Genomic DNA, 72,089 nt, shown 5'->3' with positions numbered 1-72,089 from the left:
GCAACTGCTCCCAGAACCGTGAAGTGAACTGAGATCCTCGGTCAGATATGATCTTCTTCGGAACACCATGTAGACAGACGATCCTGGAGATGTACAACTCTGCGAGTCTAGCGCCGGAGTAAGTAGTGTTCACCGGAATGAAGTGAGCAACCTTCGTCAACCGATCCACTACTACCCATATGGAGTTGTACCCTTTCTGGGTACGAGGCAATCCCACAATAAAATCCATAGTGATCTCTTCCCATTTCCACTCTGGAATCTTCAACGGTTGCAACAGACCTGCTGGTCTCTGATGCTCTGCCTTGACATGCTGACAAGTGTCACAGATAGCCACGTACTCGGCAACGGAATGCTTCATTCCATACCACCAGAATCATTCCTTGAGGTCATAATACATCTTCGTGCTGCCTGGATGAATGGAATACGCCGTATCATGAGCCTCGCTCAAGATCAGCTTCCTGAGATCCGCTACATCTGGCACACATATCCGACCCTTCTACCACAAGGTACCCTGATCATCTTCTCTGAAATGAGGTGCCTTGCCAACCTTGAGCAGTTCACGGATCTCCTGCAGCTTCTTATCATCTTTCTGATGCTGCCTGATCTCCGCCTCTAGAGTGGGTTCTGCCTCGAATGATGCACTCGAGGTGTGATGCAAGAAACCCAGAGTCAACTGCTCAAATTCCTCGCATAACTCCTGAGGCATCTGAAAAGCCACGGCCATGTTAACATAGCTCTTGCTGCTCAGAGCATCCGCTACAACATTGGCCTTGCCCGGATGATAGTGAATCTCCAGGTCATAATCCTTGACCAACTCTAGCCATCTTCTCTGCCGCATGTTCAGCTCATTCTGAGTGAAAATGTACTTGAGACTCTTGTGATCGGAGTAAATATCACACCTTTGCCCAAACAAGTAATGCCTCCATATCTTCAGAGCATGCACAACTGCGGCTAACTCCAGATCATGTGTGGGATAATTTAGCTCGTGTCGGCGCAACTGTCGCGAGGCATAAGCTATCACTCTGCCTTCCTGCATCAGGACGCAATCAAGACCATCCCTCGAAGCATCACAATACACTATGAACCTCTTGCTCTGGTCTGGCAGAGTAAGGACTCGTGCCATAGTCAACCTCTTCTTCGGCTCCTCGAAGGCCTTCTGACGCTCATCAGTCCAAGAGAAGTCCACAACCTTCTCTAGCAAGGAAGTCAAAGGCTTCGCAATCTTGGAGAAATTCTCAATGAACCTCCGATAATATCCTGCTAAGCCCAGAAAAGAGCGGACTTCCTTCACCATCTGTGGTACCACCCAGTCAAGCACATCCTTCACCTTCCCGGGGTCCACAGCAATACCTCCCTTGGAGATGACATGACCGAGGAATGGGAGCTCGTCAATCCAGAATTCGCACTTGCTGAGCTTGGCATACAGCTTGTGTTCTCTGAGCCTCTGCAACACAAGCCTCAGATGTTTCTCATGCTCTGCCTCTGACTTGGAATATACCAGGATATCATCAATGAATATCACCACAAAGGTGTCCAGATAATCCATGAAAACCATGAAAACCTTGTTCATCAGATGCATGAAGAAAGCCGGAGCATTGGTCAAGCCAAAGGACATGACCGTATACTCGTATAGCCCATACTTGCAGGTGAATGCCGTCTTCGGAATATCCTCAGGATGAATCTTCAGCTGGTGATAACCCGAATGCAAATCAATCTTCAAGAATACACAAGCACCCTGAAGCTGATCAAAGAGATCCTCAATGCGAGGCAATGGATGCTTGTTCTTGATGGTGACTGCATTCAGATCCCGATAATCGATGCACATTCTCTTCACGCCATCCTTCTTCTCTACAAGCAATACAGGAAAAGCCCAAGGAGAGAAACTACGACAGATATAGCCCTTGGCTAGCAACTCGTCGACAGTCTTCTTAACTTCCTCATGCTCGACGGGTGCCATACGATAGGGCCGCTTAGCAATAGGAGCTGTGCCAGGTAAGAGATCAATAGAAAACTCAATGTTGCGATCAGGTGGCATACCTAGCAAATCATCCGGAAAGACATCCGAGAATTCAGACACCACGCGAATACCATCCGTGGGTCTAGCCTCCATCTGACAAAGAATTCCAGAAGGCTCCGAAGCACTGACTGTGACCTCCTGTCCATCCGGTGCTGACAAGTGGACAGTCCTCCGAGCACAGTCAATCCTGACACCCCATCTAACAAGGGTCTCCATTCCCAAGATCACATCGATACCCTTGGTGTCTAGTACCATGAGATTGGCACTGAACTCTACCCCCCTTATGACAACACTGACTCTGGAACAGAAGATATGAAACCTCAACTGCCCTCCCGGTGAAGATACTAACATGCCCCTCTTTAATGTGCTAGTATGAATGCCGTGATGCTCAACAAAAGACCGGGTAATGAAAGAATACGTAGCACCAGTATCAAAAAGCTCTGATACCAATTCTGTCACACCCGATTTATAAGAGCATAAATTGAGCAATCATATATGCGCCAGGATCAAGTCACGCATATATACAACAGAATCATCAAGATATCACAACACGTATCTCGAAATAAATGCGTATAAATTATAAATGAATATCTTTATTACAACTGAATCAAGAATCAGTTCAAGGAATGCGGAAGCGTAAAATAAATACATGAAAAGCAGGGCGCCACAGGGACGTCGGCTGGGAGACAACACCTAGAAATCGTCGAGTCCGCTGATGTAGTTCTCCACGTCGCCTGGTACTGAGCAGCAGTCGAAGATGTCCCAGAGAGAACAGAAGAGTAGAGAAGTTTGTAACATCCTAAGGTAAAATTTCGAGATTTATAATGAATTTAATTGGGCTCCAGTAATTTTCTAAGGATTTATTTTGCCTAGCTTGCATTTATTTATAATTTAATTCACAAAGAATTAAAATTTATTTTAGGTTCAACATGTTTGTGCATTCATGCTGGTGCATAAGTTTTATTTGGTTGAGTGCATAGGAGTTGAATTCAAATTTGAGTTGAATTCAAACAGAATCGAGTTGGTTTGATAAAGAAAATGGAGGAAACAGGAAAGTAGGTCAGTCATTCCTTCTTTTCTCTCAGTCATTTCTTCTTTTCTCAGTCATTTCCGTTCTTTTCTCAGTCATTCCCGTGCTTTTCTCAGTCATTTCCGCAGCTCTCTCTTCTGGTAGTCCGGTCCCACCTGTCGGTGACCATCTCCTTCCTTCCCTTCTTCTTCCCCACGCCGGCTCCCTCTGTTCCGCCCCGCCGTGCCATCGCTGCACGTGGCCCCGCTCCACCCGTGTCTGAACACGAGCCCATCGGCCAGTCTCCCGTGCGCGCCCTCCTTCCAGAAGCTTCTTTCCCCGAGCCGAATCGCGTAGGGCGGTTGCACGATCCACTTGTCCCGCACGGATCACGACCGCAATCCCCACCGGGGCACGCACGCCCAAACCACCGGCCTCTTCCTTAATTGGCCCCTGTAACCCTTCCCTTAAACCCTCCTTGTGCCCTACCGCTGCACTGCAGCCGCCCCGAATCCCCAGCACCACCGGCATCTTGCTCCGCCGTGCAGCACCTCTGCTCCGTCGTGGGCCGGCCGCTCCGGTGCATCCTAGCTCCGGCCAAGGCTCGCAGCAGCTTCGCCGTCCCGCCAGGAAGCTCCCCGAGGCTTCCACTCTCGACCCCAAGCCCTGCCCGTGCCGGAATCGAGCCCGAGGACCGCCGCTGGTATCCTACTCCGCCCTTGCGATTCCTCGCCGCCGGTGATCCCCGGACTTACCTAACCCCCCTAGGACCTTCGCAGGATCTCCACGAGTCAACCCACGGTGACCAGAAGCCCGGAGCGCCTCTGCATCGACCTTCCCGCGAAGCCCGACCCGTCTCCGTCGCCGGCCATTGTCGACGGTCACCCTCCGCTGTACCTCAACCCACCTCAAGCCCTTGGTGAGCACCACATCATCCTCCTGGTCATCTTGCGCTAGATGTCGTGGACCAAGGCTCGCTCTTGTAGCTGGAACGCGCGCGCCGGCGATGCGCAGCCGTGCCGATCCACCCCCGTCGTCGTGCGCGCCGCCTGAGACCTCCCCGAGCCCCGCAGTAACCCTAGGTGGATTACCCATGTCGCGTAGGCCATCCCAGACCCGAGCTCGAGTAGTTTTGACCCTCGGAGCATCGGATTTGAGGAGCTCCGGCGAGCCTGAGCCGCGCGCCGCCGCGGGAGTCAAATTCCGGCGACCGCCCCACCGTCCCCGCGAGCCCAACCAGATCGGACCGTCCAGACCCCCGCCGTGCAGATCGGACCGTCCGAACTAGATTGGGTCCGAACCGTTCGATCCAGATCCGACGGCCCATATTAGAAGATACTCCTTCAGCCGTGGCAGTTTTGTTAAAGAGCCCCTGAGCTTCCTTGGAATCAACCCGCAGTCCACCTCCGTTCAAAGATAATTCCAGTTAAGCCCTGTTTTTGCACCGAAGCCCCTGAGCTTTCCAGAAATAGGGTCCGCCATCCCTGGAGCGCAGTTCTACATGTTAGACCCTGTGTCTATAGTTTAATTACATCTAGGTCCCTAGTTTTTGCCCAGAAACCCCCTGGAAGTTCTGTTTTCTCGCAGAAAAGCCCCTGGACCTTGTTTTAGCTCTAGATTCCGCGTCTTAGCTCCGTTTTTGGTGGTTTTTGCGCTCACGCGATCGTTGTAACGCGTAGAACAGTTCTACCATGGTTTTGTGTGCTATTTTTATGTAATGTTGTACTGTTTCTTATCTTTTGTTTTTGTTTGCATGAATGTGTATGTGTTGGACCATGTTTTGGCGTTGCGATCGTGAGTAGACGCTGAGCCTTTGGATGAGTACTAGGAGCCCCTTTCTGCAGAGCAGTTTGAGCAGCAGTAGAGAGCTTTGAGGAAGGCAAGTATAACATGAACATCCTATCACTTTTAAATACAACTCCATACTGCATTTTAATATTGTATGCCTATAAGGATTTCCTAGCCACTTTTATCCTTTATATAAATACCTTGGGTTGCATTTTTGTTAGTTGTGCTAGGTGCTGCGCTCTCACATATTATGGTCCTTTTTCATTAAATTTGATTAATGGTATATGCAACTTGATCCTGAGAGTGGCCCTCTATGCTGTGTGCTTGAGCGGCTCACGTCTCTTAAAATATGTTTTTGTTAGAAACATGGTTTAGGGGGCCAGCGCGGTGCTTAGTGCTTGGTTGGCTACTCTCCATAAGGACCGGTTCATAGAGCGACAACCTGGGACAACCGCGCAACCACAAGACTGGAATGGGACGGTCTTGATTTACTAATTAGGTCATTTTGGTTTGGGAGTAACTTACCTGCGGGGCAAGAGGGGTGGTAAGCTTCAATGGTCCCTGCTCCTCCGGCTTGGTCTGTGCTGTGTGTCTTGTACCCCCGTGAGGTGGGCCCCATCGTCGCTGATCCAGAAACCTTAGCGGTTACACCTTACTAACGTGATCCTTTGTAAAGGTCTCGTAGTGTGCTTGCTAGCCATCTCACCTAAGGAAGTGTGATGAACAACTAGCGTAGCTCACGACTTGTGGGTAAAGTTGTGCAACCTCTCGAGAGTGTAAAACTGATATATCAGCTGTGCTTACAGTCATGAGCGGCCCAGATCCTCCGTCTAATTAGTGGGAATATACCTTGGGTGGTTTGGTTTGGTTCTCAGTAGATTCATGCTTAATCTTGATTAATTATTATGTAACTTGGGTATGGTAATTCATCCACTTGTAGTAATTAGCTTTAATAAAATTTGCCAAGATTAAAAGCTAATGCAGTTGAGTCAGCTAACCCTAGAGCCTCATAATTCGTGTTATACTTGTTGAGTACAAGTTGTGTACTCACCCTTGCCTTCTCTACTCTTATGTTCTCTCTGGGACATCTTCGACTGCTGCTCAGTACCAAGCGACGTGGAGAACTACATCAGCGGACTCGACGATTTCTAGGCGTTGTCTCCCAGCCGATGTCCCTGTGGCGCCCTGCTTTTCATGTATTTATTTTACGCTTCTGCATTCCTTGAACTGATTCTTGATTCAGTTGTAATAAAGATATTCATTTATAATTTATACGCATTTATTTCGAGATACGTGTTGTGATATCTTGATGATTCTGTTGTATATATGTGTGACTTGATCCTGGCGCATCTATGATTGCTTGATTTATGCTCTTATAAATCGGGTGTGACAGAATTGGTATCAGAGCCGTGTCGACTGTAGGACGAAGCCTAGATAGAAATGGTCGACTTTAGGGATTTCCTTTCTCTTGCCTTGCTTCCGCAAAACTCACACACTCATTTCTGCTTCTATTCCTTGAGCTCTAAACCTCGATTTTGCTAATCCTCTCTGCATTTTCCGAGGGTTAGTCTGGTATTTTCCGTAGACGTTGGCCTGCAATTTTGTCTGTCCTCATAAGCCTAGGATGCCCTTACAAGAAAAATACGCTAGAGCGTATGTTTGTTTTAGTCGAGCGGTGTGATAAACTCGACTAATGTTTGAATATTGAATGTTTGTGATTGTGCAGAATGTTTGATTTGGATTTTTTGTTGATTGCATAGCCTAGAAGTTAAACTTGCTCATGCAAATCAATTTTAACACAAACCTGAATTAAATGATAAAAATTGAGATAGATCGTTGGGGGATACAACGTACACTCTTTACTCCCTATTTTATCCTGACAGAGTTTCCTTCTAGAAGTTGTGCAATATCTATCTCTTATAAATTTCATTCTACTGCAAACAAATGGTGAACACCAGGAGCACCGGCACCGGTCCTGGCCAGCAGGGGCAGAACAACCAGGGTACCGACCAGCCGCTGCCGATGCCTCCACCTCTGACTCCGGAGCAGTTCTTCCAACTCCAGATGCAGATGATGGCTACTCTGAACAACACTGTTCAGGCTCTGCAGCAGATCCACGCTCAGCCGCCACCTCCTCCACCGCAGCAGCCCCTCGACAGGCGTGCGGATTTTTTGAGGGGTCACCCGCCAACATTCTCCTATGCGGCTGATCCACTCCAGGCTGACGACTGGCTTCGTTCAGTGGAACACCAGTTGGATGCCACTCAGTGCGATGACAGGGAGCGAGTCATATACGCAGCAGGGCTGCTGCGAGGCTCAGCTCTTGACTGGTGGGAGTCTTACCTAGCTCGGGACCGTGACGCCCTCACTTGGGTCCAGTTCCGGGAGCATTTCAGGAACCACCACATCCCCGCTGGAGTAATGAAGATGAAGCACAAGGAGTTCCTTGCGCTTAAGCAGGGAGCTATGACGGGGATCGAGTACCGTGATCGTTTCCTCCAGCTCGCTCGCTACGCCCACGCTGAGGTCGCCAATGACGGCGATAAGCAGGAGCGCTTCAGGGAGGGACTGGATGACCACCTGGAGTACGCGCTCATGAACCACCGTTTCGACAACTTCAATCAGCTGCTCGACGCTGCCCTCAACACCGAGCGCAAACGCCGGGAGATTGAGGACAAGAAGAGGAAGATGGCTCCTGCTGCGACTGGCAGCAACACCCGGCCTCGGTTCCAGTACCCGCAGCAGCAGCACCAGCATCAGAGGCAGATCCAGCAGTACCAGCAGCGATAGCAGCAGTACCCACCTCGTCCTCAGCAGCAGCAGCAGGCGGGACAGGGCCAGAGGCTTCCAGCACCTCCGGCGCCCTCTGCTCCACCAGCTCCGCGGCAGGGAGCGCCCACTCCTCCTGCCAGACACCAGACTACAGCGCTCCCACGGGTGTGCTTTCACTGTGGCGAGCCGGGGCACTACGCCAACGTCTGTCCCCGGAAGGCGCATATATGATTGCTCGATTTATGCTCTTATAAATCGGGTGTGACACTTCCCGCGTCACCACAACCCATCAGCCAGCATTACATCAACCCCGTGAAGCTCTACAACCCCTTCGTTGGTCCCCTAGAGCATCACACCGGCTCCTCGACAAGTTCCCGGCGATCTCCATCCGCCGCCGCTCTGTCTCATCGTCGACACACCGCTACAGAGCTTCCCAGCCTTCACCCAGAGTACCAGCAGCACCACATCGTCTAGCAGAAGCTACACAGCAGTTCCTCCACCACCCTCCGGCCTTCCAGCTACCGGAACAACCTCGCCGCCGTCACTCTCTTCGCTGGTGAGCCTCTGTCTTCGTCAAACTCTATCCTCCGGCCCTCCTCGACCTCAATTGCTTCCACCCCGAGCTTTCCCACCTCGCCCTGAAGCTCCTCGACTACTTTCCCGCCACCCCCAGCCACCGGAGCACCCTTCTCGCCGTTCATCCCCACCGCCGGCCACACTGTCCCCATCGCGCCACCGCTATAGCTCACCCCGACCCGATTCCGGCCACCCCCAGGTGCGCACCGACGTGGTAGTGCTTTCCCACCCATCCACCCTCGCCGCCGGCGATCACCCTCGCCGGAACAGACCGGTCAAATCCCATGTCCCCTCCCTGACCAAGGCTGAGGACCACGGGTTAGAAGATACAAAAGTCCAGGGGGTTATCTGCAAGACCTAAGACTCAGAGGAATAGTGCCTTAAGGACCCCTTGTGTAATTTTAGTTGCAGACTTTGAAATTCCATATCAAATCAAGGAAAAATCACAAAAATGCAAACTAAAATTTGTTAGAATCCTCAATTTAAGATCTACAACTTTTCTTATATGATGAACTTCAGTTTCTGAATGATTTGTGCCTTAATTTAAATACTAAGTTTGAGTGGTTGTAGGCTAAGAGAATGCATAATAAAAGATAGAAAAATGATAAAAATGTGAAATCAATTGCATTAATCCTGTTTTGATATATATTACTTAGGAAAAATAGTTAACCTACTGTTTATATAATATTTTCTTATTATGTGGATTTAATAATGAATAATGCATAGCTAACCTTGTATAATTAATATCTATGGATTTAAATGTTCAAAAATCATGAAAATAATTTGAAGTACTGCTCTAGAGTAGTATAGCCTATCCCTAAATTTCCAACCTAGGGTCAACTACAAATCAACCCAAAACAATTAGAACATACTATGAAAAGTCCATGGTTTTTAAAATAACCTAGAGATAGTATAAATAATTAGCAAAACAAATAAGTAAATCTATTCAAAATAATTGTTTTGGTATTTAAAACCAACTCAACATGTTGCCCCATGCCATTAGTTAAATAATTAGGGTAACCAACCCTGTTGCTTAATGTAACTAGGTAAAATAGTTAATATCCGATAAATGACTGCCCAGTAGAGAGATAAATGATATGGGTAAAAAGTAAATCATACTTTCATTGGATTGCAACTTTATTGTGAAATAACATAAAAGAATATGCACTCCTTAACTTATAATTTTGCATATCATGTAGACTCGACTACTCTCGCCGATGGTGACTACGAAGTCCCGGATCAGGAAGTGGAAGTTTCTGAAGACCCCGGGAACACCGTCGAAGGTCTAACTGAAGCTCCGAACCAAAGTTCGGAAAACTTTGACCCTACTGCCCCCAACCCCACGCAAGAAGGCAAGCCCCGGATATAACCCCTACTTTATTTACACTGTAACCTACATTATTTTTATTTTATATCTATATATGCATTACGTTCATAGGAATTGTATGAGAAACCCTAGTTACATTTTCTTAGGGACCAATGTATTGAATACTAGTACTTGAGTTCGATTAGCCGCTTTGCTAATAGGATCGGTAGAAGTCGAGTGATTTCCTATCACTCGCGCGATCTAGGAGTTGTGATGTTTACATTCCTGTAATCACTATAAGGATGACGGACAGGAATTATGTGAGGTATCATGGTTGAGATGGTACCCCGTCTGTGTTGTCGAATTTGATAAGGTCGCACTGTGTGGTAGCGGTGGTTAAGCGTTTGAAAGTACTAGCCACATGCCGCGAAATATGGTAAGTGGTAAGCCTAGTAACCAATCGGCCCGAGGAGTGGACATACATCCCACCACTCGTATTTTGGTTTTTCCTGTTACTCGATCCGACGTGTGGGAATACGTGTTGCCGGGCAACCAGGAGTATGGCCGTGTAGTCGCTCTACAGGCGTACGTCCTGCACATTGGATGTGCGTATGGTCCCGTAGTCGCTTGTGGTGGCTCTGATCCATGAGATGGAATGAAAGGCAAACAGTTGCTTCGGAACAATCGTTGGATGTTCCAAGCGTGTGAGTTAGGTTTACCTTGCAAGGCTGAAATTTGATTCAGGAATCGTCCGTTTCTCGCGGAAATTGAGACTGCTTGATCCCTTTAGCACATAGAGTAACAAGAGTAACTATATGGTTATCAAAGATGATGATTGGCTAAAGATTCTACCATGCTTGAATAGTTATAAGTGCTTACCTAGAATGGATAGTCACATAGAACTTGAAAGCTAAAAGTTAAAGTTAAGGACCTACTCTTTGTTGCTTTTCGGATGAAAACTCTACCCAGAACCTGAAAAGCCTTCATAAGTCTAGTTACATGGCTAAGTATACCATGAACGGATAAGCCTTGCTGAGTATTAGAATACTCAGTCTTGCCTTGTGATATTTTTATTCAGGTAATCCCCCTGATGACCCTGCTCTGCCTATGCCGTGGCCCTACCCTCTGCCTAATGGTTGGTCCGTGGAGTGGGACCCGTCCCCGGCCAACACAGATCCCTCCGAGTGATATCATGCCAGGGCTAGCATGATATCCGAACTGATGACGTGTACAGGGCTCGTGTTTTAAAACCCCGCTGCATGACTTGAAACTTAAGACTGTCTTGTAATAATCACCATTAGTTGGAAACTGATGTTATTTTTAAACACTCATGTAATATACCTGCCTGTGATGTAAAATGTGATGGCTCTTGTATCTCTGGACTTGTCTTCGTGCGAGGTACCTTGTTTGATCCTGCATTCGGTAGTTTATCGGGACGTTACCCGACAGGCCAAGGGATTATACCGTTTGAAGCACGTTGGAGCCCTCAAGAGGGGACTCGTGTACTTGAGCTGGTGTAATTCAGGTTGGTTCTGCCACAGCATCAACTCCCCGACGCTCGCCGGCGTTTACCTCCGCCGCCATCGTCACTGCTTCCGCCGGTTGCCCCTAATCCGAAGCTTGTGTTCCCAATTGACTGCACCAATACCTTCCTCATAACTCACTGGAGCTCATGCGCAGGTCCTTCACCGACGTCGGCCGCCGGAGCATCGCCATCGTCGTTGACCCCTCCGCCGCCGCTTCGGGCTCCCGTCGAGGTCCCCCTTTTTGGCCGCCGCTACCCTCGACACGTGGTGCAATCAGACCACCGTAAGCCCCCGAAGCTTCCCCTCCCCTCGGACCTTGCCGCCGGCGATTGCCGTCGTCGGAACGGGCCGGTCAAACCCGTGTCTCCCCCTCTGACCACGGCCAGGGACCACGGGTTGGAAGACTCAAAAGCCTAGGGGGCTATCTGCAAAGCCTATGACTCAGAGGAATAGTGACATTAAGGACCTCTTTGTTATTTCTGCTATCAACTTTGAAATTCCATATCAATTCAAGGAAAAACCATAAAAATGCAAACTAAAATTTGTTGGATTCCTATTTTAAGGTCTATAACCTTCCTTATAGGTTGATTTTCAGTTTCTGAGTAGTTTGTGCTCTAATTTAAATGATAATTTTAAGTAATTGTAAACCAAGAAAATGCATAGTAAATAGCAGAAAAATGGTAAAAATGTGAAACCAATTGTGTTAGTTTTACTTTGACATGTAGTATTTAGGAAAAAATAATTAAACTACCGCTTATACAATATTTTTATAATGAATAGGTTAAACATGAATAAGGCCTAATTGATCTTATGTAATTAATATATGCAATTTTAAATGTTTAAAAATCATGAAAACAATTTGAAGTGTTGAACTTGAGTGGTGTAACCCATACACAAAAAACCAGGATAAAGTCTTGCATGTGTACATAGATCTAAATAATATCTAATAAGTTAGCTTTATTATTAATTATCCTTGTAGCACAATTCCTATAGAAATAAAATCTTGACAAATGGACAATAATTTGGATATAACTTAATCTATAACTGATAAAAATTCCAACCCAATGCTATAGTAGTTTATTTGGACATGTTGCCTAATGACGCTAACTAAGTTAATGTACACCCGATAAATGACTGCCCAGTAGAGAAGTAAATGAATTGTGTAATAAGTAAATTATAATTTCGTTGGATTGCAAATTTATCATGAAATAAAATGAAAATACATGCAATTATTAACCTACATCTTTGCATATCATATAGACTCGACGACTCTCGCCGACGGAGACTACGAACTGATCCCGGATCAAGAAGTGGAAGTTTCTGAAGACCCCGGGAACACCGCCGGAAATCTAACTAAAGCTCCGAACCAAAGTTCGAAAAACTTTGACGCCCCTGCCCCCAACCCCACTCAAGAAGGCAAGCCCCGAACATAACCCTTACTTTATTTACACCGAAATCTATATTTATTTATAACTATCTATGCATTAAGTTCTTAGGAATTGTATGAGAAACCCTAGTTGCATTTTCGTAGGAACCAATGTATTGGATATTAGTACTTGAGTTCAAATAGCCGCTATGCTAATAGGACTGGTAGAAGTCGGGTGACTGCCTGTCACTCATGCGATATAGGAGTTGAAATGTTTACCTTTCTGTAAACACTATAAGGATGACGGACGGGATTAGGTATCATGGCTGAGATGATACCCGTCTGTGTTGATAAATTTGATAAGGTTGCAGTGTGTGGTAGCAGTGGTTAAGCGTTTGAAAGTACTAGCTACATGCCGCGAAATATGGTAAGCGGTAAGCCTAGTAACCAATTGGCCCGAGGAGTGGACATACCTCCCACCACTCGTATTTGGTTTTTCCTATTACTCGCTTCGACGTGTGGGAATACGTGTTGCCGGGCTACCAGGAGCACGGTCGTGTAGTCACTCTACAGACGTACGTCTTGCACATTGGATGTGCGTATGGTCCTGCAATCGCTTGTGGTGGATCTGATCCACGAGTCGGAATGAAAGGCAAACGGTTGCTTCGGAACCATCATTGGATATTCCAAGCGTGTGAGTTAGGTTTACCCTTGCAAGACTGAAATTCGATTCAGGAATCGTCCGTTTCTCGTGGAAATTGAGACTGCTTGATCCCTTTGCCACATGGAGTAACAAGAACAACTTATGGTTATCAAAGTTGATGTTTAGCTAAAGATTCTACCATGCTTGAATAGCTATAGGTGCTTATCTAGAATGATCAATCACCTAGAACTTGAAAGCAAAAATTTGAAATTAAGGATCTACTCTTTGTTGCTTTTTTAGCTAAAAATTTTACCGACAACCATTAAAGCCGTCATAAGTCTAGTTACATGGCTAAGTATACCATGAACGGGTAAGCCTTGCTGAGTATTAGAATACTCAGTCTTGCCTTGTAACTTTTTGCTCAGGGAATCCCCCTGACGAATCTGCTCTGCCTATGCTATGGCCTTATCCTCTGCCCGATGGTTGGTCCATGGAGTGGGACCCGTCCCCGGCCAACACAGACCCTACCGAGTGATATCATGCCAGGGCTAGCATGATATCCGTACCGGCGACGTGTACAGTGTCCATATTTAAAACTTCGCTGCTTTGACTTGGAACTATAAACTGTTTGTAATAATTCCCATCAGTTGGAAACTGATGTTACCGTTAAACACTCATGTAATATACATGCCTGTGATGTAAATTGTGATGGTATTTGTATCTTCGGACTCGCTTTCGTGCGAGGTACCTTGTTTGATCCTGCAATCGGTGGTTTATCGGGATGTTACCCGACAGGCCAAGGGATTATACCGTTTGAAGTATGTTGGAGCCCTCAAGAGTGGACTCGCATACTTGAGTCGGTGTAATTCAGGTTGGTTCTGCCACAGCTCGGTTCGCATCACCGATGGGAAGGCTAACTCCCCAGTTAGCTGAGGATCCTTACCTTCTTACCTTACCATCGAAGGTGTCGTTACAGAATATAAAGTTTAGTTGTGCATAAATTTAAGTTTCGACGGAAAAGTCATGCTGGGAGTTAGAGTTATATATATATTATAGCCACCTCTAATTCTCCTCAATAAACATCACCCTAGGGCTTGACGTACTAAGCACCATCCTTAACGAAACCAACGTAGTTTTGCAAAATACTTTACTAGTCAAATTTTATACCAAAAGCATTTTTAAGGCAATTCATATCTCCAGTGTACCCTTGTTAGCTCTGATACCAGCTGTGGCAGAACCAACCTGAATTACACCAACTCAAGTACGCAAGTCCTCTCTTAGGGGCTCCAACGTACTTCAAACGGTGTAACCCCTTGGCCTATCGGGTAAAGTCCCGATAAAACCACCTAACTCAGGATCAAAACAAGGTACCTCGCATGAAGGCGAGTCCAGAGATACAAATGCCAACCATTTTTACATCACAGATATAATATTACATGGTATACATCCATAGTATAAAAGCCTAATTAGTATGAATTTATACAAACTGTATAAAGTTAGAGTATCTGCAGTGGAAAGACAAAACGCGAGACTACCAGACATCACGGAATGGATGTTGAACTAAGCCCAAGCTTAACATCACTCGAAGGGACCTGTGTTGGCCGGGGACGGATCCCACTCCACGGACCAATCATCGGGAAGAGCATAAGGCCATGGTACAGGTAGAGCAGAGTCCTCAGGGGGAATACCTGGAACAAAATTCACAATGCAAGGCTGAGTATGCTAATACTCAGCAAGGCTTACCCGTTTCATGGTATACTTAGCCATGTAACTAGACTATGAAGGCATTAAATGGTTTTGGGTTTAGTTTTCAGCTGAAAAGCAACAAAGAGTAGATCCTTACTTTCAAATTTTAGCTATCAGATTCTAGTTGATTATCCATTCTAGGTAAGCAACTATGACTATTCAAGCATGGTAGAATCTTTTAAACAAACATCATCTTTGATAACCATAAGGTTGCTCTTGTTACTCTATGTGGCAAAGGGATCAAGTAGTCTCAATCCCCGCGAGAAACGGACGATTCTAAATCGAATTTCACAACCTTGCAAGGTAAACCTAACTCACACGCTTGGAACATCCAACGATTGTTCCGAAGCAACCGTTTGCCTTTCATTCCGACTCATGGATCAGATCCACCACAAGCGACTGTAGGACCATACGTACATCGAATATGCAGGACGTACGTCTGTAGCACGACTACATGACCGTACTCCTGGTTGCCCTGCAACACGTATTCCTACACATTGAAGCGAGTAACCGGAAAAACCAAATACGAGTGGTGGGAGGTATGTCCACTTGCCGGGCCGATTGGTTACTAGGCTTACCGCTTACCATATTTCACGGCATGTGGCTAGTACTTTCAAACGCTTAACCACCGCTACCACACACTGCAAACTTAGCCAAATTCATCAACACAGACGGGGTATCATCGCAACCATGATACTTCACATAGATCCCGTCCATCATCCTTATAGTGATTACAGGAATGTAAACACTACAATTCCTATAAAGCTCGCGAGTGACAGGCAATCACTCAACTTCTACCGATCCTATTAGCATAGCAGCTATTCGGACTCAAGTTCTAGTATTCAGTACATTGGTTCCTAGGAATATGCAACTAGGGTTTTCAGAAAACTCCTAAGAACTTAATGCACCAGTGTATATATATATATAACTGTAGATTGCAGTGTAAATAAAGTAGTGGATTTATGTCCGGGGCTTGCCTTCTTGAGTGAGGCTGGGGGCAGAAGTATCAAAGTTTTCCGAACTTTGGTTCGGAGCTTCAGTTAGATTTCCAACGACGTTTCTAGGGTCTTCAGAATAACCTCCTTCTGGTTCCGGGATCAATTCGTAGTCTCCGTCAGCGAGAGTGGTTGAGTCTATATGATATGCAAAGATATGGTTCAATGGATGCATACACTTTCATTTCACTTCACGACAAAGTTGCAATCCAAAGAAACTAACATTACATACTAACAAACAACACAATTTCCCTTTACTAGGCGGTCATTTATCGGGTATTTACTAAACTACCTAGTTACATTGAGTAACATGGTTGCTTACCCTAAACATTTAAACTAACTACATTAGGTAGCATGTTTGGGTATCTTAAACAATCAAACTTAACAACTTTATTTATTTGACTACCTAATTACCTTTAATAACTTTAGGTTATTACTTAGTTATGGACTTACTTTGATTAATTAAACAAACTCTAAGCTAGGAATATAACATTGCTATATCAAGTTCTATTTATCTTGGTTGTTCTACATATGTTCATAGGTTGAAAATTTGTGGACATGCCACACTACTCAAAGGAATCATTCTACTTTATTTTCATAATTTTTCATGAACTAAAACTATTGTTCATGAATTTCCTTTGAATCTAAGCTTAAATTCATTACTAAAGCTACACTAGGGTGTTGACTCTCAAACTTTTATCTTCGATTATACATACAGAAACAAAGCTAAAGTAAAATTTTCAGTTATAAACATGAAGAGGTGCATCTGGAATTAAATCATGAAACTTTTACCAACATAAAGCAAAGTTATCTAAACATCATAGCTAGAGGGCTGTTCTGAGTCTCCAAAATTTACAAATAACTACATATAGCATACACATATCATGTTTCAATTTTGAGCCTTAGCACTGCTATGGATCAAAAGATCTACTTAAAGTACCCATTATCTACTAAATAAATCACAGCACAAAATACACATATTCATCTCATGCTCATAATACAAAAGTTGTAGTATTTAACACAATGATTCAAACCCAAATGGTTTGATATTTTTCTGAATTTCTACAACTTTCTACACATTTTAGAAGTTCACTGATTTGAATTTGGGGGGGGCTTTGTAATTTTGCAGGAATACCCTTGGAGCTTTTAAAATCGATTCAAATAGGCCCTAGGCCGGAGGAGGAAGGGGAACAGAGGAAAGGCGGCCGTGTTTCAGTGGAGAGGGCCATCGACGTCGAGGTCCGAGGGGAGGAGAAATTCCAGGAGCTCACGGCGGTTCGATTGGGCAACTTGTCAAGGGCAGGGATGGCCAGGAAAGGGGATCTCCACGGAAGCCTGAAGCGGCGGCGGAGGAGTCAATGGCGACGGCGGTGCTCCGGCAATCAACATCGGTGAAGGACCTGCGCGTGAGCTTCAGTGAGTCATGAGGGATGTACTGATGCAGTCAATTGGGAACACAAGCTATGGAATAGGGACGACCGGCGGAGATAGTGGCGAGGGCGGCGGAGGAAAACGCCGGCGAGCGTTGGGAAGCCGATGTGGTGCACGAAGGGACCGATTGAGTGGTCGTAGAGCTTCACGGGGTCGAAAGGAAGCTAGCTGAGGGGTTGTCATGGTGCGGGGAGGGCTGGGGTGAGCTGCCCACGATGGCTAGTGGGTCGCCGGAGTGGAGGAAGGGGGGCGGCGGTGGTTTTCGGGGCTCAGGTGTGCGCGGCAAGGGAAAGGAATGGGAATGGGTTGAGTACTATCTGCTGGTGCTACTAGGCAGAAGAGGGAGGGAAGAAGGGCAGGCGTGGGCGCGGGATACGGTGGCGGCGAGGTGGCGGCCGGCAGGAGCTCCGGTGGCCGTGGCGCTCGCGGAAGAGGACAGCAGGGGAGGGAAGCAGGACCGGGGAAGGGGGAGGGCGACGCGTGGAGTCCGCCCGAGCAGGAGGTGGCGCCGGGGAGGAGTTAGAGCGGCGGTGGGCGGCGCTGACAGTCGGCGGTAGAGGGAAGCAGACGAGCAGAGGGGCGCCAGAGGAAGAAGAAGAGAGAGGGGGGGGGGGGGTCCGAGGGACTCGTTTGCAAAAATAGAAAGTCCAGGGACCTCACTGTAAAGTAAGATTTCCCACTGATCCAAAACCCTAATGAGAAAATGACCAAAATAGAAGTTGTAGAATTTTTCAAACCCTACAACATTGCTTTAGGGTTGAAGTTCAAAAACCCAAGGTATAAAGCTTTAATTTTATACTTTGAGTCCCTTCATGACTACAACAAAAGGTACTTCGCTAACCGCAACACGATTATGGAGGCTGATGATAGGGATGTTATCCACTACTTCCACCAAGGGCTGGACAACAACAAGCTCTGGTGCAAGATGTTTGAGAGCAACCCCAAGATGGTCTAGGAGATGATGGCGGTCATCAACAAGCACACCGACATGGAGGATGCTAAAAACGCCCACCGCCACCACAAGGACCGGCGCAACACTGATGACCGTCCGAAGCAGCGGCAAGACGACCGCCCACACCACCATGGCTGCCCTCCTCGACATAGCTCCAACAAGAACCATGACCGCCCCGAGTCGACGAAGAGCCAGGACCGCAAACATGGCCCCGAAAACACCATCGTCATCGCGGATCAACCTCGATAGCACACCTCCCTTAACTATGAGGATCTGGATCGGCTCCTAGACGATAAGTGCCCATGGCACAAGGACGCCAACCACACCGCCCATGAGTGGCACGCACTTCGCAACAATGTGGCGACTGACGACACTAATCTCCACCGCTACAATGACCGAGACAAAGCAACCAGCTCCAAAGGTTCTCGCGGCCATGGATGCCGAAGCGACTCGCTCAGGCGTGAAGGTGAAGAACCAGCTGACAAGTCCCTAGGAGACTTCCAAGACGCCGACCGCACCGTCAGCTTCATCTACGACGGCTCTAGAGCCCCACAGTGCCGGCGCCGACTGAAGCTAGACCAGTGCGAGATCAACTCAGTATTCCAGCACCCGGTTGAGCCCTTGTGATGGTCAGAGGTCCCCATAACCTTCGACCGGCGTGATCACTAGGTTCATTTGCCTAGCCCAGGATCTTACTCGCTGGTGGTCAGTCCGGTGGTGAGCATGGTTCGCCTCTCCAAAGTGGTCATCAATGGAGGCAGCAGCCTCAACATCATCTTCTCTAAGACACTAGAGAGCATGGGCTGCGACAGGACTTCCCTGGTCCCGACCTAGGAAGCCTTCTATGGCATCATATTCCCGGCTCAGGCTTGACTCTTGTCAGCCAAGTGACTCTCCCGATTACCTTCGGAACCTAGGAGAGCTACCATATGGAGCACCTCCACTTCGAGGTCGCCTTGTTCGAGACTTCGTATCATGCAATCCTGGGGAGGCCCGCCCTCGCCAGGTTTATGGCGGTAGAGGGAAGCAGACGAGCAGAGGGGCGCCAGAGGAAGAAGAAGAGAGAGGGGGGGGGGATCTGAGGGACTCGTTTGCAAAAATAGAAAGTCCAAGGACCTCACTGTAAAGTAAGATTTCCCACTGATCCAAAACTCTAATGAGAAAATGACCAAAATAGAAGTTGTAGAATTTTTCAAACCCTACAACATTGCTTTAGGGTTGAAGTTCAAAAACCCAAGGTATAAAGATTTAATTTTAAACTTTGAACTAAATTCAAACTTAATAAGGTTTTGTCCTTATTAAGGTAAATTTTATGCAGTTTTGGACATAATTGCAAGTTTTCATGTAATGTCATGATGACTTGCATTCTTACACTTTGGCCCTAAGTAAACTTTGAAAGTTACTTTTGTACTTCAAATATTTTGCATAAAAGGACTCATACTTTTGCAAAAATTACACATAAGTCCTTATTTTCACATGAACACCCAAATTTCATATAATTCAACATATTTATTACAATTTTTTTCCTAGTGTGATACAAATTTGACACCTAGGGTGTCACACGATGTGAAGTCGAACCCTTCTCATGAGCTTCTCTAGATTTTCAATGATGTTTGTTGGCAGAGAGAAACCAGTCATACACTACCCTATTTTCATCCAGCAGGAGAAAACAAAAGCATCATTAGCCTGTATAAGCAATAGCTATTTCTTAAACATATTGCCAAGATTATGTATTAGTAAATCTTTTAACCAATGCCATTCCCCAGCAACGGCACCAGAAATGCTTGTTGGCATTTCTTAGCATCATCTCCAGGATTGCTAGTCCTTAGCGATGGCATCAAGAAATGACATGTTGGTATGTTATAATGATTACAGATTGGATCCGCAAGCGCACGGATATACCGTTGTAGCATTTCACCTGGAGAGTATTCGGGTATTGTTATTTACATTTTCCCGTAGGATGGGATGGTGTAAAAGAGTTTACTAGGTACATAAATGGGATGGTATGAATAAGCTATAGACTATATTCCACACAGATGATATGAATAAGGGTAGTGTGACACACACACACACGAGCCAATCTCACTATAAAGAATAATGAATAAACCAAATGTTAGTGGGAGCATAGGCATACAAAGAATATCCTAAAAGCATCTATTCATACAAGCAAGGGTTACACAAGATATGGGGTTAGGGCTCAGAGCTAAGGCTCTAGATATCAGGGAGAATGTCCTGCACCGGTGTACAACCAGTCCTGTTACATCTTTCAGAACTCCTACACCATACCTAAATGTCAGGGACTACACTAACCATGGCAATTCCACCGTAGCGGTCGGACAAGGCTGTCGCCACCTGTCGTGGAGCATGGTCATATCCGAGGGATCCCGCATACCTGAGCACCACGCCCGTGTATGAGGTCACAACCCTAGCACCCTGGGTCTTCCACCCTTCGGATGGACAAGTAAAGCGCTAAGGCAAGCCCAAAGGCACAACGAACCAATATCCTTACTTACAACATCTGGCCAAACCACATATAAAGCATAACTTATGGAAGGACAAGGCATGGTATGATAAACTATCAAGATAGCATAGCAGCCATGACTAAGCTCTGCATTATGAATAGGATACTGACAAGTCGGATACAAAGCCATACTGGAGGCTGAGGATTGCTCAACGACCTCGAGGATGACTGGATTCGCTAAAGAGAAGTTCTAGCCTAAGGAGTACACATCACAAAGTGAGAGAGGGAGAGAGGCTTTCAATGTGTGGTGTGTGTGAATGAGGGGGAGCAAGGCCTCCTTTTATAGCATCCAAGGGCGGTTCCCGCCATCCCTTCATATGGAAACCTTTGCCACTACCCTTAAGGGGATAAGGATAATCTTCCCGCTAAAGATCTGGCAGCCAGGAAGCCGTCAAGGTTCGGCCGAACTTGGGGGTTGGCCGAACCCAGATGGTGCTCCCCCGGCTCTGCCTTCTTTTGGACAGCTGACAGGTGGGCCCTGGTGTTGATCCTCAGTGATTCGTGCCTTGGCGCGCCCTTTTGGTCTGATTTGTGGGCCCTTCAATCCCGTGTATCGCAGCAGACAATCTTCTGTGCATTTATGCTGCGTCTTCTTTGTGTTTTGTTCTTATTTTAGACTTGCATTCCTGAAATGGCTAGATAGACAATACAACTGTGGAGCTAGGTTAGTGATACAAATATGTGAGTAGGAGGTATGGTTTTCCTCTATTTGTGAGTATAGTTGATGTCCGATTTCGCATTTAAGGACCGTCAAACCTATTCCATTGCCGTGCGAGCCGCCAACAGCAACAACGACATCATCGTGGCCAACTTCCCGGTGATGATGAGTCGCCAGGCGCTAAACTGGCTCGACGGACTTCACCCCGGCTCCATCAATAGCTGGCAAGACTTCTGCACTACCTTCGTCAACCACTTCCAGGCGTCCTGTCCGAGTCCCAAAACCAGATGGGAACTGGGCAGCGTCACCCACTAGCCCAATGAGTCCCTTCATGACTACAACAAAAGGTACTTCGCTAACCGCAACACGATTATGGAGGCTGATGATAGGGACGTTATCCACTACTTCCACCAAGGGCTGGACAACAACAAGCTCTGGTGCAAGATGTTTGAGAGCAACCCCAAGATGGTCTCGGAGATGATGGCGGTCATCAACAAGCACACCGACATGGAGGATGCTAAAAAAGCCCACCGCCACCACAAGGACCGGCGCAACACTGATGACCGTCCGAAGCAGCGGCAAGACGACCGCCCACACCACCATGGCTGCCCTCCTCGACATAGCTCCAACAAGAACCATGACTGCCCCGAGTCGACGAAGAGCCAGGACCGCAAACATGGCCCCGAAAACACCATCGTCATCGCGGATCAACCTCGATAGCACACCTCCCTTAACTATGAGGATCTGGATCGGCTCCTAGATGATAAGTGCCCATGGCACAAGGACGCCAACCACACCGCCCATGAGTGGCACGCACTTCGCAACAATGTGGCGACTGACGACACTAATCGCCCCCGCTACAATGACCGAGACAAAGCAACCAGCTCCAAAGGTTCTCGCGGCCATGGATGCTGAAGCAACTCGCTCAGGCGTGAAGGTGAAGAACCAGCTGACAAGTCCCTAGGAGACTTCCAAGACGCCGACCGCACCGTCAGCTTCATCTACGACGGCTCTAGAGCCCCACAGTGCCGGTGCCGACTGAAGCTAGACCAGTGCGAGATCAACTCAGTATTCCAGCACCTGGTTGAGCCCTTGTGATGGTCAGAGGTCCCCATAACCTTCGACCGGCGTGATCACTAGGTTCATTTGCCTAGCCCAGGATCTTACTCGCTGGTGGTCAGTCCGGTGGTGAGCATGGTTCGCCTCTCCAAAGTGGTCATCAATGGAGGCAGCAGCCTCAACATCATCTTCTCTAAGACACTAGAGAGCATGGGCTACGACATGACTTCCCTGGTCCCGACCTAGGAAGCCTTCTATGGCATCATATTCCCAGCTCAGGCTTGACTCTGGTCAGCCAAGTGACTCTCCCGATTACCTTCAGAACCTAGGAGAGCTACCATATGGAGCACCTCCACTTCGAGGTCGCCTTGTTCGAGACTTCGTATCATGCAATCCTGGGGAGGCCCGCCCTCGCCAGGTTTATGGCGATCCCCAACCACACGTATATTGTACTCAAGATGTCGGTGCCAAATGGAGTCATCTCTATCCATGGCGACTTGAAGACCTCTCACTCCTATGAGACGGAAAACATCAACCTCTCCGAGGTGTTGGAGTTGTCCAAGATTGCTTTCTTGGTCGCCAAGTCAGCAAAGATGATTCCTCCAGAGTATCTCTCCATTCTGAAAAAATGACTCGGCCATCAAGTTGCAGTTGCAGCCGGACCACGTGGTGAAGGCCATCCTCCTCAGGGAGAACAACCTTGAAAAGACCACCCTAATCAGAGCGGACGTCGATCAATCATAGAAACTTGCGCTCACCTCCCTCCTCCACGCCAATTGGGACATCTTCGCATGGAAACCCTCTGACATGCCAGGCGTTCCAAGGGAGGAGGTTGAGCACTCCTTAGATCTAAAAAAAAAAGGTCGACCTGTCAAGCAATGGCTCCGTCGCTTTGCTCAGGATCGGAAGGAGGCAATTAGGGTAGAAGTTACTCGGCTTCTAGCCACAGGGTTTATCCGATAAGTCACACATCCCGAATGGCTAGCAAATCCAGTCCTTGTAAAAAAGAAAAATGGTGAATGTGTGTCTACTACACCAACCTCAACAAGCACTACCCTAAAGACCCCTTTCCCCTCCCACGCATCAACCAGGTCGTTGACTCTACGGCCGGGTGCATTCTCCTCTCCTTTCTTGAATGCTACTCCGGGTATCATCAGATTGCCCTCAAGAAGTCAGATCAAGAGAAGGCATCCTTCATTTCTCCTTTCGGGGCATATTGCTACAACGCCATAATGTTCAGACTAAAGAACGCAGGTGCTACATACCAAAAGGCCATCCAGAGATGCCTCTAGGGGCAGATCTGGCGCAGCGTCGAAGCTTACATCGATGACGTGGTGGTCAAGACAAGGTCCAATGACCAGTTCATTGCCGTCCTGGCTGAAACATTTGAAAATCTCAGGAAATTCAAATGGAAGCTAAACCCAAAAAAATGTGTCTTTGGTGTCCCTTTTGGAAAGTTACTTGGCTTCATAGTCAGCAACCGAGGCATCGAAGCCAACCCCACAAAGGTGAATGCAATCACAAAAATGAAGCCTCCCCGATGCAGAAAGGACTTGATGAAGCTAACGAGGTGCATGGCAGCCCTTAGTTGATTCATTAGCCGACTCGGTGATGAGGCCTTGCCCTTCTTCAAACTACTTCGAAAAGCAGACAAGTTCATATGGAACGAAGATGCTTCAAGGGCACTCAACGAACTCAAGGAGTTCCTAACTAAGCCACCGGTGCTCACGGCCCCTAACCCAAGCGAGCTCTTACCCCTCTACATAACAGCTACCACCCATGTGATCAGCACAGTCCTGATCATCGAACGAGATGAACCAGGGCACACCTACAAGGTGCAATGACCCGCTTAGTTCATCAGTGAAGTACTCAACGACTCCAAGGTACGCTATCCACAGGTCCAGAAACTCCTATACGCGATCCTCATCACATCTAGAAAGCTACAGCACTACTTGCAAGCGCATAGCATCAAGGTCATATCCTCCTTTCCAATCAATGACATCCTCCATAATCGAGACACGAACAACCGAGTCGTCAAGTGGTCAGTCGAGCTCAGCGCGCTCTCCATCGAGTTCGCTCCTCGGTCTACGTTCAAGTCACACGCCCTGGTTGATTTTGTGGCCGAGTGGATCGAGATCCAGGATTCACCGCCGGAGTAACGACCTGAGCACTGGAAGATGTACTTCAACAGTGCCCTCAACCTCGATGGTGCTGGCGCTGGATTCCTTTTCATATCATTGAAAGGCGAATAGCTCAAGTATGTCCTTCGGCTTCTCTTCAAGGCCACAATCAATGCTGCTGAGTATGAGGCCCTTATTCATGGTCTCCGGATCGTCGCCTCACTCGGCATCAAGCGGCTCCTAGCCTACGGCGATTCCATAGTCATCATCCAATAGGTCAACAAAGACTAGGACTACACATAGGAGAAAATGGACGCTTACAGCAAGGAGATACAGAAGCTTGAGGCCAAATTTTAAGGCCTAGAATTTCATCATGTCCTCAGGGATGACAACATCGCAATAGATATCCTCTCCAAGCTTAGCTCCAAATGAGCCCACGTCCCGGTGGGAGTCTTCGTCAAGGTGCTTAACGCCCCCATGGTGAAGTTCGAGAAGGATCCTCCCACCAAGCCAGGAAGTACTCATCATCGAGTTCGACTGGCGGGGCCCCATCATCGACTTCATCATCGAAAACAAGTCTTAACCCGAGAAGAAGGAACGCAAAAAGCTCTCCAAACAAGCTGCCAGCTCTGTCATTATCGGCAATGACTTATTCAGGCATCTGGCTTCTTCAGGGACGCTAAGCAAGTGCATCTCGCAAAGCGACGGAGTGGCTCTTCTCAGCGAGATCCACTCAGGCATCTGCGGGAACCATGAAGGAGCTTCCACCCTAGCGGGAAAAGCCTTCAGGTCCAGCTTCTACTAGCCCACGGTGCTCGCCGACGCCCACAACATCATCAAAAGGTGCACGGGATGTCAGTTCTTTGCCAAGCAGCAACATGTCCTTGCATAGGTTTTGAGAACAATACCGCCCTCGTGGCCTTTCACCTACTGGGGGGGCTTGACTCGGTCGGACCCCTCAAGACCGCCGCGGATGGCTTCACCCACATCTACATCGCAATTGACAAATTCACCAACTGGATTGAGGTCAAGCTGGTAACCGCTACTACCGCTGCCAAGGCAGCTGAGTTCATCTAGGAGATCTCCTACATATTTGGCATCCCCAATAGGATCATCACCGGTCTCGGAACATCGTTCATAGGAGGAGAGTTTTGCGCCCACTTTCAGGACAACTACATCGACGTCTTCTACGCCTTCGTGGCCCACCCCCGGTGCACTGGCCAGGTCATACGCGCCAGGTATGATACTCCAGGGGCTCAAAGCGCGGATCCTCGATCCGATCGAGAAGTATGGCCCCAAGTGGCTCCGAGAGCTATCGGAAGTCGTCTGGGGCCTACAAACTCAGAAAAGCCGAGCCACATGCTACTCTCCCTTCTTCCTAGTCTATCGTTTTGAGGTAGTCCTCCCGAGAGACATCGCCTTTGGTGCCCCGCGTATCCAGGAATACAAAGAGGGCGAGGCCGAAACAACTCGGCGCCAAGACATTGACTCGGTTGAAGAACACTGCGTTACCATGGCCCTACAACATGCCTGGTATGAATAGCAACTCCAGCACTACCATGACCGAAACGTACACAGCCGAGACTTCAACATGGGCGACATGGTCCTCCACCGCGTCCAGTCCACTACCGGCATCCATAAGCTATCTTCCCCCTAGGAAGGGCCTTTCATTGTTAGCAGCGTGGTGGTTCCTGGAACCTATCAACTCCAGAGGGAAGATGGCATAGATGTCGGCAATCTATGGAATATGAACACCTCCGACGCTTCTATTCGTAGAAGACTTACCAATTATGTACCCAACTCTTTTTAGATGAATAAAAGTTCATATCCTTGCCCTTGTTAACTTTCTGTTCTATTAAAGCAAACATATACAGTGCTCTAACTTACCCACCAAGTCATTTCATACGCTCGGGGGCTACGCCTCGCTCCTGCCAACTCGCAACAAATCAACTCGCGTCTTTCGAACTAACTCCGACCGACTGGAAACTGATCACAACCTAGTGCATCCTGGGTCCACTCCGCATCACTCCTACCCATCACGTACATGATGACCAGCTCTCAACACAATGGGACGGAGCACATCGCGGAGTCGGTACCCTAACCACTTGGCCAAATCGGATACTAATCGGCTCAGGAATGATAAAAATGAAAACTTAATTATACACATGATAAACATTGTTTTTTGGCCTCTAGAAGGCCACCATTTTGTGACACCCTAGGTGTCAAAATTGTAACACATTAGGAAAGAATGTGTAATGTATGCATTGAATTGAGTGAAATTGAGTGAATGTGTGGAAATAAGGACTTATGTGTAAATTTTCAAAAATATGAGTTCTTTTATGCAAAATATTTGAATTACAAAGGTAACTCTTAAATTTTACTAGGGGTTAAAGTGTAAGAATAATAGTCATCATTGCAGTACATAAAACTTGCAATTAAGTCCAAAAATACATGAAATTTACCCTAATAAGGACAAAAACTTTATAAAGTTTGAATTAAGTCCAAGGTTTTAAAATAAAACTCTATCCTTTGAGTTTTTGAATTTGAACCCAAAATAAAAGTTGTAGGTTTTGAAAAGTTCTATAATTCTTGTTTGGACCATTTTCTCATTTGGGATATAAAACAGTGAGAAAATCTTGTTTTACATCGAGGACCCTGGAATTTTTGCAATTTCACATAAGCCCCTGGCACCCCCCCCCCCCCCCCCCCCGTTCTTCTTCCTCTGCTTCCCCCTCTGCCGCACAGCAGCGCTGCCGCTGGCTGCCGCTGCAGCTCTGCCGGCGCCTCCTCTTGCCTCTGGCAGCTCCCACACGGCGTCCCCAGGCCAGCCGCCGCCCTAGCCCTCTCCTCTAGCCTTCTTCCGCGCGCGCCACGCCGCCCCGCCTTTGCCCGAGCATCGCCCGCGGCCGCCACGCATGCCGTCGACCGCCAGCAGCTGCTACTGCTCGCCGTGCCCTCTCCTGGTCTTGAAGCACGCTCCAAGATGCTCCTCGACTTCTTCTACCCACTCACGCGCCCGCTATTGCCTTCTTCTTTCCTCTGCTCGACTACTTTCGCCGGACCTCCGCCACCCGACCAAGCCGCCACCTCACCATCGCCGTGGCCAGCACCCCAGTAGCCTACAAAGCCCTCTTTTTTCTTGCCCCGGCGCTTCCTGAGCTCGCTCTTGTGCTATTTCACCATTTCATAAGCGCAGAGCAAGATCGCAGCCCCGGATCCACCATCGCCGCCCATTCTTCGTCTCCGGCGAGCTCTGCTCACCATGGGCAACCACCATCAGCCTGCCCCTGCTCAAATTGATCCCTGAGCAAGCTTCTTCATCGCCTACCGGTGCTCCCCGAACCTACCCCGATGCCAATCCCCCACTAGTTCACCCTATCGACGCTCGCCGTCGAGGTTCTTCTCCGCCACCGTTCGGCTCACCGTCGATCTGCCGCTCCAGTCGATTCCCGCCCTCGACAAGTGTACCACCCGAACCACATCACCCCGGTGCAACTCCTAAACCACACCCCCACTCCTCTCTGATCTCCAGCACGCCGGAACACCGCCGCCATAGTCGAGCTCTATCGCCGCCACCTCGGGTCATCGTTGTTCCACCACCTTCGGTCGACCCCGACCTGCACATCACCCCCAGCAAGTTCCGCTCTAGCCTCCTGATCATTCCTGACTGGTTCCCCCTCGCCGCCGACGGTCGCCGTCGCCGGAATTCGGCCGGCGAGTCTCGGCTCTTCTTCGCCGGCGAGCTAGGGACTCGATTGCAACAATCTAAATCTTTCTGAGGGCCTGGCTGCAAGATTCCAACCCCTCCCTTCAATTCAAATCCCTAATCTTTGAAAATTGGTAGGAAATGGTAGAAAATTTAGAAAAATGCCAAACCAGTTTTGTTTGAATCATTGAAGTAAACTCTACAACTTTTTTGCTATAGACTTGAGCTAAATGAATGAATATTTTGAATTAGAATAAATATTAGGAAATAGGTGTGCTAATTAGATCTTTTGATCCATAGCTATGCTGTTTTTGAAATTTGAAACCTAGGATGTGTGTCTCATATATAGCTTTATGTAAAATTTGTAGACTCAGAACTGTTCCCTAGCTATAATGTTTAAGTGTCTTTGTTTTATATTGATAAAAGCTTTAGGATTTATTCAAGGGTGAATCTATTAGTGTTTGTAGCTGAATCTTTTACTCTAACTTTCCTTCAGAATGTGTAATCCATGATAAAATTTTGGATACCAGTAGCATAGGTTAGACTAAGATATAAATTTAAGCTTAGATTCAAAGATAAATCATGAATAATAGTTCTGGTTTATGGAAATTTATGAAATTAAATTAGAGTGTTACCTTTAAGTAGAGTAATATGTTCACCAAATTTCAGCACAAGATCTTGTGTAGAACTTCTGATACAAATAGATCTTAATATCACAATGCTATTTTTGTTTATTTTATAGCATAATTACTACAAGGATAAAAATCTTGATAAAATCACACTAGTTTAGTTTCAGATTAGCCTTTCTCCAGTAAAATTTTTATCCTTAGGTTTACAGTAGATCAAACTATAAAAATAGTTCATGATCTAAATATCGTTTGATTAATAAAATAGTACATGATCTAAATAGTTCAGATCACATGTCATTTAATGCAATTAGGTAATTATGTTTATACTCAATAAATGATTGCCTAGTATGAGAATAGATGATATGTTTGCTAAATAGGATGTTTGTTTATTAGATTGCAACTTTATCGTGAAAAGAAATGGAAGTGTATGCATTTCCTCAACTGTGATGTTTGCATATCATATAGACTCGACAACTCTCGCTGACGGAGATTACCGGCTGATCCCGAAGCTAGAAGAAGGAATTTCTGAAGACCCTGGGAACGTCACCAGAGATCTAACAGAAGCCCTGAACCCCGGTTCGGAAACTTTTAGTAGTGATATCTCTGACCCCAGCCCCACCAGCGAAGGCAAGCCCCGGATATAAACCGCTATTTTTACTACACTACAATTGATATTTTCATGTATATCTACTTGTGCATTTAAGTTTTCAGAAATTGTATTGAAACCTAGGAACCTAAGTATGGAATACTAAAACCTGAGTCCGACTAGCTGCTAAGCTAAAAGGACCGGTAGAAGTCGAGTGATTCCCTGTCACTCGCGAGCTTTATAGGAGTTGCAATGTTTACATTCCTACAACCACTATAAGGATGACGGACGGGGTTGTGATTATGATTCATGACCTTGGCAAGAACCCCGTCTGTATTGATGAAAATTTGATAAGGTCGCAGTGTCTGGTAGCAGTGGTTAAGCGTTTGAAAGTACTAGCCACATGCTGCGAAATATGGTAAGCGGTAAGTCTAGTAACCGATCGGCCCGAGGAGTGGACATACCTCCCCACCACTAGTAATTTGGTTTTTTTTCGCACACGCACCGACGTGCGGGAGTATGTTCCGCAGCGGATGAGAGTATGTCCTACAGTCACACACACTGTAGGAGTACGTTTCGCATAGCGGATAGGAGTACGGTCATGTAGTCGCGCTACAGGCGTACGCTCTGCACATTGGATGTGCGTATGGTCCTACCGTCGCTTGTGGTGGTACTGATCCACGAGTCGGAATGAAAGGCAAATGATTGTTTCGGAACAATCGTTGGATGTTCCTAGAGTGTGAGTTAGGTTTACCCTTGCAAGGTTTGAAATTCGATTCAGAATCGGCCGTTTCTCGCGGAGATTGAGACTGCTTGATCCCTTTGCCAATAGAGTAATAAGAGCAACCTTATTATGATCAAAGATGATGATTGTTTAAAAAGTTCTACCATGCTTGATTAGCTTTAGTTGCTTACATAGAATGGATAACCAACTAGAACCTGAAAGCTAAAAGTTGAAATTAAGGATCTACTTTTTGTTACTTTTCAGCTGAAACTATACCTAGAACCATTATAAGCCTTCATAGTCTAGCTACATGTCTAAGTATACCATGAAACGGGTAAGCCTTGCCGAGTATTAGAATACTCAGCCTTGCAATGTGACCTTTGTTTCAGGTAATCCCCTTGAGGACTCTGCTCTGCCTGTGCCCTGACCCTATGCCCTTTCTAATGGTTGGTCCGTGGAGTGGGATCCGTCTCCGGCCAACACAGGTCCCTCCGAGTGATGTTGAGCTTGGGCTTAGCTCAATATCCATTCCACGATGTCCGGTAGTGTCGTGTTTTATTTTCTGCTGCACATACTCTAACTTTGAACAGTTTTGTATAAATTCGTACTAGTTAGGTCTTGCTACTATATATGTTTGAATACTAATGTAATAGTATGCCTGTGATGTAAAATTTTTGGTGACTGTATCTCTGGACTCGCTTTCATGTGAGGTACCTTGTTTTGATCCTGAGTTAGGTGGTTTTATCGGGAATTTACCCGACAGACCACGGGGTTACACCGTTTGAAGTGCAGTTTGGTCCTTACTGCCTTCCGAGACAGGATCGGCGCACTTGAGCCGGTGTAATTCAGGTTGGTTCTACCACAGCTGGTATCAGAGCTAACAAGAGTACCCCGGAGATATGATTGACCCTAAGAATGTTTTTAGTATAAAATTTGATCAACAAAGTATTTTACAAAACTACATTGGTTTCGTTAAGGATTGTGCTTGGTACGTAAAGCCCTAGGGTAATGTTTAATAAGGGAAGTAAAGGTGGCTATAGTATATATGTATATAAACTCTGACTTCCAGCATTACCTTTCTGTTAAAACTTAAATTCATGCACAACCAAACCTTACATTCTGTAATGACGTCTTCGACGATGAAGTAAGAAGGTAAGGATCGTCAGCTAACTGGGGAGTTAGCCTTCCTGTCGGTGACGCGAACTGAATGCTGTTTCTCAAGCAGTGATCTACTTGAGATGCTGCCAATATATCAACTTCGGTTGGTTATGTTGGGAGTATATGATTAGGCGCAGGGTATGGTGATCGCTGTTCATACCCCCGCATTTTGCGGTACCCCCGTGAATACGTTGTTTTGATAACGTATGTTAACGTTGTCTGTACGGCGGTAATTGTACAGATGCTGTTTCTATAGTGAACGGTAATATTTGTGAACGCTTTCATGACATGCTGGCATGAAAGGTTCAGTATATATATATATATTGTGGTTTTCCGCAGGTACGCTAACCACGAATCGATAGGTTTGAATGGATAGGACTTATCGACTAGATACTACAGGGAGAGACGTATTCATAATTACGCCACCGTAACTAATTACGTAAGTCCAAAATTATTTGGCAGTTGTTTGGTTTGTGAGGATGTTACTGCGTGCATGCATCTTTGAATTGTTTGTAAATTAGAACTTGTGTTATGTTGTTATGGGGATACCTAGAGTATGGTTATCCACAAGTGCAGCCTAGAAATGGTCACCCAGACAGCCATAGGGTTTAGTATCTCGGCATCTTTATTTCATATGCCAGATCTATCATAATTATCTAATCTCCATTCCTTGCTGTGACCAGAATCAAATATCTTGTTCCATTTACCTTGTGAGTTCTTAGTTGGATGTATATCTTGGTGCATTCCAACATTTTCTTGAGCTTAACTCACATTTTTTCCACAGCCTTCTTCAAACTTTCGGAAATTCATATCCTATCTAACATTTGAATCCTTTTGATTCAGATGGCAGATGTTCAGCGGATCTATTGGGATGCTGAGGGATATGCTCACACCGCTTGTTTACATTGGGAGGGGTTTCCGAGAATTTTGTGGGATACACTTTGTATATTTCACTACCGGAACCCACCCCAATATAAAGGTCGTGAGTTTACCGAAGTCGGTGTTCCTCAATGCAGAGTTACTGTTACTATTCCTCTGCACCCTATTCTAGGGTGGCAATCTATTGAGATAGAGGTTGTCGGATATCGTCTTGTGGATGCTTTTGAAGCAGCAGCCCTCAAGGCTATCACCACCTTTTGTGAACAGCATCCGAATGAGGTAGCAGCTTACCCCATTGGACCGTTTCCGGCAGTTTTTGCACATGATGCTGAGTGGATCTTCAGAACAAACCATCTTGGACATTTAGTTGGAGATTTCGCCGAAGAGACTCTCAGGGCAGTGATCAGGTATATGAACGCTCAGTACTGCCTCCAGTCACTTAAGCAAAGTTGTATGGATGATATGGTGAATCTGGCCCAGGATTTTCATAGGGACCTTACCCTGAAAGACGACCAGATCCATTCGCTTGGTCAAGGAATTGTTGCGAGAGATACCACTATTGGGCATTTGGAAGTGCAGATCTTGGAAAGTGATGCCCAAATTCTCCAGCGCAACACTGTGATTGACTTTTTACAAGAACAAGTCCATGACTTGAATCAAGAATTAGGTGACGCCCTTGGGCATATTGAGATGCTCCAAGAATAGCAAATGCCTTCTCTTGTGCCGAATGGATTGGAAGAAGAAGAGGAAGATTCAAAAGAAGACCTCGAGGAAATTGAGAGTGTGTCCGAGATAGATTCAGAACATGGAGATCCAGAGCCCAACCCTCAGAATGATGACTCTTCCTCTGGGAGTGCGTCATCTGTGGGCAATTTAGATGACTTTTAGGCAAGATGGTGTAGCTGATGTTATGTTCCTAAGGTGTAGCATGTGCAAATAGGAGAGGTGTAAGATGACCACTTGGGAAAGGCCACTTGTTGTAATATTGTGGCTTGCAGTAGTTAAACTCTAAGTTGTTCATGTATCTTACAGACTACCATGGTTATGTAGTATATCATGACTACCAGTTGGCCATTATTATCATCATCCTTATCTAAGATTTCTTCCTTTCTGTTCATGACTGTTGAGTTGATTTGCTGAGATGGACGCAAATTGTATACATTTCTCAACCTCATTGAGTATGCTTATCATCGTTCTTGTGCTGTTCCGATGTGTTGTACCATACATCATACCTCTGATAATGGAAGCAAGCATAGCCTGTTGTAATGGACACCTTCCGTGTTTTTCAGATGGTTGGCGCTACGCGTGGAACTCCTGAAGGATTCAGGCCAGATCAAGCTAGCGGTTCTCAACAACCGCCACCGCCACCACCAAATCTAGTAGAGGCCATGGCACAATAGACTGAGCTTCTCAATCTGCTAGTGCAGGCACAACAGAACCAGCATCGCGAACAACCACGAGTAGGTCATGATGACATCAATCCTCAAGTGGCAAGCTATCAAGATTTCTTCAGCACCCAGCCTCCATTGTTCAGTAAAGCTGAAGAACCTCTTGATGCCGATGCCTGGCTCTGTACTATTGAATCAAAGTTCACCCTTCTTACTATATCTTGTGTGGACTCGAGTAAAGCTCACTTTGCTGCTCAACAACTTCGTGGCGCTACCTGCATTTGGTGGGATAGCCATTGTGCCACGCAACCCGCTGGCCATATTATCTCCTAGGAGGAATTTCGAACTGCCTTCAGGGCACACCATATTCCTAAAGGATTGATTGAGCGGAAGCTGAATGAATTTCTGGCACTCACACAAGGCACCCGCACTGTACTCCAATATGCATAGACTTTTAATCATTTGTGCCAATACGCGGGATATCATGCGGATAATGATGCCAAGGAGTAGGAGCGTATCCGTCGAGGTCTCAACACAAAGCTCAAGGAACGCCTAAACCTGGTTAAGGCTAATACTGTATGGCTTTGACCCAGGAAGACTGTATCATGGCACATCGTGCCGAGAAGAAATGGAAGACTCCTACTGGACCCTCGAGTGTTCAGCCACCAAGGTATCGAGTTGTTCCGAACGCGCAGTTCAGAGCACAGCAACAAAATGTCACACCTGGCAGATTGGTTTTCCGCCCACCTCAGCAACAAGGAGGGTATCGACCTCCAGTGCCTCCACGACCACTGCAATAGTTGGGCCCCAGGCCAAATGTTCAACAGTTTCAGCAAGGAAGTAGCACTTACCGCTGTTTCAATTGCAAGAGTGCGGATCACTTTATCAAGGATTTTCCTCAGCCCAGGAAGCGTTTTCAAGGGCAAGGCTTTAATCAGAATAACTAGGGCAAGGGCAAGAAATGAGTGATGCAAGTCCGGCAAGGGCGAGTCAACTTCACCACCCTTGCAGAACTTCCAGAAGGAGCCCCTATAATGACGGGTACATTTTCTATCAACTATACACCTGTTATTATCCTATTTGATTCCGGTGCAACCCATAGCTTCATTAGTTACAAGTGTGTTGCCTAAGTAGGACTTGATTCTTGTCAAACCAAGGGGTCGTACATGATCTCTACCCTTGGGGGAAAGATTAATTCCAATCAACTGATTAGATATGTGCCAATACAGTTGGGTAGCAAGGTAATAAAAACTGATTTGGTTTTGCTAAGTTTAGAGTGTGACACTCAGGTACTTAGTATTGTCACACCCTAGATTTTAGTATGAAGTTGTGTGCAAAATATGGTGAAAGTGTGTTTAAATATTTTAAATGATAAGGAAAAAAATAGTATTTATATAGTTATAAATTAATAAAGGTCCTTTAGTGTTAAATGAGTGAGAATGGGAAGTGGAATCCAAATACAAAAAGGTTGTCTTGGAAAAAGTCAAAAACTAGTGTTTAAATCGCAAATATAGGTGAAACTACACATAGGATGTAAATGTAGTGTAGTTTTTAAATAGGATTTATATAAAGTTTAGAAACTCTGCTAAGTTTTATATTACTTTCAAATCCTTAGCTATTCTGCAAATGAACCTTAAAGCAAAGTTGTAGATTTTGATAAACCCTACACTTTTGCTTTTGGGCCCATCCTTAATTGAGCTCTGGTTTGAAAGTTACTTGGACATTACAGTGGAGTCCTTTTGTTTTTGGGAATTTACATTTCAGCCCCCCTTCGTCTACCTCCCTCTTCCTCCTTTGTTCTCTGCCTGATGCGCCGCCGCCGCTCTGGCCGGCCATGTGCAGCGCCCCCGCCGCCTCCGCGCCGCACTGCACCGAGCCACGTGCCCTCCCCGCCCTGCCCGCCGCCTTCCCGGCCTCGCGCTGGCCGCTCCTGCTTCCCCCACGTCGCGCCGCCGCCGCCCGAGCTGCCACGCCTTCCGCCGGCAATGCCAGCTCCTGCTCGCACACGCTGCATCTCTTCTGACCTTAAGTCATGCTCAGCTGCTACCCTGTAATCATCTCTACTCAATCGAGCACCACTAGCCCACAACACTTTCTTCTCCCGAGCGCAGTTCCTCGCCGGACCATCGCCGCCATCCCTGGCCACCGTTGACAGCCGCCACCGCTACTCCCCATCCCCGATCCAAAGCACAAACAGCACTGCCGCGACCCATCGAAGGTCACCAAGCAAATCAATTCTAAATTCTTCCACTGGAATAGCCGGACCACAGCGCCGACGAGCTCCAGTTCCGCCGCCCGCTCGGCCTCGCCGTCGACCCACCCATACAGAGCATCTTAGCCCTGGCCAAGCACACCGTTAGCACCACATCGTCATGTAGGAGCTCCTCGACTACTTTCCCGCCGTCCTCCAACACCCTAGCCTACGGAACGCCATGCCACCATCGCCGCCAGTGAGAACCTGAGCCGTCCCACCGTCGATCACCGCCTTCTGCCCCGTCTCCTACCACATTAGGTACGGGAAAGGCATCCCCGCACTCCCGTGAAGCTCATGCGCGCCCCCTCTGTCCCTATTCGCCGGCCCCTCATCGGGAACGTGTGTGCGCCATCACGGCTGCCGCCATCCATCGTCACCGGCCATGCTCCGCCACTGCTCCTCGAGCACATCACCCACCCCTAGACTCAGTAGGTCTTGGAGGTCATATAGGACCGGTTCTTCCCCGGCCAAACCCTCACCGCCGGTGAGAACACGTCGGACCGACACGTCGGCCACCGTCGTGAGCTGTCAAGGGCACATCTGCAAATACTCTTTCTGTTCTAGGGTCCCCTGTGCAAGAAACCAAGGACCTCTTTGCAAGACCCCTAGCTAGTGTTAGCTGTCAACTTGTAAAATTCATAGGAATGTGTAGAAAAATCCAAAAATTACCAAACCAGTTTTGTTAGAATCTAGAAATATAAATCTACAACTTTTGTTAATAAAGTTTGACTTGAAACTAAATACTTTTTGATCTATTTTAAACCTAAAGTAAAAGGGTATCTTATGCATAACTTTTACATACTAGCTTATTTTCTTGTGCTTTTTGGTATATAGCTTCTTTAGGTCAGGAGTAAGCTAGTGTAAAAATTTCATGCTTAGCACAGCTTTGTAATTTAAGTTCCTTTAATCTTTTGCAAATCAAATTGGGAATAGTTTAAATTTATTTAAACATATTCCTAAAGCTCTTCTATTTAGATCTTTTGACCATAACCTAATATGTTGATAATTAGTTCATAATTAAATTTTCAATAATTTATAATTCTGTTTACTCAGGATTTGAATTTAAACTTGAAGTTTGAATTCAAATTCAAATATTTTAGTTTCTGTTTCCAGAAAATTATGAAAAATTCACCATATGCTTATTTATTGAAAATAAACTTAACCACAAAAATCCATGATCAGAACCTTTATGTTTTTTTAAAATAAAAATCAAACTAGTCCAATTACTTCAAAGTAATTCTATAACTTAAGTGTAAATAGTGGTTTGGAATCCAACCCCCCCTGCTTCATGAGTTTATATTGGTTAAGTTGTTGGATTGCAACTTTATCGTGAAATGAAATCCTTAACTTGAGAACCATCTCACTTAAATCGTTGCGTATCATATAGAGTCAGCAATGCTCGACGACGGAGACTATGAGCTAGTCCTGGAACAAGACCAAAGATTTTCTAAAGACCCGATAAACGTCACCGAAGCTCTAACTGAAGCTCCGAACTAAAGTTTGAAAATCTTTGACACTCCTACCCCCAACCCCACTCAAGAAGGCAAGCCCCGTTGCATAACCCAATATTTCAATTTACTACAATTTTATACTTATATATTATATCATGCATTAAGTCTAGGAGTTGAAATGGAACCCTAGATGCATGAATCCTAGGAACCTATGTATTATGCCAGAGTCCTTACCGCATAGAAGCTCTGCTAATTGGACCGGCAAAAGTCGAGTGATTTCCTGTAACTCGCGCGATATAGGAGTTGCATGTCTACTATTTTGCAATAACTATAAGGATGATGGACAGGGTCATGTGCAGTATCATGACCTGGAAGTTTACCCTGTCTATTTTGTTAAAAGTTGATAAGGTCGCCGTGTGTGGTAGTGGTGGCTAAGCGTTTGAAAGTACTAGCCACATGCCATGAAATATGGTAAAGCGGTAAGCCTAGTAACCAATCGGCCCGAGGAGTGGACATACCTCCCACCACTCGTAATTTGGTTTTTCTCACGCACCGACGTGTGGGAGTATGTTCCGCGCAGCGAACAGGAGTACGGTCATGTAGTCGTGCTATAGACGTATGTCCTGCACAATTGGTGTGCGTACGGTCCTACAGTCGCTTGTGGTGGCCCTGTTCCACGAGTAGGAATGAAAGGCAAACGGTTGCTTCGGAACTATCGTTGGATGTTCCAAGTGTGTGAGTTAGGTTTGCCTTGCAAGGTTGTGAAATTCGATTCAGAATCGTTCGTTTCTCGTGGAGATTGAGACTGCTTATTCCTTCTGCCACATAGAGTAAGAACAGTAATTATTATGGAATAATCTGGATGGATGTTAATCTCTACATTGATTGTCTAGTATAGGTGCTAACCTAGAATGATTAATGAAACTAGAACCTGAAGCTAAAATATGAGAAATTAGTTCATATTCTTTGTTGCTTTTCAGCTGAAAATTAAACCTAGAACCATTTCAAGCCTTCATGAGTTCAGTTATGGGCAAAATATACCCTAATCTCGGGTAAGCCTTGCTGAGTATTAGAATACTCAGTCTTGCAAGTAAAATTTTTAGGTATGACCTTCGAGAACCCCATGGATAGCTCTGCATGGCCAACTTCTGTTCCGTATGGCTGGTCCGTGGAGTGGGATCTGTCCCCGGCTGGCAGTGACCCTCTGGAGTGACACCAGGCCTTGGGCTGAGCATGGTGTCAACCTTCGCGATGTGTGTAGTTGCGTGTTTATTTTTCTTCCGCTGTGAACCTGGACAAGCTGTTTAGCTTGTCACTTTAAACAATGTTTGTATAAGTTTACTTAAAGTTTGAAACAGTTTGTAATAATGCTTAATACTCTGTAATTGAAAGTTGATGAGCTATTGTGTGGTTGCGAACTCTCCTTCGCGCGAGATAAACCTGCCTCGATCCTGTTGAACCGTGGTTGTATTGGGCGGAGACCCGACAGACCAATGGGTTGTTCCGTTTGAAGTGCGTTTAGTTATTATCGGCTGTAGAGCGATGACTAGCGCACTTGAGCCGGAATAATTCAGGTGGTTCTGCCACAGCTGGTATCAGAGCTGTAGGTTTATTTTTACAACTGTAACAGCTCTCAAAAATGTTTTTAGTATAAAATTTTGTTTAATAAAAGAGTTTACAAATCGCGTTGGATTCGTTAAGGTTGGTGCTTAGAACGTGAAGCTCTAGGGAATTATATGGGAATTATCAGGTAGCTACTAATATATAAATATATATATGTATAGATGGTTCTAACTTGCAGCACTACTTTCGATCAAAACTTAAATTCATGTATAATCCAATCTTACTTTCTGTAACGACACCTTCGATGGTAAGGTAAGAAGGTAAGGATCCTCAGCTAACTGGGGAGTTAGCCTTCCCGTCGGTGATGCGAACCGAACGCTGTTTCTCAAGCAGTGGCCTACTTGAGATACTGCCAATATATCAACTTAGGTTGATTATATTGAGAGTATATGGTTCGGCGCAGGGTATGGCGATCGCTGTTCATACCTCCGCATTTTGCGGTACCCCCGTGAATACGTTGTTTTAACGACGTATGTTAACGTTGTCTGTACAGCGGTAATGGTACGGATGCTGTTTCTATAGTGAACAGTACTGTTTGGGGACGCTTTCATGTCGTGCTGCCATGAAAGGTTCATGTTATATATGTGGTCTTCTGCAGGTACACTAACCACGATTAAGAGGTTAGGACGGATAGGACTTTCGACTAGTTATTAATGAGAGTCGTATGTGTTTTGCCACCGAAATTAACCACGTAAGTTCGAAGATATTCGGCAGTTGTTTTTGGTTGTGAGGTCGAATAGTACGTGCATGCATAATTCATCATTAAGCAAATGAATGTTTAAATTTATTGTTCTTTAAGAACAGGTTAAGTATTGTCAATCCCTAGTATGGTTCTAATAGGATTCCTGTGGTAACTTTAGTTGATTACTTTAAGCATCCATCTGATTCTAGCTCTTGCTGTTATCAGAATTGATTGTCTTGTTCCATTTACCTTGTGAGTTCTCAGCAGGGTAAATAAATCTCACCATTTGCATTCTTGTTGCAGATGGCAGCCCCTTCCAATGTCTTCTAGGATCCCGCAGGGCATCTCCACACTAATGCCCTGCACTGGGAGGGTTTTCCTCGTCTTCTCTGGGAATCACTAAGATCGTTCTTCTACACAGAGCCCCCACAATATGATGGAGTAGAGTATCAGGAAGAAGGTGTTCATCGATGTTGAGTCAGAATGACTATTCCTCAACATCCCTTCTGTTCCCAATGGCAGCCCATTGAAGTTGACGTGGTGGGCTATCGTTTAGCCGACACTATTGAGACAGCAGCTCTCGAAGCCATCTACCTCTTCTGCAACCAGCACCCAATGGATGTTGCAGGATAGCCTATTGGTCTACTCCCTGCAATAGATCCCAGTGATCCTGAGTGGAATCTCAGGGTAGCCTCAGATAGTCACAGGTTGGGGGGCTCAACAGAAGAAACGCTTCGAGGTACTATTAGGTTCATGAATGTTCAGCATCACTATCAACTGCTGCTATGCCGCGGTATGGGTCAGTTGATCAATATCATGCAAGGTTACTTCAGGAATGCTGACCGACAAGTCACCCAAATAGAGCAGCTTCAAGCTTTGGTGACAAAGAAGGAGGAAATCATCGCCGCACGTGAGGAGACCATTCTTCACTGGGAAGACCAGATCAATGAGAGTGATGCAATGATCACTCAACGCAATACGATCATTGAATTTCTCCAGGAACAAATCCACGACCTCATCCTTGAGGTTGATGATGCCCATGCTCAAATCAACAAACTCCAACAGCAGCCAGTACCTCCTGCTGTACCAGCACCCGAAGCCGAAGAAGAAGATCCAGAGGAAATCGAGGGAGTCTCAGACCTCGATTCCGAGCATGGAGACCCAGAGCCTCATCCTCAGCCAAATCACTCCTCGTCTGGCAGTCAGTCCTCCGTAGGCGATCTCGACGATTTTTACTTCATCAAAATCGTCGATAGTCTAGATGTAATTAGTGTAGAAAGATGTGACATAGGTAGTGAGTAGCCTACCTAAGTCTAGAGCCACTTGTTGTAATATTTGTGGCATGTGTACTTCTGAAATGACTTGTAGTAATCGAATCGCCCTGATGTAAGATGTAAAGACCACCAGTGTTTGCGTAGTATTTTAAATCTCGTGTTCTACTATCTTACTCCATATCGTTACATCCGGAAATGGGTTGATTGAACGGAGCATATTACATATCTTTTGGCAACTGCATATCATCTGAAGTTAGGAGTAAGAATATGTTGATAATAATGGACATCTCCTTTATTTCAGATGGTTGGAGCTACTCGCGGAACTCCGGAAGGCTTTCGGCCTGATCAAGCCAGCGGTTCCCAGCAACCATCACCAGCCCCGCCAAATCTGGCCGAGGTCATGGCCTGACAAACTGAACTTCTCAACCAGCTTGTGCAGGCCCAAATGGGCCAATATCATCACCAATCCCGAGGCCGATATGAACCCCCATCGGCCAGTTATCAAGACTTCCTCAGTACCCAGCCTCCACCGTTCCATAAGGCGGACGAGCCCCTTGACGCTGACGCTTGGCTCCGCACCATCGAGTCCAAGTTCGCCTTATTGTTTGCCTCATGTTCAGATGAGAGCAAGGCGCTCTTTGCAGCCCAACAACTCCGTGGCACTGCCCGCATCTAGTGGGATCACTATCATGCCATGCAGCCTACCGGTCATGTTGTCACCTGGGATGAATTTTGGACCGCTTTTCGAGCGCACCACATCCCTGAAGCACTCATTGAGCGAAAGCTCAATGAATTTCTGAATCTAACTCAGGGAACCCGCACCGTCATGCAATATGCACAAGTCTTCAACCACTTGTGCCAGTACGCGGGTTATCATGCGGACACAGACGCCCGCAAATGAGACCGCTTCCGTCGAGGCCTGAACACCAAACTTAAGGAACGATTGAATTTGGTAAAGGCCAACAATTTCAATGAGCTAGTCAATATGGCCATCACCCAAGAGGACTGCATCTCAGCCCACAGGGCAGAAAAGAAGCGGAAGACACCCACTGGACCCTCAACGGCGCAACCGTCAAGGTATCAGTTGGTCCAGAACACCGCTACCCGAACACCGCCTCGAAGCAACTTGCCTGGCAGATGGGTAGCCAGACCACCCCAACAGGCACGATTTAATCGACCACAAACACTACAACCCCAGCAGCAACAACAACAAGGTCTCCGGCCGAGCTTTCCGCCAGCCAACCAAGGAAACAACAACTATCGTTATTTCAACTGCGGCAGCCCGTCCCACTTCATCAAGGATTGCCCTCAACCCGAACAGCAAGGGCAAGAAGCAAGTGGTCCAAGTCCGCTAGGGAAGGGTGAACCTCACCACTCTCTCCGAACTCCCCGAGGGGACACCAATAATGACGGGTATTTTCTCTCTCAACCACCAACCCGTGATTATTCTTTTTGACTTTGGTGCCACCCATAGTTTTATCAGTGCAAAATATGGGACTAAAATAGGCTAGGATATCCATCCTACTAATGGGGCCTATAGGATATCAACTCCTGGCGGAACAATCTCATCTAATCAAATCTGTAGGAAGGTGCCAATTCAGCTGGGTAGCCATTTGATAAAAACAGACTTACTCCTACTAGATCTAGAAGGAATAGACATTCTCTTAGGTATGAATTGGATGACCCAGCACCAAGTGTCATTAGATATCTCCTCCCGAACCGTGGAGATAAATTCACCTGAGCACGAACCTACCATTCTTTATCTTCCACAACGGGAGTACATCAATTCTTGCACCTATGCTGCAATAGGGATCAAATCAAAGGATATCCCTATCGTCAGTGAATACCCAGATGTCTTTCTAGACGATTTACCCGGAATGCCCCCAGATCGAGATATTGAGTTTATCATAGAACTCCAACCTGGCACTGCCCCCATCTCTAAGAGACCCTATCGTATGCCACCCAATGAACTGGCCGAGTTAAAAATCCAACTCCAAGACCTCCTTGATAAGGGTTTTATTCGTCCAAATGCTTCACCATGGGGTTGTCCAGCTCTACACATAGCCTAATGCTATGTGTAGATTATCATCCTCTCAATGCGGTGAGTATCAAACACAAATATCCTCTGCCCCGCATTGACATTCTTTTCGATCAGTTAACCGGAGCCAAGGTATTTTCTAAGATCGATCTTCGATCCGTTTATCATCAAATCAAGATCAGGTCAAGTGACATTCCAAAAACAGCCTTTTCCACCAGATATGGACTCTATGAATATCTGGTTATGTCATTTGGTCTTACCAATGCTCCAGCGTATTTCATGTATCTCATGTATTCTGTCTCCATGCAAGAACTCGACAAATTTGTTGTGGTCTTCATCGATGACATTCTGATCTACTCTAAAAATCCAGAAGATCATGCAAAACATCTTCATGTTATTCTTCAGCGATTAAGAGACCACCATTTATACGCCAAATTCTCCAAATGCGAGTTCTGGTTAGATACGGTGAAGTTTCTAAGCTATACTATCTCCAGTAATGGTATATCCGTTGACCCTAGTAAAGTACAAGAAGTGATGGATTGGAAACCTCCAACATCAGTCCATCAAATCCGTAGTTTTCTTGGTCTAGCTGGCTATTATCATCGTTTCATTCCTGACTTCTCCAGAATAGCCAAACCTATGACCGAGCTACTAAAGAAAGGTGTTAAATACTCTTGGGAGCAAAAATGCGAAGATGCATTACACACTCTCTGAAACCATCTTACCACTACCCCAGTCCTAGCTCAACCAGATGTATCAAAACCTTTTGACATCTATTGTGATGCTTCAGGAACCGGACTTGGTTGTGTGCTTATGCAAGACAACCGAGTAATTTCATATGCATCACGAGCACTCAGGACTCATGAATAGAACTACCCTACCAATGATCTTGAACTCGCAGCTGTCATTCACGCACTTAAGATCTGGAGATATCATCTGATGGGTACGAAGTGCCATATCTATACTGACCACAAAAGCCTCAAGTACATCTTCACGCAAGCAAATCTGAATATGAGGCAAAGACGTTGGCTAGAGCTTATCAAAGACTATGATTTGGAAGTACACTACCATCCAGGCAAGGCTAACATCGTTGCGGATGCACTTAGTCGCAAGGCACATTGTTCTTGCTTATTTGTAGAAGCTTTCAACGAGACTCTTTGTTGGGAAATGAGAAAGCTTAATCTAGAAATTATTCCCCAAGGTGACTTGAACCATCTATCAGTTGAAGCCATGCTTAGAGATAGCATTGTTCTAGCACAACAGCGCAATAAAGGGGTCAGAATCATTAAGCAGAAGATAATAAAGGAGAAGGAAAGTATAAGTGTTTTCGAGTAGATCGTGAAGGAGTTTTATGGTTCAACAAACGTATCGTTGTACCTAAGGACCATAAACTCCGTAAACAGATATTGGACAAAGCCCACCTATCCAAATTCTCTATGCACCCTGGCAGTACCAAGATGTACCAGGATCTAAAACAGAACTTCTGGTGGACTCATATGAAACGAGAGATTGCCAAGTATGTCTCAGAATGTGATATCTGCCAAAGAGTCAAAGCCAGTCATCTAAAAACTGCTGGTATTCTTCAACCTCTATCTATTCCCTCTTGTAAGTGGGAGGATATCAGTATGGACTTTATTGTTGGTTTACCCAACACTTCTCTAAGGCATGACTCCATGTGGGTAATCGTTGATCGATTGACCAAGACTGCACATTTCCTTCCCGTGCATACTACATTTAATGCCAAAAAGTATGCCGAGATCTATTCAGATCAAATTATTCATCTTCATGGAGTACCGAAGACAATAATTTCTGATCGTGGAGCACAATTCGTCGCTCGATTCTGGGAGCAATTTCAACATGCTCTTGGAACTAAACTAATCCGAAGCTCTGCGTATCATCCTCAGACAGATGGACAGACCGAAAGGGTAAATCAGATTTTGGAAGATATGCTTAGAGCCTGTGTCCTTCAATATGACAAGAACTGGGACAAATGTTTGACGCTGGTAGAATTCTCCTACAACAATATTTATCAGGCAAGCATTAAGATGGCTCCATTCGAAGCATTGTACGGTCGCCGATGCCGAACTCCTTTAAGTTGGTCACAAACCAGCGAACGTAAGATCTTTGGACCCGACCTAGTCATTGAAGCAGACGATAAGGTGAAGACTATACAGACTAATTTAAAGGCAGCCCAATCGTGATAGAAAAGTTACGCTGACATACGAAGAAGACCATTACAGTTTCAAGTCGGAGACTTCGTATATCTCCGAGTATCTCCTACCTGGGGTGTTCAAAGGTTCGGCATAAAAGGGAAACTTGCTCCTCGATACATCGGACCCTTTGAAATCCTTGAAATCTGTGGACCCGTAGCTTACCGTCTTCAACTTCCTCCTCAACTAGCGGCCATCCATAACATCTTCCATGTATCTCAACTTAGGCAGTGTGTCAAAGTTCCTACTGAGGTCATCGATTCCCAAACCATCGAAATCGAACCTGATCTAACCTATACAGAACATCCAATTAGAGTATTAGACACTAAAGAAAGAAGCACTAGAAGAGAAACCATCAGAATGTTCAAGATTCAGTGGGACCATCACAAGGAAGAAGAAGCCACATGGGAAACCGAATCTTATCTTCAACACAATTTTCCAGACTTCCTTCAAACCAACCTCTAAACTTGATCGTCCAATTCCATCTTGTTCTAGAATCTCGGGACGAGATTCTTTTTAGGGGGGAAGGCTGTGACACTCAGGTACTTAGTATTGTCACACCCTAGATTTTAGTATGAAGTTGTGTGCAAAATATGGTGAAAGTGTGCTTAAAAATTTTAAATGATAAGGAAAAAAGAGTATTTATATAGTTATAAATTAATAAAGGTCCTTTAGTGTTAAATGAGTGAGAATGGGAAGTGGAATCCAAATACATAAAGGTTGTTTTGGCAAAAGTCAAAAACTAGTGTTTAAATCGCAAATATAGGTGAAACTACATATAGGATGTAAATGTAGTGTAGTTTTTAAATAGGATTTATATAAAGTTTAGAAACTTTGCTAAGTTTTATATTACTTTCAAATCCTTAGCTATTCTACAAATGAACCTTAAATCAAAGTTGTAGATTTTGATAAACCCTACACTTTTGCTTTTGGGCCCATCCTTAATTGAGCTCTGGTTTGAAAGTTACTTGGACATTACAGTGGAGTCCTTGTGTTTTTGGGAATTTACATTTCAGCCCCGCCTCGTCTACCTTCCCTCTTCCTCCTCTGTTCTCTGTCCGATGCGCCGCCGCCGCTCTGGCCAGCCATGTGCAGTGCCCCCGCCGCCTCCGCGCCGCACTGCACCGAACCATGTGCCCTCCCCGCCCTGCCCGCCACCTTCCCGACCTCGCGCTGGCCGCTCCTACTTCCCCCACGTCGCGCCGCCGCCGCCCGAGCTGCCACGCCTTCCGCCGGCATCGCCAGCTCCTGGTCGCACGCGCTGCATCTCTTCCGACCTTAAGTCCTGCTCAGCTGCTACCCTGTGATCATCTCTACTCACTCGAGCACCACTAGCCCACAGCACTTTCTTCTCCCGAGCGCAGTTCCTCGCCGAACCATCACCGCCATCCCTGGCCACCGTCGACAGCCACCACCGCTACTCCCCATCCCCGATCCAAAGCACAAACAGCACTGCCGCGACCCACCGAAGCTCACCGAGCAAATCAATTCCAAATTCTTCCACTGGAATAGCCGAATCACAGCGCCGACGAGCTCCAATTCCGCCGCCCGCTCGGCCTCGCCGTCGACCCACCCATACAGAGCATCTTAGCCCCGGCCAAGCACACCGTTAGCACCACATCATCACGTAGGAGCTCCTCGACTACTTTCCTACCATCCTCTGACACCCTAGCCTGCGGAACGCCGTGCCGCCATCGCCGCCGGTGAGAACCCGAGCCGCCCCACCGTCGATCACCCCCTTCTACCCCGTCTCCAACCAAATTAGGTACGGGAAAAGCATCCCCGCACTCCCGCGAACCTCATGCGCGCCCCCTCCATCCCTATTCGCCGGCCCCTCACCGGGAACGTGTGTGCGCCATCACGGCCGCCGCCATCCATCGTCGCCGGCCATGCTCCGCCACTGCTCCTCGCGCACATCACCCACCCCTAGACTCAGTAGGTCTTGGAGGTCGTATAGGACCGGTTCTTCCCCGGCCAAACCCTAGCCACCGGCGAGAACACGTCGGACCGACGCGCCGGCCACCGTCGTGAGCTGTCAAGGGCACATCTGCAAATACTCTTTCTGTTCTAGGGTCCCCTGTGCAAGAAACCGAGGACCTCTTTGCAAGACCCCTAGCTAGTGTTAGCTGTCAAATTGTAAAATTCATAGGAATGTGTACAAAAATCCAAAAATTACCAAACCAGTTTTGTTAGAATCTAGAAATACAAATCTACAACTTTTGTTAATAAAGTTTGATTTGAAACTAAATACTTTTTGATTTATTTTAAACCTAAAGTAAAAGGGTATCTTATGCATAACATTTACATACTAGCTTATTTTCTTGTGCTTTTTGGTATATAGCTTCTTTAGGTCAGGAGTAAGATAATGTAAAAATTTCATGCTTAGCACAACTTTGTAATTTAAGTTCCTTTAATCTTTTGCAAATCAAATTGGGAATAGTTTAAATTTATTTAAACATATTCCTAAAGCTCTTCTATTTAGATCTTTTGACCATAACCTAATATGTTGATAATTAGTTCATAATTAAATTTTCAAGAATTTATAATTCTGTTTACTCAGGATTTGAATTTAAACTTGAAGTTTGAATTCAAATTCAAATATTTTAGTTTCTGTTTCCAGAAAATTATGAAAAATTCACCATATGGTTATTTATTGAAAATAAACTTAACCACAAAAATCCATGATCAGAACCTTTATGTTTTTTTAAAATAAAAATCAAACTTGTCCAATTACTTCAAAGTAATTCTTAAGTGTAAATAGTGGTTTGGGATCCAACCCCCCTGCTTCATGAGTTTATATTGGTTAAGTTGTTGGATTGCAACTTTATCGTGAAATGAAATCCTTAACTTGAGAACCATCTCACTTAAATTGTTGCATTTCATGTAGAGTCAGCAACGCTCGATGACGGAGACTACGAGCTAGTCCTGGAACAAGACCAGAGGTTTTCTGAAGACTCGATAAACGTCGCCGAGGCTCTAACTGAAGCTCCAAACCAAAGTTCGGAAATCTTTGACACTCCTGCCCCGAACCCCACTCAAGAAGGCAAGCCCCGTTGCATAACCCAATATTTCAATTTACTACAATTTTATACTTATGTATTATATCATGTATTAAGTCTAGGAGTTGAAATGGAACCCTAGATGCATGAATCCTAGGAACCTATGTATTGTGCCAGAGTCCTTACCGCATAGATGCTCTGCTAATAGGACCGGCAGAAGTCGAGTGATTTCGTGTCATTCGCGCGATATAGGAGTTGCATGTCTACTGTTTTGCAATAACTATAAGGATGATGGACAGGGTCATGTGCAGTATCATGACCTGGAGGTTTACCCTGTCTATTTTGTTAAAAGTTGATAAGGTCGCAGTGTGTGGTAGTGGTGGCTAAGTGTTTGAAAGTACTAGCCACATATTGTGAAATATGTTAAAGCTGTAAGCCTAGTAACCAATCGGCTCGAGGAGTGGAAATACCTCCCACCACTCATAATTTGGTTTTTCTCAAGCACCGACGTGCAAGAGTACGTTCCGCGCAGCGGACAGGAGTACGGTCATGTAGTCGCGCTACAGACGTATGTCCTGCACAATTGGTGTGCGTACGGTCCTATAGTCGCTTGTGGTGGCCCTGTTCCACGAGTCGGAATGAAAGGCAAATGGTTGCTTCAGAACTATCGTTGGATGTTCCAAGCGTGTGAGTTAGGTTTGCCTTGCAACGTTGTGAAATTCGATTCAGAATCGTCCGTTTCTCGCGGAGATTGAGACTGCTTATTCTTTCTGCCACATAGAGTAGGAACAGTAATTATTATGGAATAATCTGGATGGATGTTAATCTCTACATTGATTGTCTAGTATAGGTGCCAACCTAGAATGATTAATGAAACTAGAACCTAAAGCTAAAATATGAGAAATTAGTTGGTATTCTTTGTTGCTTTTCAGCTGAAAATTAAACCTAGAACCATTTCAAGCCTTCATGAGTTTAGTTATGGGCAAAATATACCCTAATCTCGGGTAAGCCTTGCTGAGTATTAGAATACTCAGTCTTGCAAGTAATGTTTTCAGGTATGACCTTCAAGAACCCCACGGATAGCTCTGCATGGCCAACTTCTATTCTGTATGGCTGGTCCGTGGAGTGGGATCCGTCCCCGGCTGGCAGTGACCCTCCGGAGTGACACCAGGCCTTGGGCTGAGCATGGTGTCAACCTTCGCGACGTGTGTAGTCGCGTGTTTATTTTTCTTCCACTGTGAACCTAGACAAGCTGTTTAGCTTGTCACTTTAAACAATGTTTGTATAAGTTTACTTAAAGTTTGAAACAGTTTGTAATAATGCTTAATACTCTGTAATTGAAAGTTGGTGAGCTATTGTGTGGTTGTGAACTCGCCTTCACGCGAGATAAACCTGCCTCGATCCTGTTGAACCGTGGTTGTATCGGGCAGAGACCCGACAGACCAATGGGTTGTTCCGTTTGAAGTGCGTTGAGTTATTATCGGTTGTAGAGCAACGACTAGCGCACTTGAGCTGGAATAATTCAGGCGGTTCTGCCACATAGAGGGTATGGACATTATACTTGGGATGGATTGGATGACAAAACATAAAGTGATGTTAGATATCTCCTCCCGAGTTATTGAGATTGACTCACCATATGAAGGAGCTACTACCCTCTATCTACCCCAACAAGAGTATTTCCACTCTTGCGTTTATGCTACCACAGACATGAAATTAGAAGACATTCCTATAGTCTGTGAATATCCTGATGTCTTTCTAGACGATCTGCCCGGAATGCCACCAGATCGAGACATCGAGCTTATTATTGAGCTCCAACCTGGTACAGCCCCTATTTCCAAGAGACCGTATCGCATGCCGCCTAATGAACTGGCCGAGCTAAAGGTACAACATCAAGATCTTTTTGACAAGGGTTTCATACGCCCAAGTGATTCACCTTGGGGATGTCCTGCCCTATTTGTAAAGAAAAAGGATAATAGCTTAAGGCTGTGTGTCGATTATCGTCCACTCAATGCGGTCATTATAAAAAATAAGTGCCCTCTTCCCTACATTGACATCTTATTTGATCAACTAGCTGGAGCCAAAGTCTTCTCTAAGATTGATCTACGCTCTGGTTACCATCAAATCAAAATCAAGCCAAGTGATGTTCCAAAAACAGCTTTCTCGACCAGATATGGACTTTATGAATATCTGGTTATGTCTTTTGGACTCACTAATGCACCGGCATACTTCATGTATCTTATGAATTCAATCTTTATGCCGGAGCTTGATAAATTCGTTGTAGTTTTCATCGACGATATTCTGATATATTCTAAGACTGAAGAAGATCATGCTGATCATTTACGTATCATTCTTCAACGACTACGGGATCATCGTCTATTTGCCAAATTCTCTAAACATGAGTTCTGGCTTGATAGTGTGAAATTTCTAGGACATACTATCTCCAGTGAGGGCTATCAGTTGATCCAACCAAAGTTTAGGAAGTTATGGATTGGAAGCCTCCAACTTCAGTCCATCAGATCCATAGCTTCCTTGGATTGGTAGGATATTATCGATGATTTATTCCAGACTTCTCTAAGATAGCCAAGCCAATGACTGAGTTACTTAATAAGGAGGTTAAATTCCATTGGGATGATAAGTGTGAAAAAGCATTTCATACACTGAGAAAACTTCTAACCACTGCTCCAGTATTGGCCCAGCCAGATAATACCAAGCCTTTTGATGTCTATTGTGATGCTTCCGGAACTGGACTTGGTTGTGTGCTTATGCAAAACAACTGGGTCATTGCTTATGCTTCCAGAGCACTCCGGAATCATGAACAAAATTATCCAACTCATGATCTTGAGTTAGCAGTTGTTATTCATGCTCTCAAATTTTGGAGACATCATCTTATAGGAACTAAGTGTAACATTTACACTGACCATAAGAGCCTCAAATACATCTTTACTCAAGCTGACCTAAATATGAGGCAAAGGCAATGGTTAGAATTGATCAAGGATTACGATCTCGAGGTTCACTACCATCCCGGCAAGGCCAATGTAGTTGCGGATGCACTAAGCTGCAAGGCACATTGTCATTGCTTATCCATAGAAATCTTCAGTGAAACTCTCTGCTATCAGATAAGGAAACTCAATCTGGAGATTATTCCTCAAGGTAGCCTGAATCTCATATCTATTGAATCTACTCTTCAAGATAATATCATCATGTCGCAATTGCATGATGAAGGTATCAAAATTATCAAGCAGAAAATATCTTAGGGAGAAACAAAATATAGGTGTTTCCACACTGATCATCAAGGAGTTCTATGGTTCAATAATCGTATTGTTGTACCTAAGAACCGTCAACTTCGTAAACAAATCCTTGATGAAGCACATCTATCCAAATTTTCCATTCATCCCGGTAGTACTAAAATGTATCAAGACCTTAGGCGAAACCTTTCGTGGACCAGGATGAAGAGAGAAATTGCTAAGTATGTATCTGAATGTGATACCTGCCAGAGAGTCAAGGCCAGTCATCTGAAGGTATCAGGTACACTCCAAGCACTGCCTATTCCATCTTGAAAGTGGGAAGATATCAGCATGGATTTCATTGTTGGTCTTCCCCAAACATCTCAGAAGCATGATTCCATTTGGGTAATCATTCATAGACTCACCAAAACTGCCCACTTTCTTCCTGTGCATACGATTTACACTGCTAAGAAGTATGCTGAAATCTATGTGGAGCAAATTATTCGACTGCATGGTGTCCCTAAGACAATCATTTCTGATTGAGGGGCACAGTTTGTTGCACGCTTCTGGGAGTAATTGCAGTCTTCTCTCGGAACCAAGCTAATTCGAAGCTCTGCTTATCATCCGCAAACTGATGGACAGACTGAGCGAGTTAATCAAATCCTTGAGGACATGCTCCAAGCTTGTATCATTCACTATGGTAAGAACTGGGACAAATGTCTAGCCTTGGCCGAATTTTCTTATAACAATAGCTATCAGTCCAGTCTTCAAATGGCCCCCTTTGAGGCGTTGTACGATCGAAGATGTCAAACTCCTTTGAGTTGGTCTGAGACCGGTGAACGCAAAATCTTAGGACTAGACTTAGTTACCGAAGGTGAAAATAAAGTCAAGCTTATCCAAGCCAACCTTAAGGCAGCCCAGTCTAGACAAAAAAGTTATGCAGACCAAAGGAGAAAACCATTCCAATTTCAAGTAGGAGATTATGTCTATCTTCGAGTATCTCCTACTAAGGGTGTTCAACATTTCGGCATAAAAGGAAAGTTAGCACCTCGATATATCGGACCTTTTGAGACCACCGAAACCTGTGGCCTAGTGGCTTACAGACTTCATCTTCCTTCTCAATTGGTTGCCATCCATGATGTCTTCCATATATCACAACTCAAGAAATGCATCAAAGCGCATACTGAGGTCATTGAACAACAAGCTATCGAAATCGAACCTGATCTATCTTATGCCGAAAGACCCATTCAAATTCTTGATGCCAAGGAGAGAATCACTAGGAGGAAGAACATCAAGATGTACAAAATCTTGTGGGACCACCATACTGTAGAAGAAGCCACCTGGGAAACTGAAGATTATCTTCGGAAGAACTTCCCCGGTTTTCTTAAAATTCCTTAGGTATCTACTTTCCAAATCTACCATTCTTGTAATCTCAGGACGAGATTCTTTTTAGGGGGGAAGGTTGTGGCACCCTAGGTGTCAAAATTGTAACACATTAGGAAAGAATGTGTAATGTATGCATTGAATTGAGTGAAATTGAGTGAATGTGTGGAAATAAGGACTTATGTGTAAATTTTCAAAAATATGAGTCCTTTTATGCAAAATATTTGAATTACAAAGGTAACTCTTAAATTTTACTAGGGGTTAAAGTGTAAGAATAATAGTCATCATTTCAGTACATAAAATTTGCCCTAATAAGGACAAAAACTTTATAAAGTTTGAATTAAGTCCAAGGTTTTAAAATAAAACTCTATCCTTTTAGTTTTTGAATTTGAACCCTAAATAAAAGTTGTGGATTTTGAAAAGTTCTACAATTCTTGTTTTGACCATTTTCTCATTTGGGATATAAAAAAGTGAGAAAATCTTCTTTTACATTGAGGACCATGGAATTTTTGAAATTTCACATCAGCCCCTGGCGCCCCCCCCCCCTTCTTCTTCCTCTGCTTCCCCCTCTGCCGCGTAGCAGTGCCGCCGCTGGCCGCCGCTGCAGCTCTGCCGACGCCACCTCCTGCCTCTAGTAGCTCCCACGCGGTGTCCCAGGCCGGCCGCCGCCCTAGCCCTCTCCTCTGGCCTTCTTCCGCGCACGCCACGCCGCCCCGCCTTTGCCCGAGCATCGCCCGCGGCCGCCACGCACGCCGTCGGCCGCCCGCAGCTGCTACTGCCGTCGTGCCCTCTCCTGGTCTTGAAGCACGCTCCAAGATGCTCCTCGACTTCTTCTACCCCCTCACGCGCCCGCTGTTGCCATCTTCTTTCCTCTGCTCGACTACTTTCGCCGGACCTCCGCCGCTCGACCGAGCCGCCACCTCGCCATCACCGTGGCCAGCACCCCAGCAGCCTATAAAGCCCTCTCTTTTCTTGCCCCGGTGCTTCCTGAGCTCACTCTTGTGCTATTTCACCATTTCGTAAGCGCAGAGCAAGATCGCAGCCCCGGATCTACCATCGCCGCCCGTTCTTCGTCTCCGGCGAGCTCTGCTCACCGTGGGCAACCGCCATCAGCCTGCCCCTGCTCAAATTGATCCCCGAGCAAGCTTCTTCATCGCCTATCAGTGCTCCCCGAACCTACACTGATGCCAATCTGATCGCCCTACCGACACTCGCCATCGAGGTTCTTCTCCGCCGCCGTTCGGCTCACTGTCGATCCGCCGCTCTAGTCGTTCCCCGCCCTTGACAAGTGTACCACGCGAACCACATCACCCCAGCGCAGCTCCTTAACCACACCCCCACCCCTCTCCAATCTCCAGCACGCCGGAACACCGCCGCCATAGTCGAGCTCTATCGCTACCACCTCGGGTCATCGTCGTTCCACCCCCTCCAGTCAACCCCGACCTTCACATCACCCCCAGCAAGGTCCGCTCTAGCCTCCTGATCATTCCTGACCAGTCCCCCCTTGCTGCCGGCGACCGCCATCGCTGGAATTCGGCCGGCGAGTCTCGGCTCTTCTTCCCCGGCGAGCCAGGGACTCAATTGCAACAATCTAAATCTTTCTGAGGGTCTGGCTACAAGATTCCAGCCCCTCCCTTCAATTCAAATCCCTGATATTTGAAAATTGGTAGGAAATGGTAGAAAATTTAGAAAAATGCCAAACTAGTTTTGTTTGATCACTGAAGTAAACTCTAGAAATTTTGTGTTATAGCCTTGAGCTGAAAGAGTGAATATTTTGAATTAGAATAAATATTAGGAAATAGGTGTGCTAATTAGATCTCTTGATCCATAGCTATATTGTTGTTGAAATTTGAAACCTAGGATGTGTGTCTCATGTATAGCTTTATGTAAAATTTGTAGACTCACAACTATTCCCTAGCTATAATGTTTAAGTGTCTTTGTTTTATATTGATGAAAGGTTTAGGATTTATTCAAGGGTGAATCTGTTAGTGTTTGTAGCTGAAAATTTTACTCTAACTTTGTTTCAGCATGCGTAATCCATGATAAAATTTTGAATACCAGTAGCATAGGTTAGACTAAGATATAAATTTAAGCTTAGATTCAAAGTTAAATCATGAATAATAGTTCTGGTTTATGAAAAATTATGAAATTAAATTAGAGTGTTACTTTTAAGTAGAGTAATATGTTCACCAAATTTCAGCAGAAGATCTTGTGTAGAACTTCTGATACAAATAGATCTTAATATCACAATGCTATTTTTGTTTACTTTATAGCATAATTACTACAAGTTCATGATCTAAATGTTGTTTGATTAATGAAATAGTACATGGTCTAAATAGTTCAGATCACATGTCATTTAATGCAATTAGGTAATTATGTTTATACTCGATAAATGATTGCCTAGTATGAGAATAGATGATATGTTTGCTAAATAGGATGTTTGTTTATTAGATTGCAACTTTATCGTGAAAAGAAATGGAAGTGTATGCATTTCCTCAACTGTGATATTTGCATATCATATAGACTCGACAACTCTCGCTGACGGAGATTACCAGCTGATCCCAGAACCAGAAGAAGGAATTTATGAAGACCCCGGGAACGTCACCAGAGATCTAACAGAAGCCCCAAACCCCCGTTTGGAAACTTTTAGTAGTGATATCTCTGACCCCAGCCCCACCAGCGAAGGCAAGCCCCGGATAGGTTTGCCACATATTCTACAACAAGTGGCTCGCACATCATCCAACTACTCACTCCTATGTCACACTATAACACACTTTCTACATCTAGGATGCCATCAACTCAAACGAAACTAGAAGTCATCGAGGTTGCCCACGGATGACTGACTACCAGAGGAGGAATGGTAAGGACTAAGAACAGGATCTCCATGCTCAGAGTCGATCTCAGAGACTCCTTCGACTTCTTCAGGGTCTTCTTCTTCATCATCCTCCGGTTCATTGGCAGCAGGTTGCTCTGGTTGCTCATGAAGCATGTTGATGTGGTCAATAGCTTGGCCCAAATTAAGGTTGAGCTCATGAACTTGCTCTTGGAGGAAGTCAATAACAGTATCACGCTGAGTAATGAGGGCATCACTCTCAACAATCTGTTCTTCTTGATGCTGTATAGTTTCTTCACGCTGAGTAATATCTTCTTCCTTGGCAGTGATAGTAGCTTGGAGTGCCTCAATCTGCGTATTCTGTCGGCCAACCTGATTACGATACCTTTGGGCTATGTTGGTCAAGCGATAGATACCGTGCTGCTGAAGCGTCTGATAGCGGTACTGTGCACTCATGAATCGGACGGCAGTACGTAGAGTCTCTCCAGCCAGAGTTCCCAATAAATGGTCACAGTATGTCACTCTGAAAGTCCATTCAGGGTCACGAGAATCCATTGCAGGAAATAAGCCGATAGGATATCCTGCAACTTCCTCAGGATGTTGATCACAAAAAATGTGAATAGCTTCTATAGCTGCTGCTTCAAAAGTGTCAGCAAGGCGATGACCAATCACATTTACTTCAATCGGTGACCACAAAGATAAGGTAGGATGCGGAGGAATAGTCATTTTCACTCGGCAACGAGGAACATCTTCTTCATCATATTCTACTCCATCATAAGGTGGAGGCTCAGTGTAGCCAAACACCTGGAGAGATTCCCACAGAAGTCGAGGAAAACCCTCCCAATGCAAGGCATTGGTATGAGCGTGTCCTGCGGAATCCCAAAAGAACCTTGGAGGCTCAGCCATCTGAAACAAGGATTCAAATGGTGAGATTATAAGTTTTCAACCATACTCCTTGAGAAGACTACGGAAAAATGTGAGTTAGCTTGATAGATTGATTGGAATGTAGCTATCCTCACAGGGTAAAGGAAACAAGATGACCTACCCTGATAACAGCAGAATCTGAAGATCGAAAGATTGTTCTAGATCTTGAGAATAAAGCGGTAAGGGTAACAGCATTAACCTTAAGGCTGTCAAACATAACCATTTCAAAAATTATACTAATTACTAACACACTCTAGAGATCCTTAAATCATCAAGCCATATCACTTATTCAATAAAATCAAGGGATATGCATGCACGTGCTACACGTCCTCACATTCAAAACAATTGCCAAGAATACTTGGACTTATGCGCTTAATTCCGGTGGCATAATATATTCGTCTCTCCCTATAATAACTAATCGAATATCCCTATTCGTCTTAACCTATTTAATCGTGGTTAGTGTACCTGCAGAAAAATCACAATATATATGAACCTTTCATGCCAGCACTCATGAAAGCGTCCCCCAATCATTACTGTTTACTATAGAAACAGCATCTGTACGATTACCGCCGTACAGACGACGTTAACATACGTTATTGGAACAACGTATTCACATAATACCGCAAAATGCGGGGGTATTGCTATTCATACCCTACACCTAACCATTTACTCCCAATATCATCAGCCTAAGTTGATATATTGGCAGCATCTCAAGTAGGCCACTGCTTGAGAAACAACGTTCGGTTCACATCACCGACGGGAAGGCTAACTCCCCAGTTAGCTGAGGATCCTTACCTTCTTACCTTTCCATCGAAGATGTCGTTACAGAATGTAAAGTTGGGTTGTGCATGAATTTAAGTTTTGACAGAAAAGTAATGCTGGTAGTTAGGGTTATATATACATATTATAGCCACCTCTAATTCCCGTAAATATCACCCTAGGGCTTTACGTACTAAGCACAATCCTTAACGAATCCAACGCGGTTTTGCCAAACATTTTGTTAGTCAAACTTTTATACTGAAAGCATTTTTAAGATAAAATGTATCTCCAGAGTAACCTTATAGCTCTGATACCAGCTGTGGCAGAACCAACCTGAATTATACCGGATCAAGTACGTGAGTCCACCCCGAGGGCTCCAACGTGCTTCAAACGGTATAATCCCTTGGCCTGTCGGGTAACGTCCCGATAAACCACCGATACACAGGATCAAATAAGGTTACCTCACACGAAGGTGAGTCCAGAGATACAATCACCAACACATTTTATATTACAGACACTTACATTATAAAAGTTTGCAGAGTAACATAAGTACTAGAGTGCTAAAAGTTATTACAAACCATTTAAAACATTCAAGTTTGTAGCAGCGGAATTCAAAGTACGATAACTATACACGTCGCTAGTATCAACATCATGCTAAGCCCGAGCATGACATTACTCGTTAGGATCGGTGTTGGCCGGGGACGATTCCCACTCCACGGACCAACCATCAGGCAAAGCAGAAGGCCAAGGCATAAGGTAAGCAGGTCCTTCAGAGACATTACCTGAAACAAAAGTATATAGCAAGGCTGAGTATACTAATACTCAGCAAGGCTTACCCGGGGTTGGGTATACTTAGCCCATAACTAGACCATGCAGGCTTTGCAAAAGTTCTGGGTTTAGTTTTTGCTAAAAAAAAGCAATAAAGAGTAGGTCCTTAATTTATATTTTAGCTTTCAGATTCTAATTCTTTTAACCATTCTAGGTAAGCACCTATAACTATTTCAATCATGGTACAATTCTTTAACCAAACATCAATTGTGATAATCATAACGTTGCTCTTATTACTCTATGTGGTAAAAGAGATAAGCAGTCTCAATCTTCGTGAGAGGCGGACGATTCTGAATCGAATTTTAACCCTTGCAAGGTAAACCTAACTCACACGCTTGGAACACCAACAGGTCGTTCCGAAGCAACCGTTTGCCTTTCATTCCGGGTCGTGGAACAAAGCCACCACAAGCGACTGCTGGACTATACGCACATCCAATGTGCAGGACATACGTCTGTAGCGCGACTACATGACCGTATTCCTGTCTGCTCTGCAGAACGTACTCTCACAGTCGGTGTGTGTAAACATAAAATAAAAGTCGAGTGGTGGGGGACGAGTCCACTTGCCGGGCCGATTGGTTACTAGGCTTACCGCTTACCATATTTCGCGGCATGTGGCTAGTACTTTCAAACGCTTAACTGCCACTACCACACACTGCGACCTTAACCAAATTCATCAACACAGACGGGGTACCACTTCTTTCCATGAAACTGCACATAACCCCGTCCGTCATCCTTATAGTGATTGCAGGAATGAAGGTAATCAATTCCTATATCGCGCGAGTGACAGGAAATCACTCGACTTCTACCGGTCCTATTAGCATAGCACTAGTCGGACTCAGGTTCTAATGTTCAGTACATTGGTTCCTAGAAATATGCATCTAGGGTTCCATTACAACTCCTAGACTTAATGCATAAATATAGATAAATAAGCATAGGTTGCAATGTAAAGAAAATAATGGGATATGTCCGGGGCTTGCCTTCACTGGCAGGGTTGGGGTCAGAGGTATTAATAAATTCTTCCGAACTCGGGTTCGGAGCTTCCGTTAATTCTTCAGTGATGTTCCCGGCGTCTTCAGAGACTTCCACTTCGGGCTCTGGGAGGATCTGATAGTCACCGTCGGCGAGAAACGTCGAGTCTACATGTGACCAAAAGGATGCAGCTTAGGAAACGCATAAATCTAGATTCTACTTCACAATAAAGTTGCAATCCAATACATTCAATATTACACACCAGCAAACAACGCAATTCCCTCACTGGCAGCCATTTATCGAGTATTGATGAAATTATTTATCTACATTAAGCAACATGGTTAATTACCCCAAACCTTTATCTAACTCTCTGAACTAGTAGGGTTGATTATTTTAAATAGACACACTAATCCCACTTAAAAGTTCTATTGAACTTAGGGGTTTTACACATGATCTTGAGTTGATAACTGGTGGTTATGCTATACTATTCAAGAACAAAGCTTCCAATTATTTTCATAATTTTTCATGAAATAAAAGCTGGTATAATTAATTATCTTTAGAAACAACCAAAAATTCATAACTTGGGTTATGACCTTTTATTAATCCTAATATTTTTAGCAGATATTACACATTCAAAAAGGAAGCTATGATAAAAATTTCGGATACAAACATCAACAGAAACACCCTTAATTAACAATTTAAGTATTTCATCAACATATAACAAAAAGAACTCGAAATCTAAGCAAATGAACAGTAAAGTACTCGAGCTTTTTACACAGAGCTATACATAGCACATACAATCTAAGTTCCAAATTTCAGGTATAACACATGCCTACAACATGAGATACAATTAAAACACTTATTTTCTAATATTTAATCTACATCAGAAAATATACACCTACAGCTCAAACTTCCTAAATAAAAGTAGTCGAATTTTACTTAAGGATTCCAACAAAATTGGTTTGGCATTTTTCTGAATTTTCTGTGATTTACTACGATTTTTCAAAGTTTCAGCCAAAGATTTCAAAAAAAGTCCAGCGTGATACTGTTCATCTGAGCCAGGGTCTGTGCAGATAGGTCCCTGGAACTATTCCTATTGTTGTATGGGGTCCCTGGTCACGATTTTTGGAACAGAGAAAGCTTAGGGAGTTCGATTCCGGCGATGGGGTGCTTCCCGGAGGCGAGGGATAGGTGGGGGAGCATGAGGGACACGAGGGCTACCTTTGGATGCGCTCGGTTGACGCCGGGGTGGCTGGAGGAAGGCCAACGATGGTGACAGTAACTTGCCAATGGTGGCAGTGGTGCTCCGGTGAGCTCCGGTGAGCGGGGTCGATGGGGAACAGGTGGAGGAGCTTCAAGGGCCTGGGGGCAAGCGATTTTGGGGGTCAGCTCGAGAGGAGAGAGACCGGAGGGGCGAGCTCGGCGTGGGGTGGTTGAGCAGCAACAATGGAGGGCAACGGTGGTTTCTGGTAGTGCGACTGTGAGCTAGAACCGGCCTTTTATAGGCTATAGAGATAGAGGAGAGTGGAAAGGGCGCAATGCCACGGCCCTGGGTGGCTGCGTTGACGCGGTGAGCGGCGAGCAGAAATGCCGGCGAGACCGGCGGCAATGGCAGTACCACAGGCAACGTGACACTCGGCGAGGGGGCCAGCAAGAAGAGCTAGAGCGGCGCTCGGGTTAGGGTTGACGCGTGGGGCAGCTAGGAGCTGGAGGTGGCGCCGGGGAGCGGCCGAGGCTCAGCACATGGTCGGGGAAGCGGCGCTGACACCGGCGGCAGGGGTGCAGCGGGCGGAGCAGAGGAGTTGCCAGAGGAGGAAGAAGAGAGGAGGAGGTCCGAGGGGCTTCGTTGGAAATTGCAAAAACTTCAGGGACTGCACTGTAAACAGAAATTTCCCATTGATCCAAAGCTCAAATGAGAAAATGGTCAAAAAGGAAGTTGTAGAACTTTTCAAAACCTATAACTTTGCTTTAGGGCTCGAGTTCAAAAACCTAAAGTACAAAGTTTTATTGCACCATTTTGCACTCAAAATAAACTTTACATAAAACTTGTCCTAGTAAAGTAATTTTTATGAACTCTTGGGCTTATCTGCAAGCATTTAATGCTGATCATGATGACATTCACTTTTTCACTTTGACCCTTGGTAATTTTTTGGAAAGTTACTTTATGTTCCAACTAATTTACATAAAAGGGTTTGTATTTTCATAAATTTACACAAATATCCTTATTCTCATAACTTTATTGGATTTTCACACAATTTCACACATACCACATATTATTTCTATTGGTTTGAGCTATTTGACACCTAGGGTGTCACAGCGACCCCCTCCAGCTCGAACGCCACCAGAATTGAGCTTGCCTTGGCGATGACTTGGTCCATAGCTGACCCCAACTCCACCAAGTGCGACTCTAGCTCTACAAAAGTAAGTGCATTAGCCCAGCACTGCATGCATGTACCAACAACTCGGCTCATCTCCAAGATATGGCTATTACCTTCGCGGTGCTACTTTTCCATTCGGAGCTTGCCCTTCGTGTTGGCCTCCCGGCTCTCTGCACCCTCGTGGAGCATGCAGCTCTTCATTGGCCACCATGGCCTCCTTCCGGTCCCGGGCCATCTAGTGGTTCACCTTAACCAGTTCTGCAAAAAGACTGTCGAGTCAGCTCGGCATAATTCCCCAATCAAAAACCACAAGGACACAGAAATAAACCCACCACGCTTTTCTTCGGCATGCTTCCTTGTGGCCTCGGAGCCTCATGCTCTAGCTCCCTCAGTCGGCTGAGTCATCCTCGACCCGTAGCTGAGCCGCCACCTCCCGAATCAGGTCACCAGGGCCTGACAGCATCAAACATGAAAGGAACGCCTAGGCATCAGACACGTAGCAGATCATCAATACTTACCAGCATTGCATCGACCGCTATCTGGGTTGCTGCCAATAGTGCCTCCTTCACCGGGGCCGCTTGCTGATGGGATTCCCCTTCATGAGGCTACATCCTGATCAGATGAGCCGACGGCGGAATGTGCAGCACCAGGTTGAAGGCAGGAGTGGAATCTGGCCTCACCACCTCCTCCTGTGGTGGCACCCCCGACTCGGCTTCGACGCTCTGGGGTGGCACCATGTTCACCACCCCCTCCACCTTCTCGCCCACCGTCGCCTGGTCCTTCTAGCGGGCATGAGCGGTGGGCCACTCATCTGCACAAGCTAGCCCCTTGGCCGCCTCGGTGGACTCCTCCGCCTTCCACTTGGTGCCACTAATAATGAAAAAGAAGGACCTCGGCTTACCTCTCACTGCGACATGCACTGAAGCTCATCTTCAGCGGCACCGCCATTGGCAATTACCGTGCTAACGCAGTGGGCGGCGTCCTCTGCTTCATTCGAGATAGCTCCCGGGCTGCCTCCTCCTCCTTCAAGGTGGCGACATCCGTAGGCCGCCACCGGCCACCTCCTCGGGGATGTCCCTGTCCCGCTCAACAACAGATATGGAGGCCCACCCATCTTTCAACTAGACCGACGCCTTCAGCACCTTGGAGGGAGCCACCTTGCCCACGGGGCGCTGCTGCCACCTTGTCACGTAGCGAGCTCTGGGAGCCGGCCCCACAACCTCAACAACATCCCTGGACTCACTCCCAATGGAGGAATTGGAGGAGAAATCCAGAGCCCCCTCCGCCTGCTATGTAAGCCCAGCACGAGGGTCGATTGCCTTGCCCTGCTGCCCCTCCGATAGCGGTGCAGGGCACTGGAACTCCACCACCCTCACGTGTAAAGATCCGGGTAATGTCACAACCCAACTAGTGCTATCTACTATGAATTTCAAAATCAGAAGTAGTCCGACGGAGAAATCAACTCGGAAGAAAATCGAATCAACTCGGAAGGAAGCAAATCTTACCTTGGTGATGGGCCTCTTGAGGCAGTACACCTTCGGGCAGGCCTTGTTGCGGACCTACCCGCTCATGATGCGGGTGACTCGGCCCGGCGCCTCCCTAAGGGAGGCCTTGCGGTTCCTCACTCGGGTCGGGTCATCATGACCCGAGTACTCGTATCCCGGGTGGACCCTGTCCTGGATCGGCTGGGTCAGCCGCTTGGAGAATGACAAGGCCACGGCGACCCCGGTCAGCTTGTCGGCCTTGAGCCTGGTCAGCTCGGCCAATAGTACCCTCACCTGGACCATCTCACCCTCAGTGGGCATCTCCTCCCACTTGTCGCTCAGGATCGGGGGATAGCCGGTGCTGGGTGGAAGACTTGGGGTGGGGTTCGCCACCACGAACCACTCCTCCGCCCACCGCTTGTTGCTATCCTTGAGGGTGGCCTCCAGGTACTTCGTGCCCTGGTGGAGCGAGAAGGTGACACCACCCATAATGCTGGGTGCCTCCTTCAAAGGATACGCCCTCAAGTGGTACAGCGCCTGCTAGAGATTGAAGTGGGCAGGAATGCACAAGAACCCCTCGCACGGATGGGTGAAGATCGCGATCTGTGTGATAGAGTTGGGCTTGAGGTGGATCGCCTCCAGCCTGTAGTAGTTGAGAAGCCCACGGAAGAATGTCCCCACAGGAAGGTTGAATCCCTTCTCGTAGAAGGACCGGAAGACGACCGTCTCAGTCCAGTCGTCTAAGGGGAAAACCAGGCTGTAGCAGCACTTCCACCCGGAGATCGCCTTCTCTCGGAGGAGGCCGCGCACCACCATGTCCTCCATCTCCTCTTCGGTGAGAGTGCTAGGCAGCTACGACCCACTGGGAGATGGTGGCATGCCTCCCTGGATGGCAGCTGACAGCAAGGAGGGTGTAGAAGAGTCGCTAGCCATCCCTTGGTTAGGCGTGGATGCGGAAGCTTGACAAAGCGAAGGCGGCGAACGTGTGGCGAAGAGGGCGAGAGCTTTTAAGGAACATCGGCAAGATCTGAAATGGGTCGGCAGCAGTGGAGAAGGCAGAAGAAGGTAGGAGTGAGTGGATAAGGATGGGCTGGGTCAGTTTCTTTTATATTGGCCCGAAACCTAATCGCCCGCTCGTCTCGGCGTCCAAAATTTGAATCGCTTCTAACGGCAGATGAGGAGTGTACGTTGGAAGGGACTAGCGAACGGATCAAATCTTGATGGCGCCATTATTCTCAATGGTAAAAGGGGAAACAGAGTCAGGTGATACAATGAGAAGATCAAGCGGCTCTCCGGAAGTTTCTCCTTAAAGAAACATATCATTCTTAGAGATCACATAACCATTGTTTTCACTCGCAAATGAATAACCATCCATCATCAAACATGAAGGAGATATAATGTTTCGACTCAAATTAGGAACAAAATAACAATTATTCAACTCCATAATAAATCCTGATGGGAGGTGCAGTTGCATCGTCCCGGCGCTCAACGCAGGAACTCTTGCATTATTGCCCATGCAGAAATCAACTTCTCCTCTTGCCACGCTTCTACTTCTTGTCAGCCCCTGCATCGAATTGCAAATGTGAGCAACTGATCCGGTATCGAATACCCAAGAATTGACAAAAGAATTGGCAATCAAAATATCCATAACATAAACAGTAAGGGTACCTGATGTGGAAGTAATCTTACTTCCGTGTTTCTTCAAAGAAGCCAAGTACACCTTGCAGTTTCTCTTCCAGTGCTTTTCATGACAGTGAAAGCACTCAGCATCAGCAGCTGGTCCAGTTTTAGCCTTAAGATCTGAGTTTATCTTGGGGTTCTCAACCTTAGCCTTTCCCTTCTTCTTCTTCCAAGAAGTACCCTTCTTCTTGAAGTTAGGCTTGTTCTGGACCGCCATCACATGGCCGCTGCCCGTGCTCTTCTTGATGTCACTTTCTACTATCTTGAGCATGTTGCATAGCTCATTCAAGCCCTTTTCAGCCCTATGCATGTGGTAGTTCGAGATGAAGTTCCCATAGCTCGGCAATAAAGATGCAAGAATGAAATTAGTGGCCAATTCTTGGCTGAGTGGGAAGCCCAGCTTCTCCAACCTCTCCGTGTAACCAACCATCATGATCACATGCGGCCCCACTACTGCGCCCTCTGCCAGCTTGCTCTCAACAAAGGCCTTGGACACATTGAACCTTTCAGTCTTGGCCTGTGTCTGGAACATGTCCTGAAGTGCCACGATCATATCATGTGCCTCATGGTTTGTCTCAAACTGCATCTGCAGCTCAGGTTCCATGCAAGCGAGCATAAGGCAAGTCACTTCAAGATCATCGTTGCATGCTTTCTTGTAAGCATTCTTGACAGCAGCAGTTGCATCATCAGCAGGCTCTTCTGGTAATAGGGTATCCAAAACATCTTCCTTTTTCTCAGCGCTGAGAACAATTCTTAGGTTACAGATCTAATCCTTATAGTTAGTCTCATTCAACTTATCCTTCTTAAGGATCGAATGCAAAGTAAAAGATGTGGTGGTACTGGATGCCATTGATCTACAACAAAATAATAGTGCAAAATATTAAGACAAATGTATCCATGATAGAGTAAATCATATTAAACATTCAGTAGAATCTACTCCCACTAAAATCAATATTCCTCCATTGATACTTAGTGATTCAAGACCCACAACTATCAAGTCGACTAGTGAGCTTTAGCATCACTGCTAGAAGATAGGTAGATCGGTAAGCAACTCTTTACTTATCATATCACATATGACTCTTGTTGTTGGGTGAAATCTCTATGCCTCGGCTCCCAACCTTTATGCCCCAAGGTCCTTAACCGTTAAGATGAACTTGTTTAAGCTTACCAACCCTTAATGCGTGTAAGTATCCAATACAAACTCATCAAGTCAAGAAAAACTAGTGGCACCCTAATTTCATAGACCCACCACTAATTGTACAAGACACGCGATGGAGCAAGGTATAGTTGTGAGGGCATTTAAACTTAAACATTGCGAGGGATCGATCGGTCTACTTCTACCGTATGCAGAAAACACAATATCGCATGTAGAAGTAAAACAATAAGAATGGCAAACACATAGTTGTGAATTAGTATGGCCCATATTCACATGGTGATCTCCATCTCCATAGAATCTGTCCACCATGATGATCTCCATTTCCATGTTCCATGTGCACCATCCTCCAAGTGATGAGTCCTCCAAGAACTATAACTATCGAAGTCTAGTTACATTTTCGGATCGGATCATCACAAGTTGGCACGCAGGCCATTACACAAATTGGCAATACATTTGGCTCCTACTGTATTGCATTACTCACGACACGCAGGTCATGAAAATTACATACATGCATCACATACACATAAGGGCCATACCGATCACACATGATCCTGCAAAAACAAGTTAGGTGCAACAACGTCTAAACTTTGAGCGCCTGATACTCCATCTTCCAAGACATTTTTGGGAAATCTAATTTCAGAGAAAACGCCAAAGGGTTGAATTTCATGTGTAAAATTTTCTATAGATGAATTTTCATATAAAATTTGCCTCAATCCGAGTTCATATGCGAAAGTTATAGCTGTTTTACCGAACAACATGTTTCTGCAACTACCTCAACCCAGTAGCAGATCCAATCTGCCATCCTACGCATCACATGCATCTAGTGATTCATCCTAGGTTTCAATTCGACCAATATCATTGATCTCTGCCTGCTTTGACTGGGTTTACGTGTATCACTTAACTCCGATGGCAGATATCCGACCAGTAGCAGTATGTCGTTACACGACCATCGTAGCGAGGACATGAAACAGGATTAGTGTTTCATCTACATCCACGCATATCTCCATATGCACACATACAAACCTATAACGAGGCAGCTATGGCTTTGATACCACTGAAGGAATATGAGGTGGGCTACACTAGCGATAAACAAAAATTTTCCACCGCAGAAACCAGGAAAACTGTTGCTATAGATCATGGAATTACCACTAGACGCACGGGTGTGGAACTTCTATAGTGCGTCGGGGTAGTGCAGTCAGTCGCGGTAGTACAGTTGCAAAACCTCCTCACATGCGGCTCGTCCTCGTGCAGCAGATGCAGCACCACTAAGGTACCCACACGTACGGGGAAGAAGCGTCGCACTCTAGACTGCAAGGTCTGCAAGGGCAACCGTGGACGCGGGCGTGGGAATAGGCGGCTGCCAGTAGGCGTGGAATTAGGGTTAACCCTCCATGCGCCCCCACCCCTTCTTTTATAGGCTCCTACTAATGGGCTTCCTAACCGAGGCCCATTAGTGCACCTAAATCCAGTCTAATTCGGATCATATCCTTCTTGGGCTTCCAGCCCCTTAAGTGTGTGACTCTACAGGTTCACGCGTGAATAGACATGGCCCGAGTACTCCTACTTGATCAATAGTTGACAGCGGTGTCTAGCAAGACGTGTCAACTTCTATGCGTGCGCAAAGATCATATTAGATGAGCCGTCACAATCTTATATAAATGCTATTCCCTTTGCCACATGATATTTGGTCTAGCTTCAAGCTGACCCCTCTTTCTCGATGTTGTGATCTGGAATCCTTGGTTAACACTTAACCCTAGTACGGCCATGCATTTCTTGATCCGATCACTCGAGGGGCCTAGAGATATCTCTCTCAAACAGAAAGGGGCAAATCCCATCTTGACTGACCATTTCTCACAACATGCTTCTTGACAAACCCAAGAACCACCTTTATGACTACCCAGTTACGGAGTAGCGTTTGATGGCTCCTATGTAGGTCAGTTCACATCTTAAGTACATACGATAATCATAGGTCTAAGGACATAGCATACACATTGTGTAATGAGAAATCACTATTTCTCGAGTTGGGTCGGTCCAGCCACATGCCATACGTGCGCCCACACTATTAGTTTGGTATCTCCATGTCTATGACTTGTGAACTCTGACTAGGAACAACTTTAGAATAACCATATAAAGAGTCTCACAAACAATTCACATAATTGCCAATCAATATAAGTTGCCTTTCATGGATATTCAATGAAAACATAATACATCATGGATACAACAAAATATGATCATCTCTATGATTAACTCTAGGGCATATTTCTAATAAACTTGTAACTCCCCAACTTTCATGAGCACCTGGGCTCAAGCAATACATCCGACTAACCTCTGCCTAGACGTAGGGCACGATTGCCTGAACCAGTATAAATCTTGAGTCATTGTGTGTTAGGCCACATCCGATCACGACGCATGATACACACTTCGAGTAGGTTTAGCTGCTGGCCATTTCCAGAACCGACACAAACACAGACTGCAATGGTGACTGTCGAATGGCTTCTGTGTGTAAAGCAACCCATCTAACTTGAGTGGCGTTAGTGTCTAGGTGGTAGGGAGATTCGCTATCAGGAGGAAGCATAGTGGGCCATAACTATACATCGCTCACGCCCAACACGGCCCAGCGGCTTCTCCTCTTTCTTCTTCCTCGCGGTCGTGAGCTCCTCCTCTTCCTCTTCCTCTTCCTCTTCCTCTTTCTCTTCCTCGTGCTCGCCATTCACTGTGTCGGGTTGGGGGCTTCATGTTCATGGTATCAGGGTCGGGGTTGGGTGGCAGCAGACCAGTGGTGACCACGGTTTGCGGGCGGGCCACAGCTGGCCACGGGTGGCCGGAGATATCCGATAGACGGTGAAGGAGAGCAGCACGGGGCAGACCAGATGAGAGGATGGAATTGGGTTGGATGGGTTGGCAGCGGCCAATCCAGCAGTTCCAGCCACCGGAGATGGAGACAGCACAGGGGCGAACGCAGGCGAAACAAGGAAGAAGAAGGTATTGTCGGCTGACATACTCGTGGGCTGTTGAACTCGTGACCCATCGAACTCTTTAGGTGATGAATCCGAGATCTTGTTACCTGCAGTGACGCATAACCCCTCCCAGCCTAGTGCCCTGGCTACTACAGAACTAGTGCATTGATGCTCTAGATTGTTGTGGTTCATATTTTAAGGATGTTGTCTTGCCTATTTTGGGGGTAATTGTACTGTCTAGCCTAAGTTTCATTTTTATTTTTAATATAGTCAAAGCTCTACAACCTAGGTATTTTAAAATAATTGTGCATTTGTGCTTGCAAAGACACTTCATGGAACACCAGCGACTGCAGTTGTAGCTCAATGACTGTTTTTATGGTTTTACCTAGAGCCCAGTCTCCGACAAAGACCACTAGGATCTGAAGATGCTTGTAGAACCAAATTTCACAGGCGTGTCAAGCAATTAGCTGGGTTATATGATTTGCAAGGACCGCAGCAGCACCATTGATAGGCCTTAATTCTCGGTGGGAGGACCAGAGCTGACCATCCTTCTCCTGATATGACAAAACTTGAAATATTTGCAGTACTAAAATGCTTCGTGGAGCTTACTACTCCCCCTACGCAATCCAATCTGGCTAGTGCTACATGATAAGACATACTTGCACAGCTAATTAACATGGGATAGGAAATACGGTAGCACTTGGGAAAACTCTGTTTTACAAAAGGTGTTCTTCCATGAGGGATTTATGTATGTAATATATGGTCAAAGCGATCATAGGGTCAGGAGGACTAGAAAATTGTACATTTGCAAAGAAAGCTTCCTTCTTTCATGAGAATCATCATCTGGGAGCTCGCAGATACTCTCCTCTCTCCCTGTCATCTTCCTTCTTTCATGCATGCTCTCTCCTCATCGTCTTCCTCCTCCATCCATTCCCTCATCCCTGCAGCCAGCCCTCCGATGCCAACCAAGGACCGCCCTCCTCTTTTCCCTTTCCCCTCCCTGCTCCGGTGGCAGCTGTGCTGCCAAAGCAGCCTCCCACAACCACCACCTCTGCTATGTCAACCACCCCCCCCCCCCTCCCCACCACGATCACCACCAAACTACTCGCCCAACCAGCCTCTTTCACCATCTGACAAGCAACACTATTGCCGCCCATAGCCCACAACCATGCCGCCAGCCATGGAACACTCGCCCCCTCCTACCCACCCCGACCCCCACCCCCCATAAGAACCCAGAAACCCTAAATCCCTCCCATCTGGGCTACGCTTAAATCAAGAGGCCTCTTGGTTTAAATTTTGCATTTGCAAAAGATCAGTATTGAATGTATGCTTGTTGCCACTTGGGAGCAGGATCATTGCTTTAGCTGACATAATGGGGTTTCAACAGGTCTCGGACGAAAGTGACCTCGTGTTATATATCCAACTGAGATCAAATCTCGTCTATCTGAAGAGACACTACTAGAAACATGCTCACCATGTGTCGTTATCTGCATGTTATAACAAAAACATGATTGGCCTTTATAATTGTGACCAAGTCGGGTTTCCAGACATTCTGAAAAAAAAACCTTGTTCATCTTTGGTGGCCACATCAGTCCTTGTCCAGATATTAGCTTCCAAAATATATATGGCGTAGTAACATCAACGGATAGTGTCATAGGCAATGCAGGGTACGGTAGTACAATAGTACCATTACTACAGTCCAAATAAATACGAGTACCTGCAGGAAGCAACTTTTGTACTCATACATTTGGACCTCATGAGTAACCATGGTGATAAAACTAAATCAAGTTTCTTTATACGAAGCATTATGATTGAGTTTGATACCGCCAGGCCACTTTCCTCCCCATTCCATTAGTTACCCTTATGCGAATACGGAGGCTATATATATACAGCTTAATAACGAGCACCACAAGCAGATGTTCCTTTATTCATACTCTCTGACATTGGTTGAGACGATCTACTCAAACCCAAAATTTCAATCGTGGATTAGGATGCATCTAGAATATACAAATGACAATCTTTACAACAGATGTATGTAAATCCATCTTATGTTCTGTAAGATGTTCATATTCTCCAAGCAAGCATATTATTCTACCAAATCACATTAAAGGTATGTTCTGTAATTACTAATTACTAGCACATACTGGACTAAAACAAATTTGCAGGGCCCAGGACGATTTGAACATGCTGCTCTGTTTTGGGATGTGAAAATCACCGGCTTCTGGTCTCTTCCAGGGTGGACCTTTCACAATGCGTCTGATGATCTTCGTGCATAGTAGACAAATATGTATAGACACCATACCTCCTCCTGTTTGGGAAAGCACATAAACGGTCAAGATGACTTTCTGTTCTGAATGGAGAAGGCTGTTATAGTCCCCTGAGCTCAAACCAGATTGGCAATGTTGTACATATACAAAATAAGTATGCCCGCCTCAATTTTCTCAATATGCATGATCAAGGCCAGTTAATTTCTTCATATAGCGAAAAACTTTTGTCCATTTGTGATGGGCTCATTGTTTTTCAGCTTCATTGGAAATATGGCATAACTTAAGAGAATAATGCCATTAGCAATGAAGGATGTGTTTAAGCAAGCAGCTACGCATTTAAGCCTAGTAAGTAGAGAGTATAAGTGGGAAAACTAGAACACATGCTCCCTCGAGAAGGCACTAAAGCAGCAACCATACAGGTAGGGACATCACCATTTCGTAGTAAATGCCATGCTGAAATCTAAATAAAAAAGGAGTACTAAAGCATCCCAGCTTCAGTATGAAAATTGGATGTGAGCTTTTAGCTGCATTGCCCTTTTTGGGGTTGACTGGCCTCAGGGCATTGGTTCTTGCCCCGCGGAAGCGCTTTTACCAGCTTGGTTGAACATGAAAGCAGCAATGTCGGATTGTCTTCCTCTCATGTATATCAACATAAGGGTTCACTACTAGAAAAAGGTCGACCAGTACCAGATGGAAACAGGCTTTAATCCCGGTTTGTTACCAGGTAAATATCCGGCACTAAAGTCCCTCTTTAGTACCGGGTGAAGGTTCACCCGGTACCAAAGTATTTTTGGTAAAATGAATATATTAAACTCGGGAAGTCACAAGTCACGCGATTTTTTCAAACAAAATACGCGCACGTTGTGGCAGAACCAACCTGAATTATACCGGCTCAAGTACGCGAGTCCACTTGCGAGGGCTCCAACGTGCTTCAAACGGTATAATCCCTTGGCCTGTCGGGTAACGTCCCGATAAACCACCGATACACAGGATCAAATAAGGTTACCTCACACGAAGGTGAGTCCAGAGATACAGTCACCATCATATTTTACATTACAGGAAATTACAATACAAGAGTTTCTTAAAGCAGTACGAAGTTCTAAATTTAGAGAAGACATTACAAACTGTAAAGCTATGGTTTTTAGCAGTGGAAAACATACG

This window comes from Panicum hallii, chromosome 8 (genome assembly GCF_002211085.1).
Source record: "Panicum hallii strain FIL2 chromosome 8, PHallii_v3.1, whole genome shotgun sequence".
Classification (NCBI taxonomy): domain Eukaryota; kingdom Viridiplantae; phylum Streptophyta; class Magnoliopsida; order Poales; family Poaceae; genus Panicum; species Panicum hallii.
The sequence above is the reverse complement of the archived record's forward strand: the minus strand, read 5'-3'. Positions refer to the sequence as shown.